Raw genomic sequence first — 72,089 nt, 5'->3', positions numbered from 1 at the left:
TCCTTGGGTTGTGATTTATTTGCAAGTTTAGTCCCCGGTGGCAATTTCATAATTTTGGAGTCATTTGGAGTATGCGGAGCATACACCTTCGTACGTTGGGCATACTCCAGATCGCATTAGTACGTTGCGTGTATGCTGGTATGCCGGGCGTATGCAGTCGGGGCTCAAACCCTAAATTTTAGGGTTTGAACCATATTTAAACACATCTATGGACACATACACCTTCTTACCTTCAATCTCCTTCCTTATTTCGAAACCCTAAAGAGTGTTTGTACATTGTAAAACTTGTTGAGTCATATTTTGTGCTATTTGGAGCTTTTAGAGTATAAGGAAGAGCATTGAGGTGGTGGTGTTTCACTCAAGGCTTTGGATTCATCATCATGTGCCTCTTGTGCACCTTGTGGTTGTAAAAGCTTTAACCTTGGTGTAGAAATCTTATGGACCTAGTTTTAGCTCAAAGTTTTTCCCTTTTTGGTCCTAAACTTGATCTTTGTGAGTAGAAGGTACTCCAAGGCATTTGGGTTGTCCTTCCAGAGGTTTTGAGGGGTGTTAAGTCATAAAGTTGGGTTGTTGGTCACTAGTTTCTCTCCATGCAAGCGCTAAATGGTCTTAACGGGTTAAGAGACTAGGGTTTATGGAGTTAAGGTCTTAATAGCCATGCTAAACCATAAATTTGGAAATTTATGGTTAAGAACAACCTTAGTTGCCTAGATTTGCAATTTGGACGTCACTTCTTAAAGGATTAAGCACTTAATAAGAGGGGTGGTGAGTAATCGTGTACATTGGGCGTACCGAGGGTTACACTATGAGTACAAGGTCAGATCCCCAATCCTTATTCAACTATGAAGTACTCCTCGTGTAAACAAGGAGTACGCCTCCTATAGTGACCGAGTCAACCCGATTAACTTAGTTGAATTTGACTTGGATTTTGACTAGGGTTCGATCTAGGGGTATTTTAGATATTTAAATGGTAGTATGAGTTTTGGTTACTGTTATTTGTAAAGCTGACCAGTAGCGTGTGTTTCAGAGCAACGTGTCATTTCAGCTGTCCATATGTCTTTGATGTAAGTGTTTCTTACAACCATAAGTGGGCCGAAGGCACCAAGGCCGACCCACTGTATTATATAAGTAAAAATTGTATGTTATCGTACGATCTTGTATGATGTGATTTTATGGTTTATGTATGAGCTAGTTTGGGCTCGGAGTCATTACATACTCATGGTTGATACGGACCCGGGGGTTGATTGGCACCTAACATAGCTAGTTGCTGTTATTTTGGGTTGGTATGACTCGGGGGTTGATACAGACCTAACACAACCATGTGTTGTAATATTATATACATATTGTATGTGGTAATTTGGGAAGCTCAGTAAGCTTTATGCTTACAGTTTATGCTTATGGTTTCAGGTGCTTTCAGTTCAAAAGGGAAGGACCCAGCATGATGGGACAACATCCTCCTCATATGATTTACGTGCTTAATGTATTTATACTCTAATGTTTTGGAATATCATAATGATTGATGGCTTTTGGTAGTAGCTAGCAATGAATGAAATTAAAGGTTTTTAATTGAAAATTTTTAGTACTATTTTTGGGTCGTTACAAGTTGGTTTAGAGACTTCGTTTGAGGGATTCGGGCATACTCTTGGGTATGTCAAAACTCAAACTGAGGAAATAATAGTTTTTCTTAAATAAAAATGAATTAAAAATTTTAAAAAGGATTTTATTTAAGAAGAAGTGGTGTGATGCGTGCGATCAGCTGCACTCAACTAAGTAGTTCTCAAACTACCCATACTTATATCGTATGAGTAGTATGCTCGATATGAGAATTGTATGCTAGATTAGGGCTAAGGATAACTGCAGGAACCATATGATAGAGTTGTCTTATTTGAGTGGTGCCTTATTGCCTAGTGGAGCTTCATGCTATGTATTACATGGTATTGATATCAGCTCAGTTATTTGCTAAGTGCGTGCTTTCAAAGTTGTATACGATTAGGATTGTATAGCCATAGAATGATCGCTTTGGCCTCATTTCATATTCATTGTTTAGTTTTGAACTTAGGGTAGAATCATCATTTGACATTCTATGTGATCCTATTTTGTGTATAACTTGCATGCATATGACAACCATCGGTGTTGATTGAGGTTCTTGGTATTGCGAATGGTGGGAGTTGAGGATTTCTAGGAGACTCTAACATATGTATGTTGTATGTCATGGTGTTAGTTTATGGTTTTAGTTTGGTGACTTAGAGGAGTAAAGACTAACCTTGAGGAAGGTACAAGTAGGTGTGAAAGGTAGTATTGGGCCCATACTACTAGAAGCACAGGACCTGTACCTAAGACGAGTGTAGATCTATAAGCTCTAATAAGGGTTGTGAAGAGGATTACCCTCGAGTCCTTTGCTGATTGTTTTTATGTTGTGTTTCAGTTTGGAGAATGGTGATGATTACTTAAGGAGGTTCTGGCTCAGCCACATAACCAATTGATAAGCATCTACATGAGTTCATTTCAGTTGAGGTTATTCGCAGTATCCTTGATGTTACCCCTGTGTTGTTCGGTACCATCAAGGAGGGGATTTTGGAGCTAATGGATGAGAGGCTTAGGACTTTTCGAGCCAAGATTGTTGCGAGTAAGATTAGAGCTCAAACTCCCTTATTTTAGGAGTTCAAGGCTTGTGGATCTCCAGATTTATGTAGGGTTAAGGAACCCATCACTAGCCATCGTTGGATCAATGAGATGGAGAATGCTCAGCGGACAAGCTTTTTCCCTGAGGAGGCAAAGTTGGGATTTGCATCCTGCTTGCTGAAGGACATAGCACGAGATTGGTGGGAGGAGGTTACCTGAGCTGTTGGGACATCGACAGTGGCAGTGATGACTTGGGAGGATTTTGTTTAGAGATTCTAGAGGGAGTTTGCATCAGCTATCAAGGTGCAACAGCTGGTGAGGGAGTTCCAGGACCTACTCCAAACTACCGAGACTGTGGCGGAGATCACCGCCAAGTTCCGAGAGAGGGCTCTGTTGGTTCCACTATACGTTGTGGATGTGGAGATGAAGATGACGAGTTATCATGACATGTTGAGATATGACATCAGGGAGTTTGTGAGATTTTCAGGGTGAAAAACCCTGAATGATGTGATTGAGAGGGCCCGTGAGCGGTAGATTGAGCTGGAGATTTGGTCGAAACGCAAGCCAGAGCAGGTAAGACAGTTGTGGTCCAGACCGAGAAGCCCAAGGTTTTTGATTCACATTCTATGGGATAGCAGGGCCAAGGCCACTGCAGCAAGTGTGGCAAGCAGCAAAGTGGGGCGTATCGGTCAGCGGGTTCAGGTTGTTACAAGTGTGGGCAAACTAGTCATATGAGTAAGGATTACCTTCGAAGCGCATTGATTTGCTTTCGTTGCAATAAGACCGACCATAAAAAGGATGATTTCCCGAGATTGTCAGGGGGAGCTATAGTGGCACCTGCACCAGCCACATTGAGGATTATTGATGTCCGCTAGGGCAAGGTGGAGGCCCTATGATGAAGAGCAAGACATTTCAGCTGACCATTGATGATGCCCGTGCAACACCATATGTGGTTATGAGTATTTGCCTTACCTCTATCTTTTATTACTTTCTATTTTTCCTATTCATTTTATGTTGATTCTATATGGGGACCTTTTTGGTCAATGGTTTGACTGCTCATGTTTTGTTTGATTCGAGGGATACCTGATCCTTTGTATCTCTTGTGCTTAACAAGAATTTTTGCAATGCTCCCAGGACTTTGGATTCCCCACTAGAGGTTTAGATTGCAGATGGTCGTACTGTGAGTTCTTCAAGGGTTTTTCATGGGTGTGTCCTAAATCTAGTGAGCAATATATTTTCTATCGATTTAGTGCTGACTCCTTTGAGAGGATTGAAGGTTATCATTAGGATGGATTGGTTGGGCCCCAATGGGGCCATGATTGATTGCGAGCAGCAACAGGTGAGAGATCGAATCCCAAGTGGGGGAGAATGGGTTATTCTTGGTGAGAGAGTTTCACATGGTCCATCTCTTATTCGGTTATGAGGGCCAGGAGATATTTGCAGCAGGATTGTTCTAGGTTCATAGCTTATATTGCAGACACTTGAGTTGGGGACACGATGGAGTTGAGCGTGGTGCCCATTGTTTGGGATTTCCCTGATGTGTTTCTTGAGGATTTACCAGGTGTGCCTCCCGAGAGGCAGGTTGAGTTTCAGGTTGATCTGGTACCTGGTGCGGCTCTGATAGCCAAGACGTTGTATCAGTTGGTGCCACCTGAGATGCAGGAATTGTCTACGCAGGTTTAGGAGTTGCTAGACAAGGGATTTATTCATCCGAGAAACTCTCCATAGGGAGCACCGATTCTGTTTATGAAGAAGAAAGATGGTTCACATAGAATGTGCATCGATTACCGTGAGTTAAATAAGCTAACAGTGAAGAACCGTTACTAACTTCCGAGTATTGACAACTTGTTTGACCAACCTTAGGGTACATCTTAGTTTTACAAGATTGATTTGAAATCAGAGTAACATCATATGATCATTAGGGATGATGATTTACAGAAGACAACCTTCAAAACTCACTATGGTCATTACGAGTTCGTGGTGATGCCATTTGGGCTCACCAATGCACCAACAACATTCATGGACCTCATGAACCGAGTTTGTAGATCGAAGCTGGATCAGTCTATGCTTGTATTCATCGATGATATTATGGTCTACTCTTAGAAAAAGGAGCAACACGAGGACCATCTGTGAGAGGTGTTAGAGACCCTGAGGATGGAGAGGCTTTATGCCAAATTCTCCAAGTGTGAGTTCTGGTTGCGTAAGGTGCAATATTTGGGGCACATCGTGAACCGGAAGGGTATATTGGTTGACCCAGGCAAGATCAAGGCCGTGATGTGGTGGGAGATCCCGAGGAACGCATCTGAGATTTGGAGTTTCTTAGGTCTCACAGGGTATTCTCAGATATTTATACAAGATTTCTGCAATATTGCAGCGCCTTTGACCCATTTGACAATGAAGAATGTAACTTTTCAGTAGGGGCCTAATCAACAGTTGGCTTTTGAAACACTAAGGCAGAGGTTGTGTGAGGCCCCGATTCTCGCGCTCCATGAGGGCTTGGATGATTTTGTGGTTTATTGTGATGTCTCTATTTTTGGGTTTAGGAGCGGTTCTTGTGCAAAGGGGTCACGTGATTGCTTATGCTTCGAGGAAGTAGAAGCCTCATGAGTGAACTACCTTACGTATGATTTGGAGTTGTGGATCGTGGTTTTTTCCCTAAATATTTAAAGACACTATTTGTATGGGTGTTGGTATACTATCTATACTTACCTCAAAAGTTTGACGTATTTGATGGACAAGCCAAATCTGAATATGCGGCAACGAAGATGGTTAGATGTGGTAAAGGATTATGATTTTGAGATCCTATACCAATCCAGGAAGACCAATGGGGTGGCCGATGCTTTGAGTCGCAAGATCGTGAGTTGATCTATCCGGTATATCTGCTTGACGATGACTTTCACTTCACCTTTGATGGATTTGATTAAGAAGGCTCAGGTAGAAGGATTGAAAAAGCAAAACTGGAAGATACAACGGATTAGAGGACATATTCCCTTATTTTTCATAGACATCCAAGGGTTGTTGACTCAGTATGGTAGAGTTTGCATTCCGACACCAGGTCAGGTGAGATAGACGGTTTTAGAGGAGGCGCATAAGTCAAAGTTTTCTACCTATCCAGGGGCCACGAAGATGTACATGGATTTGAGGTTGAGTTATTGCTGGCCCTTTATGAAAAGGGATATCACTTGGTCTGTGGAGCGGTGATTGACTTGTAATAATGTCAATGTCGAGCATCAGAGATCCCACAGAAAGATGTAGTCCTTACCCATTCCTATGTGGAAATGGGAAGAGATTATCATGGATTTCATCACAAAATTCCAAGGACAACACATGGTTTTGACTCCATATGGGTCATTGTTGATAGATTGACCAAGAGTGTACATTTATAGAATGGTAAATTGTGGGCTAATTGGAATAAGTAGATTCTTTGTAAGTTTATCTGTAGTAATAAGTTTTTCTAATCTAGGCAATATAATACCCAAGACCGAAATTGGTAAAATTTATCAATGAGTAAATTCTTTACTTGACTAAGGGGCTGTTTGGCAGGATCTGAATTTTTAAGATCTGAATTTTTAAGAGGTTTAAATTTCTAAGAGGGTCTGAAATTTTAAAATCTGAATTTTTAACATTCTGTTTGGTTAGAACATCTGAATTGTTGTGTTGAATTATAAAAAGGACCATTTTACCCTTCTGTATTCTTTTTTGTTGAATTCAAAGTTTAGGTTTATAAAATAACTGAATCTAACTTCTTGAACAATTATAAAATATATAAACACCTTACACAATCCAAATTAAAACACAAATCCAAATGAACATCTATGATTAGCAAGAAAAGAACATCTATGATTAGCAACCAACTTTAATGTCAAATATTACAAACCTTAAATCTTTAATGTTAAAGATTACAACCCACCATCAACCACTATCCAGCCACCATAACCAACACAACCTCCATAGCCATTAATCAAAATAGAACATTACCCTCCTTCACTCCTTCCTGAACCACCGAACACCACCCACACAAAAACCATTCCTACATTTTACCACCATCATCACAACCTATACCGACAATACCAAATCACTCAAGAAAAAAAACACAAAAAACTGACCATTAACTTAATCCCTCACCTGTGATTCCTGTTTTGATCGTCCTTTCCACTTCACGATGCCACCATTTTCAGACCTGCAATCAAGAAGCAAGGGAGACGCAGAGGAGGAAGGCTACAATTAGAATCGAAAAGGGTATGTGCCGATCGAATTTTTAAAGAGGATAAGAAGTGGAGTTCGATTTCTTTTGTTGTTGGGATACATACGTGGACTTGGGGGTTCACTGCCAGCGGAGATGGCAGCACTGGCGGAGAAGGTGGCCGGCTAGTGGTGGAGGGGAGGCTGAATCGGAGATACAGTTGGAAGGGGCGTCGATGTTTCTGAAAGAAAGAGAAGAGAGAAAGGAGCGAGGTGTTAGGGCAAAAGAGGAATAGTCGTTCTCTTTTTTAAGTTCAGACACGCCTCCACGTCTGAAAAATTAAGAGCCATCTAATAAATTAAGAGGCATAAATTCATATCCAACCAAACGGTTTGAATCTGAAAAATTAAGACATTACCTCTTAATTTCTCAATTAAGAGGCTACCAAACAGGGCCTAAGTAGAAGTTTTAGATTAGAATGGAAAAGTGGATCTATATTATAAGCATTGATCATGTAAGAGACTTTTAAGTTTAATTATTGAATAAAACTTTAGTTGGTTTAAGTTCAAAAAGTCGGGACCTTTAGTTCTTGATGATTTCATTGACGGAATCATTCCTAAGGGGTTGGTCATTGTAACATCTTCAAATTAGGCATAGATTTTTTTAGGTTATTAAAATGAAAATAATATATATTTTTTTGAAAAATAAAAGAAAGTAAAACAATTGATTAAACAAGAAAAATAATTGAAATAATAAAATTTAAGTGTTTTATAATATTTAATGATAAAATATTTAATCGTAATTTTTTTGGAGTTTAATTCTATATGACATAACCTTATGGCTTTCTCACAGTTACAAAGAAAATATGGTGTACCAGTTGAAGAAAAATATGTATAGGTTGAAGCAAGCTCGAAGGTAGTGGTACTTAAAGTTTGATCACTTCATACAGACGAACTAGTACATGAGATGTGAAATGGATCATTATTGTTACGTTAAGAAGTCTGACTCCTCATATATCATTCTCTTATTAATTGTTGATGGAATGTTGATTGGTAGATCTGACACATTTGAGATCAAAATACTAAATAAAGTAGTTGTCAAGAGAATTCAAGATGAAGGACTTAGGGGCCACCAACCTATAAACCATATATTTCAGGTACTTTGTAGCTTTCTCAAGCCAAGTACATCAAGAAAGTTCTATAGAAATTCAACATGACATATTTCAAACTCAAAAGTACACCTTTGGGAGATGATCAACATGCGCATAGGCATAGACATAACTCTAGGTACTTTGTAACTTTCTCAAAAAAAGTACATCAAAAAAGTTATATAGGAATTCAAAATGAAATAATTTTAAACTGAACAATACACCTTTGGGAGTCAGCTGAGAATCTCAAAGAAATAGTCCCTAAGAACGAAGAAGACAAATAAAAGATGTCCAAGTTTCCTTATGTTTCAACAGTTGGTAGCTTGATGTACGCTACGATATGCACCAAAAAAGATAGTACTTGTGTAGTGGGACTTTTGAGTCGTTTTATGTCTAACATAGGGAGAGAGAGAGAGAGCAATGGGAAGGTGTCAAGTGGTTGTTGCACTACTTAAAAGGTACTTTCGAATTTGTATTTTGTTTATGAAGAAGAATAGTAGTTTTGCAAAGTTTTGCTGATGTTGATTTAGGGGTTATACGGATTTGGAAATAGCATAACCAGTTATGTGTTCAGGATTGGAGGTATGTTAATAAGTTGAATCTCTATGTGACAAAATAGTAGTTTTACAAAGCACATTCATATGAGGTACCACTTTATCTGAGAACATATAAGTAACAAGACTCCGAATTTGAAGAATTCCTTGGTACAAAGAATCCAATCGACTACGTCAATCAGTTGAATGTCCATGTGACAAAATAGTAGTTTTACAAAGCACATTCATATGAGGTACCACTCTATCTGAGAATGGATAAATAATAGGACTTTGAATCTGAAGAATTCCTTGATAAAAAGAATCCAATAGACTTGTATACCAAGATGGTAACAAAAGAGAAGTTGAAGATGCACATTGACTCAACCGACCTTCCATATACTTAATGAGAATGTGAGAACTAGAAAGAGAAATTGAGGTTATGAAGTTCTAGAATGGATGTTAGCGATTTGTTCATCAACCTCCAAGTGGAATATTATTAAGTTGTGTTTATCAACCTCCAAGTGGAATATTGTTAAGTTGTGTAAACTGATTCACCTTTTTGACCCTATAGTCGTTAAAGAAACAATTCATGAGGCCTCGCTCCCAAAAGAGTGGGCAGGGCTCAAGGGGGTGCCACCCATTGATGGGGTCGGGGGTAGTGTCCTAGGAAGAAATTTTCCATGGACTAGGTCTTATATCAAATTCATTGTCAATTTAGTCATGGGTAAGTTTTTTGTCAGAGTTTCTGCGTTTGGCTTTATTGACAGTTTTAGGTTAACCAAGTAGTAAGTAGCTGATTATTTTGATCGCGTTGACAACATAAATTGATTGTGCTAGCTCTTGTTTTTCATTTTGGATTTATTACTCTATGTGTAAATCATTTATTATTTGTTGAAGTTGTTAAACCCTATCATCTTCCTACACCTAAATAGGGATCATGGCGTAGAACCAAGTCCACCTCTTTTAATAAATGAATCTAAAAAATTGCCACGTGGCATACTTCTAAGACATATTTTTATATCTTCTCATCCATATTAATACAATCTACTTATTTTGGTAACAATATTAATTGTTGTTCAAATTTTGAAACAAAAATCATATCCTAATTTGAAAAGGAAAATTATCAGAAAAGTTCCAATATTTTCATAAAAGTTGCATTTTAGTCCCAAGATCAAAATCTCAATTATTTGTAAAAACACGATAATATGTCATTTCCTGTTAAAAGAAAAAAGATGACTTTTTTGTGAATTTGAGCCAAAATAAAATAACCGGAACTTTTATGTTCAAAAAAATCTTATGATTAAAATGTAACTTTTCTGAAAATATTGGGATTTTTCTGGCAATTTTCATTTGAAAACGGTAATCTATGTTATTTAACAATTAAAAAACATTTTAAATAGCCTAAAGTTATGTTGTATCCTTGTTAATCACCAATTCTTGTTTTTTTTTTTTTTGAACCGACAATATTTATTAATAATGAAATTCATCGCACTAGCAATCAGCTAGCTAGGATGGGATGACAACATATAGTGATTCAATTACAAAGAAGAGGGGATAAGTTCCATAAATTCGAACATGTACAACCTCTATCTCCTCTATGTTTAACCCAAACATACGTTAACAACTTTACAACAGCCACAATCCTCTCCGAGTTCGCTTCACCTTTTTTAAAAATTCTATCATTCCGAACTTTCCACAAAGACCATATAAACAAAGTATGATTAATGAGTTAAGACATCTCTAAATATTATTAAAAGAGAACCTTTAATTCTAAAATGAAGAAATCAAAGCCATTGATTGCATTTTAATCTTATATTTTCCACCATTAGATTATTTGCTGACATCATCTTTATCAATCATTTTAATTTTATCCACCAAATTTATAAAACGTATATTATGTTTTATATTAGGAAGTTTATTAATAACAATTAAATCTCATCAAAAGTAAAAATTAATTAAATTATGAATTCTATTGATGACAATTAAATCTCACCAAAAATAAAATGAATTAAATTAGGAATTCTATTAATAACAATTAAATCTCACCAAAAATAAAATGAAAAAAATACACCACCGTACCCTTTATTACCAATATCCCTACATTTTCTCCTCATTTCTTTACATAATCTATCTAACCTAAGTTTTGTACTGGAGAAGAAAATAGGGGAAAAAAGAAATAGAGTATTTGTAGGTTTCGATCTATATGGATTAATCTTGTGTTCGATCATCATTGAAGAATTAGGAATGATATAGAGATAAATTTTATTTGGATTCTACTTTAATTTGATCGTAGTTTAGATCGATTTTGGTTAAGTTTTACATTATGTTTATTTTATTATGTTTCAACTATGAAGTTCCAATCTATAAACCTTTCGATTTAAGTTTAGATCGATAATGGTTACGTTTTCTAAATCTGCTTCGATTTTTCTTCTTATGATCTATATTGTTGATTTTGATTTTTTAAGTTATATGTATCTGAGAGCAAAAAGATGGACACAATAGCACAACTACCTCTCGTCCATTGTTTCGATTTGGAAGATATGTCCACTAGATAGTAAATTTGTATATGTCAATTTTATTTTTTTATTTTTACGTTTTTTGTGTATGTGTTTAGTCAATGATTTTTGTTTGTGGCTTACGAAATCGTGAATGGAAGATATATCTGAGTCAATGTCTATAATGTTTTACCCATTTGATCTCTTCTTGAATTTAGAGATGAAATTCAAACCCTTATACCAATGAGTGATCCACATATCCTACAACTCAGCAAAATCCACTAGTGATATTTGTTTTGATTTATTGTAAAAAAACTCTTTTTATAAAAACACAAATTGGGCTTTCAGAAAGGAGTTATTCACCGATCCCTGTTTAATATTATAAAACATTTTTTAGACTCAATAGCAAAGAAAATACAAAGTTTTAATATACCATGTAAATAGATTACATCGATAAACCTGATTGGAAAATGTTTATGATTGATTACTTTTGGTTACTTAGTAGGTTTTTTTTTGTGAAAAACTGTATTCTAATTTATATTACATATTATTCTGTTTTTTTCAAATGAGAGATACATAGAACTCAGATTGCTAATTTTCATTTTGTGTTTTTGGAATACGTTTTAGTTATGAACGTGATGCTATGCAAGTACTTGCGTTGTCTGGTCATGTTGAGAAGTATAATAAGAACCTTGCACAACCTTATTATTTCGTTTAACTGGTTTGAATCTTTTTATTGACTTTACTTTCTCAAGGATAAATAGTTGTACCCTACACTCTTGAAAATAGGGTTGGGAACATTATGAGTATCTAGCTTTTCTCCGCAATAAGATAAGACATTAGTATAAAAGTTGCAATATAAACCTTTTTAAATTACATAATAATAACTAAACAAAGATATGTGAAAGATTATCTTTATAATTTAAATTGCAATGTATACCATAAAATCGTATTAAATATTTATTATATTCCGTTCCATGCCTCACAAACATGTCTCTGAAACAAAATTACTCATTCTATTATCTAGCTTTTACGATTACCTATCAATATGGAAACCATCATTCATGAACCCGCTACCATATCAACTTTTCCCTCTCCCTTTTCTTCCATCTTTTCCAACCCACAACACATAGAGACCTTATACTTTTCAATCCACTCAATTTTAAAAAATACAAAAAAACTATGGTATAAGTTTTAAGAAACATGGTACAAGAGGAGAGAGAGAGAGAGAGAGAGAGAGAGAGAGAAAGAGAGAGAGAGAGAGAGAGAGAGAGAGAGAGAGAGAAAGGATGAAGCGGGTTAGTGAAGCTACATAAACAACCCACTCCTCCTAGCCCACTCAAGCTGGAGTGGTATCTTGGAGGTATCATTCTTACTATGACTCTATCCTTCCTAACCAGAATATATTAATGTGCTTATATTCAAATGTTTATTAAACATGGTAAATAACAATATCTGAAAACCGGGATGCTTCTTTCATTCTTTTCTATACGAATCAAATTTGTAGATTTAATTAGCACGATGGAAGAAACATATGTTTTGCATCCATATTTCATTATAATGAGATTATATAAACAATAAACGATCATTCGATTACCGTCTATGAACAAAAAAAAGCTCAAAGAAGAGTGTGTATGTGTAGCGAAAGGGAGTTCGGTGAACTTAAAGTTAGCAATAAAGGTACTCACTATATACTATTGTTATCTATTATATAGTATCTTATCTTTTAAAGAATGCTAAAAATATTAATTTTTAGTTTTGTTTTTCAACATTTTGACTATTTTTTTTATAGTTTCTACCCGACAATTTAGCTGATGATGTATTGATGTTGAAGCCTTTTCAAGTATTGGAATTAGTTATCATTTGAATGTCTCTTGATGTAAATTTTATGTAATTATTCTTTATAGTCATTATTTTACTTAGAATTTTCTTTCAGGTTTTAGAAGCAAATTAGCACATATAATTAGTACTATTAAATGAAAAAACAAAACTTAGCAAAATTATCAAAAAAAAATTGGTGTTGATGTTGTCTATACCGTGTAAATCACAATTACAAGAATCAATATTAGCACATATATATGGTTAAGATTACAATTTTTAAACAACGTTCGTATCTTCAAAACATTTTGCATGATTAGTTTAAATTAACTATTGTACATTCATGTTATATCAAATATGCACACGTACATAACGTCGATCAGATATTTCAATGTATATATTAATTTTAACTAATCATTATAATTTTACAAATAAAACATCTATCCTTATAAATTAATAATTTTTTTTAAAACATTAATTAGTTATTAGGATTAATTTTACATTTATATTTATTTTTTTTATATGTTACCCACGTATAATCTAGTTTGTTTTTATAACATGGTATAATATAAACAAAGTATGATTAATGAGTTAAGACATTTGTTTTTATATTGTAATATTGTAATATACTTTAGACATTTCCACACCTAAAAGGAGGCAACAGCTTTTTCCCGTGAATTCAATTATTTTTGGTAAACTGTACAAAATACATAGGAAATTGTATATTGCTCTTTTATTTCACCCACTAAAAGAGAAAATGATGGTTAAAGATTCCTACAAGGTAAACAGCCATTTGGGGATAAAATACCTTATTTGTGATACAAGGTACAAGCTATTTCAGCAATCTAAAATATAGGGTACACATAACTTAACATGATAATTCTAATGTCATAATAATTGCGATGTGGAGGAAGAAGCTCCATTTGGGACCACGCTACATACTTGGACTGTACAATTTAATCCCAATTTGATGCTAAAATGTAGTACTATAACTATCATCACAACAAAAGCTAGTTGGCCACAGTTCACTAAATTTATTGACCATAAATAATATCATCCCCTTTTAAAACAAAATTCCCCATTATATTTGAGTATTGACAAAATAACTTACTCTTTGTCATTAATGTAACTAATGTAACGAAAATATATTTTATGTCGTAGTGTTTTACCATTTTTAATCTCAATGCTTATCTAATTTTAATGGGATTAGGTATGTTGTTTTAGGTGTTGGTGTTGTTGTATGATGCTTGGTCAACATTAGGTCCAAATTATGGAGCTACGTAAAAAATACATTTCTGAATACAAATTCCCTGTCTTTTCCATTTCTCTAAGAATGATTTGTTTTTTTGTGGGACAGAGGAGTTTGTGAATCCGAATATAAAGTTTGTGACAGAAGTACACACGTGTCACCCCTACACTAGACAACTCCATGGGATCGTTTGGACCATTCACAAAGTTTTCACCTTTCATCAATTAATCATAGCACCTAAATTTAGCAGGAAGCATCTTCTGTGGAAAGAGACTACCATGAGAGGCATATAGACTTCCAAAATTTTGAATCATGGAATTATAGTACCCTCAAAATTGATTTGTATATTTATGTAAATAGATTTATTTTTCTAGCAACTCTTTTTAGAAGCACCAATTGACATTTAAATAAAGTAAAACAATCCCTAGTTAGATGATATAAGAAGTTACGTAGTGTCCACAAAATGTTCGATCTTCATTGGAATTGAATCCGCTAATTAGATGAAGATGACATCTATTCTTTTGCATATATAGTTGTGTCCCTATTGCACATTGTCCCATCGTTTTTGTTGGGAAAATTTTTCAAAGTTAGTCATTAGCGATGATCTTAGTTTCAATGCATAAAGAAAAATACATAATTGACTATAATGTCACGTCATAGACTCATAGAGAAACAAAACGACAAAAATGTACATAGCGACACATATTAATGCTTGTGTTTGCAAAAGGATGCATGGCCTTCAATTCACCTCTTCATCGTAAATTAAAAACCACAATTATAATAAATTTCATCGGTATAAACATCCATATTAAACTTCAAATACTATGAAATATTATTGATAACAAGTTCATCGTACATTTATAAGGAAACACACCTTTAAAAAAAAGTGTAAACTAATGTTCATTATGCTTACAACAAATGGTTCCAATAATTGACGTAAATAACTACTTCGTATTAAAGAGTTCTACGTGTATATACATACACTTCCTGTGGTCCTCACACACTCTTGTTTTATATCCATCTCTTCACCTTTTGCTTTCTCTTCCTTCTTTCTATATACTGTATCCATAATCCACTCTTTCTTTCTTGTATATGGAAACAACAAAATCTGGAAGGGTAGTCAGAAGCATGAACGATATGTTTAAAAACGAGATGATTGAATATGGGGAAGAAGAAGAAGAAGGAGGAGGAGGAGGAGAAGAAGAAGATGATGATGAGAACTTTGGAGAGAGTAGTAGGAAGAAGAAGGTGATGAGAAAGAGGGGTTCTCGTAGTGGAGGAGGATCCGTACAACCTTGTTGTCAGGTGGAAGGTTGCACCGCTGATATGAGTAATTGCAAGACATACCACCGGCGGCATAAAGTCTGCGAGATTCATTCCAAGGCTCCGGTTGTTATAACTGGTGGATATCAACAGCGGTTTTGTCAGCAATGCAGCAGGTAAGTAAACTTAATGTTTCGAATGTTTGAAGATTATGGTACAGAATACAAGATTATAGTGAATCTGCTCATAAAATATCAGAGTAAATTCCTTTGACTACTGGACAAACTAAATATGAAAATTGTTCTACAAAACGTGTAAATCTTAGCTCAAAAATCTTTATAGTGATTGTCTAGTGTCGTATTGTGAAGATAAGTCTGGTTAGATGGAGTGAACAAATGAAGAAAGGAAATAGACGCGAAATAAATTATAGCGTTCGGTTTAATTGGTTTGTAGAAATGAAATGAATTGTCATATAATATTATAAATTATTATACGTATATACAAAATATAATTTTAACTCTACTCTACATATTATTTAAGTATGTTTGGTTGATATAGTTTTCAAATAAATATTTGAGGAAGTCTTTCAAGACACACTCTCAAAATCAGATCATTAATTACCCATTAAATAAAAGTGTTCCGGTTTGAAAAGTCTCTCCGAATAAGCTAATTCGTACACAATGCGTTTTTGTTATACACAATAGTTTATGTTTAAAAAATGTTGTATAATATGCTAAAAAACATGACATTATCATGTAATGTTCAAATTTTTTGTATACGGATCAACTCCATATTTAAAAATGTTCATTTGTTTATCACCATTCTCAAATATCAATCTGAGGATTTCCGAGATTTATTAAGCTCACGTGTACACTGATTTGTCTTCCTCATCAAAAAGCATAATTGCATTGCACAAAAAGAATATGTAAGAAAATTCATTAGTTGTATGTTTCTCCTAAAACACTATTCAATTGCTAGAGTATAGATAACCATTTTGTAGATGTTGAATATCTAGTATGATCAATCATCAGAATATTTACATATATGTCAATTTAAAAGTACTTGTCCTTTCCAGGTACCCTGGTACCGAGGAATGACATATATGTAAATTCAAAAGTACTTGTCCTTTCTAGATACCCTAGTACTCTATTGACTACCTTCCGATGCTCTGTATTTGTTTGATAGAATATTGTCTTAGTTTGCTTATAGTGAAATGTATGGCATAAATTATTCTCCTAAATGCACTCACATACTCTAATTGAGCCATTGTTTAACCATACATCATATTAAGTTTCACATTTGAGTAAAAAGGAGTGTAAAATTCCTTAATGTTCAAGTGTTAAATCTTTGTTAGAGTTTTTTTATATGTAATGAGTTTGACTAAGAAAAACTGACTATCTATCATTTTCACATTGATACCAAGAATTATATCTACTTATCATATATCTTTTATTTTAAAGTTCAAGGATTTGTATTTCTTCATCAAAATTTACCTTCTAAGTGTTAGTGATCAACATACCACTGATACAAAACCAGATAATGATTATGTATCCAAGCGTGCATTTGGTATAAATCCATAGTTAGCACTATCATGTTGAAAACCAAAAGAAGTCAGAGTGGTATCAAATCACTCCAATCATAATTATCTTATTTCAAATCATACAAGGATTTAAAAAGTATATACATATTGTCTTATTGTCCTCGTATCACAAAACCTTTTGGATGCTCCAAATAAATCTCATCATGGAGATAACCATTTGTAAAATGTTTTCTTAACATCTATATGTTAAATAAATTAGTCCTTTCAAGGTTGATATTGGTGTAAGAATTCTAATATAACTAATCCTATCAAACGTATCATATGTATTAAAGTATTCAATTCTTGCTATATACCTATATCATTCGTAAACTAATCTTGCTTTATTTATATCCTCATTAAGATAACTATTCATAGAGGTTTTATTCACATCTATTTGATGAATGTATAGTCCTTTCAAGGATGATATAGCTATAAAAGTTCTAGTAGAACTAATATTATAAAACATAACATGTATAGGTACTGAAGTATTCGATTCCTCCTATTGATTTGTATCCTCTAAAAACTAATTTCGCTTTATATGCATATATGGATTCATCTGGATGATACATTCTTTTGAAAATTTATTTGGACGCTAATGGTTTCTTCGCCATCGGTAGATCAACTACTCTCAATTTATATTTATTATAATAGGATCCATATCATCATTGATATCTTCTTTCCTAGAAAAAGAGCATCCCTAAACAACGTGGTTTCAACAGCGGTGTTAGGATCATCATCCAGGTTAATGTAAAAGAATGACCTCTCTTGTTACTTTGTTTTGAGTCCCTTCAACCAAATATAAGAGAAAATAATATCCTAGCTTTTTCTCCTTTTTATCCCTTGTACTTTTTATTGTATCTTCTATAATTTGAGAAAATCAAATATTATCTTAAGAATTACTTGAACCTGTTTTAGGTTTTGAACTTTCATCAAAATTTGAAACTTGTCCTCAAATACTTCTACATATATAGATTCAATTATGACACCTAATTCTTCATCTAATAGTTGGTGATCATTTCTATTTAGAGTATCTCTAATAAATATACTCTTTATAGCTTGGGCTCCTAATTAGGATTGCTTTAAGTTTGTGTGTATGATAGTAGGCAAAAACCATACACTATTAGATAATCTAAGTTAGGTTTTCTTCCTCTGAAACTCAGGAGGACCCGTATGAATCATAGTAATACTGATCCTATTTTATACATAGCACGTAATCAATAGTACTTACCGTATAGATTGTTTTGTAAACATAACTGGGTCAACATATAGTAGTTCATGTCAACTATGGTTCGATTCTTTTTTAAATCCAAAAAAAGTTATGCTGGGGAGTAAAGGGTAAAGTTCTTTCACTTTATCGACCCAAAATTTCTATACACCTAATCTAAGGGCAATATCAAGTTTTAATCTACATTGCGGAACTCTAAACAATTTAAAACCTTTACTTCCCAGGACAAACCACAGGTTTACAATAAAATATTATATATAAAATTGAACAAAATGGAAATACAATAATAACATCCAATTACCTATTTTTGACCTTTGCTCCTGTCTTCCCTTCTAGTATCACGACTGCTAATATGTAAATCTGAAAAACATAAATATCTACAATAGCAGAAACAATTTGTCTGGTGAGTTATTCTTTCTATCTTTCCTTTTCCTTATCATACTTTGTCATTTAACTCTTTCTCTAATAGCATACATTGCTATTCTTTATTCTTTCATATATCTTTTTCCCATCTATTTCTCTTCTCTAATCTTTTCCATTTACTCTTTCTCTGTCATCTACTTTGTTTCTCAAACTCTTTGCTTAGCATATCAATAGGCTCTTCTCATACTATGCACATACTCTAACTCTGTCTCTATCTATATCTCTTCTCGACTCCTCTTTATATCTTCTCTATGCTCTAACTCTTTTCATGCCTTCACATGCTTTGCTTACTTTTCACATCCATCTATTCTCAACTCTAATACCCCAACATTCTAATTTCATCTAGACCCACCGGTCACGACTCATACTCTAATCTCATCTATACTCAAAGGGAAACAACATCCCAATTTCATTGTCAGGTGAACACATTTGGACTTACAATTCTCTCTTATGATCCCTTGTGGGTCCTTACTCTTTCTTTCTACTCTATAACCCCTCATGGGTTACATCTATGTTCTTACAAAGAACTCTCTTATCTTGTTCGTTTCAAGGAACCTTTTCTCTATATTCTTCAATCATACTAATTTGGATTCTCACAAGAATCATCTATCAACATCCCCCAAAAGATATCATCTATCGATGTTCTCTAAGGAACCATCATCTCGTTCATGTAGGAATCATACTCTTGTCCCCGTAGGAACCATAATCTTATTCAGGAAGGAATCATACTCTTGTTCCTATAGGAACCATTTATCTCTTGTCCCCATATGAGCCATACCCTTGTTCTCAAAGGAACCTTCTATCTCTTGTCCCCATAGGAACCATACTTTGTTCCCGAATGAACCTTTTATCTATTTTCCCCAAAGGAGCCATACTCTTATCCCTGAAGAAACTTTCTACATCTTGTCCCTAAAAGAAAATTTCTCTAGTTCCTGAAGGAACCTCCTTCTTGTTCCCGTAGGAACCTCTATCTGTATATCTCCATCTTTTTTATGTGGCTCATCACATAATGTTAGTCCATTGGACAATCTATCTATTTATCTCATCAAGGGACCTTCTAATATTTCTCTTATAGTACTTAACTTATTAAGCACTTAATCTATATCTATATCTAATAACATATTGGCATTCTAAAATACCATTAATGTCTAGACATACTTACATACTCTTAGGATTATACTAAATAAAATCGTCTTCTAATTCTTTCTTCTATCTCTAAGGTATTTAGTAAATACCCTTCTCATCTAAACCCACATACTCTTGTATACATACATGATCTGCTTCACATATCTTATGTGTAGCTCTTACACATTCATAATATGTGTACATGCTCTGATACATGTTCTTACACACATATTCTTTATCTATCTTCATCTCATATTTCATCTCATATCTTGGGTACATTCACTTAGTTCCCCAAGCACCAACATACATGTATGAGTGTAAAACTATAAAATACATAATCTAAAGAGTGAGTAAGAGTACTAACTCACCTTATCAATTAGTGCAGAGTAACTATTCCATCTTCCTCTACTCTGTTATTGATGCATCTTGGATCCATATTCTTTGCTCTTAGACCTAATCATATACATATATCAACATATTAATACTTGTCTTAGGCTATGAAGATCTTTTGACTCTCTAAGTCAACATTCATTTTGTATCTCATAATCTCATCTAGTTAATGAATTAAACATGCGATAGTACTCAATTCATTATAATCTATCATCCAATGCATCAATTAATACATAATCACTAGTTAGGCTTACAAACTCTAACTCTCATTAGATTGATCCCACTCATAGGAATCACTTTCTAAGCTTGGTTAAAGTTTCTAGATACTATCAATAACATCATACTTAATCTATATGCTAATCAAACCAAAAGATCTAACCAAATCATCAAAACACCATTAAAGCCATACTAGCTTAAAAATGGAGAAGATGATTACCTTACAAGCTTTCCAACTTCAATCCAATCCATACACACCCTATATTACCTTACAAGCTTTCCAACTTCAATCCAAGCCATATGCAACCTAGACCACCTCTTGTTCCTTTTTCCTTCTCTAAATCCTCAAAGCATCATATGGGAGGGTTCAGGAGTGAAAAATTTAGATAACGAAGGCTTAATAACCACTTGTTCTAATACGTAACCGTGTTGTAGTTACTTGTCTACCACGCCACGATAACCATTTTACCTTAGTCATTGGACGTGCATTTTCTTGCCACGTTGTGGTACTCTACCTCCACTAGCAACCTACTTTGGCCACAATGCCATGACAACCATATACCGCCCCACGGGAAAAATTACGATGCCTTTGTTTCTTACAATGGACTCTCACCGCGCCATGACACCCTACCTACTAGGGATGGCATTTGAAACCGAAAAACCGAACTTGAATCAAAATTGGATCGGAACCAGAACATATAGAACCGATTCCAGTTTCAGGTTTAAAAATTGGCTTTGTCCGGGTTCCAAGTAATCCAGGTTTGGGTCCATCGGGTACGGGTAAACCGAGTCTAAGAACTGGAACCGATAATAGGAAACGAAACCACTTTTAGGGGCCAGGACGGGTTTATGTGAAATGTTTAAAACATGTATATCTCATTTGTTTTAACTCGGATTGACATACGCTTCTTTTCAACGTGTAGTTTAAAGTTTTTAAATATTTTTAGGCTATACATTTCTCATTTATAGTTTTATATTCATTGATTTACAGCCCCCTAATATCGAGATATCAAAGCTGAAAGTTTTTAGTTTTTCAGCTTTTTTGTATTTTGTGAAAGTTTTAAAACATGTATATCTATGTCGTTTGAAGTCAGATTGACATACGGGTTTTTCTAACTTGTAGTTTAGAGTTTATATATGATTTTAGACTATGATTTTGTCATTTTTGGTTTAATATTCAATGAATTATAGTCCTTGAAGTCGGGATATCAAAGCTGAAAATTTTCAACTTTTCAGCTATTTTGTTTTTGTACTTTGTATTTTGTGAAAACGTTAACACATGCATATCTCATTAGTTTAAAGTCGGATTGACATGTAGTTTTTCCAGAGTGTATTTTAGAGTTTGTACATGATTTTAGACTATAATTTTGTCAATTTTGGTTTCTTATTCAATGACTTATAGTCTCCCAAAGTGTGGATATCAATATAAAATATTTCAAAGTTCAACCCACTAAGTATTAAGTAATTGCCAAAAAATTCCAGTTTTTTTTTGGGTTTTCCGATTCTAAACCCACTTTATCTGGTTCTAACCTATCCAATTTGATATTTCCGGGTTTTCTGGTTCTAGACCCAATTTACCCGGTACCGTACTCATAACCGAACCGGAACCGGTTCCTATATACCGATCCGGTTTATGGTTCTACAAAATTCCGTTAACCAGTTTCAGGTTTTCCGGGTCTGGGTCCACCTGATCCAAGTTTAGACCCATTTTCATCCCTACTACCCACCATGTCGTAGTTCCTGCTTGACAGCAGCCCCTTAGGTTGTTTCCATTCCAACTTTACGACATTTATGTCCCAATTTGTATCATTCATAACTTCTTTGTTTCTTAACTATTTTCTACGATCTTTATATTCACACGAAGATGGAAACATATTCTATAATCTTGTTAAGTCATATCTCATTAAATTAATGTATGTCTTAATTTATTAAGTCACAAACTTGACCCAAAAATCATAAAATACCAATTTTACCCTTTTAGTAAAAATGCATCTTCTCATGCATTCTTTATCTCGAACTTAATCATTCAATCTCATATTAGTGACTTAAACTCTTGTTGGCTATTTTAATGAAGTCACAACTTCATTTTCTCGTCTCTTTCTTTGAATGAACCATTTTGCCCTTTTGGTCGATATTTGAGTAAAAGTCAACTTTTCGTTAAATTTCAGGTTCTTACATTTTATACCATTCTCTTCATAGACTATGTCAAACTATTATATGAAATATTATCTCCTCTAATTATGAAAAGAATCTTTATGTTTCTCTCATGTTGATTTTCCATTTCAGCCTTATAAAGTTTAAATACATCAAAAGCTTCATCTTTTGATCATGACAAATAAACATGTAAATAATGGCTCGTGTCTTTGCATAAAGTAATGAAACATCTATTTCCTCCTCAAGTAGATATTTATTTTATTATATATATATATATATATATATATATATATATATATATATATATATCTAAATGAGACAAATCTACAATGTAGTAAGTGGATTTTCACAAGGAAAGGTTTCTTTGTAAACTTCAATTTTAATAAGTTCCAGATTTGTATAATTCTTTATTGTTTAATTTTAGCATACCTTAAAGTTATAAATTTTTTCCTATATTGTTAATATTTGTGGGTGCTTAACATTTTTTCTCACAAGAAATTAAACAAGGGGTATAATCAGAAAACATTATTTCATTCAATTCAGAAACAACTTCATCATTCCTATCATAAGCATTAGTACTTTATTTATAATGCGAGTATCATCACTAACACTAAAATAAATATCTAGTATTGGAACATCATGCCTAGATCATCCATGATCAATAGGTCTTTTAATAAAATCACAACACTAGTCATCAGATTGTTTGTTTGTCAAGTCTGAATTACTACAATCTTAAAGGTTTTTATTTGATTAAATTTTAGATGAATGGGCATCATAATATCTCTTGCAATATCTTCACCATGAACTATGTGTTTGTCAAACTAGAGCATTTTGATGGTTAAAATTACAATTTGGAGTGAATAAGGTTACATTTTTTCCTATTATGTTCAAGCTTGGTTTTGTTGTGGACCCTTATTTGCTCCTTAATCCAATTGATCATGTATCCGAAGTGGGAAATAAACCATATGAAAAATATTTTTTTCGATATGGAGAAGTTGACGACCCCTAGTAGTGTGTTAGAGAACTTATGTCTTGGTCTTATAAATAATTTCCTTTATAACCACCTTTATCATTTGTATGTGTCGATAACATATACTAGAAATGTAATAACACGTACCTTGTGTCCAAGTACTTACACTTCCAAGTGGTCTACGAAAGACCAATCTTAGTGAATGTGCATGTGCTCATAATCTTAGCCAACAAGCTGACCAAGCTTTTCATCTGCTTACCGGAGCTCTTCTAGGTGGGTGCAAGTATTTCAAAGGTAACACCCTCTTATAAATACTTCTCAAAGAGGATTATGCACAAGTTTGAAAATTAGAAACATGGAAAAATATGTTAAAGTCAGATCGAGTATGCACCACTTGTTAGCTAGGGTTCTGGACAAAAGCATAAAATTAGGTTCAATAGTATGAAATTCTTGGGGACCGAAAGATTAGAGTTCAATAATCTCAACCATCAACAACAACCAACCAACAAAAATGACAAACCAAAGTGATCTGGAAAGTGATATGCATAGAGAGATACATGTCACTATGTATGGGAGTTCCCCTTGCACAAATATGGACATATACATATCTATATAAACATAGTTGAAGATACTTACCACTTGGTAGTATGAGCTTAGTTTATCAATTTTGGTGCTACTATAGTGAGACAGATGTCCATATCTATGGCTCTATAAGAGAAGGGACAGTGGTGGTATGCATTCATGGCCATATACTAAGCTCCATTGGCACGATGTGATTAAAGTTTAGGAATAGTCAAAGAATCAATCTTCGAGATGTGTTTCACATTCCTATGATCTAAAAAATGGACTTGTATCAACATAAAAGTTTGACAAGAATATGTATAAGATGGTAATTGAGAATTTTCATATGGAGCTCACTGGAAACATCTTGGAAGAACCGATAAATGCAAACCCAACTTAAAAAAGCACAAGAGCAATGGATCTAAAAGAACATAGTTTTTGAATACGTAGAAAAATTAGAAGATATATGAGATCTTGTTCTTTTGTGTGAAATAAATGGTACCTAAGAGGTCCAATTTAAACATTTAGGAAACCCTAGGAGACCTTACAAAAGTGGTGCAATGATGGTTGCCAACCACTCACAATTTTCCATATGAAAGACAAAGATTCTAGGTTTAGACCTGTATACAATGTCTTTCTCTATAAGATTATCTAATATCAAAGTAGGCTGATTAGTTGTGGAACTGGTGATTATATCTAATTGTTTGACTAGATCAGTTAGAGGTGAACATAACTTTAATTGTTTAATTAGATCAATTAATCCAACCTAACCCAATACTCATTATCAATAAAATTTTCTAGTAATAATGACGCGTTCGAAGTACAAAGTGTGCCTAAAATGCATCATTTCCTAAGTCTTTCAACTTGCACTCACAACCTAGTTATGTGTGTATGGACTTGATCCATATTTTTTATCCCACTAAATCTTTTAAGACTAAACGCAAGGAAATCCATATAAACCCACCACATTTTCTTCCTCTCACATATGTCGGACAAGGAAACTATCCAATTTACTAGCTCCTTCATAATTTCCAGCACCTTAATCCTTGAAATGTCATATGATTTCCCATTAAGACATTTAAATCTTGGTTGTATATTTAATCCAAACAAAATTTAGAAGCTAAAATATTGACAATACTTTACAAGATATTTGATGACAATGCACATTGTCTATAACTTCTAGTAGAAACATAGACATTCAATGATCTTAGTGTGTTTTGTCACTGAACATCTCAACAACAGGTTTAACTTCCACTCAAAAGTTAGATCATGTTGCAATGATATTTCTTTAACGGTACCAAGAATCATTGATTTAAGTTTTGATTAAACATTATTGCAATAAATGGATTTTTATGCTCTTGCAAGTGATACTATTTCCATATTAGCAATATATCTTACAAATCATTATTTAGTTATGCAAATCTTTTAAAATAGAAAAATAGTTATTGTTTGTATTTATTTTCTTTTTTATTAAACAGTATTGTGTTATCTACAGTTATCAATATATCTCTCACAAGTATGATGAACTTCATGAATTACGGGTGATTCCCTTCATCGGGATGTGAGGAATTTCTTAATCGACTTTTCTGTCAATCGTTAGATTAAAACCCTACATGTATCAACCAAAATATTAATATTTTAGTGTTATTGTCCCCTAATCTCTTCTTTAATGGTTTTAGCGATTGCATAGCCGATTCATCTCTCACTCTTGTTATTTGAATTACTACAGATGTTTACCAAGTTATTCCTCTCATGTCCTATTAAAAGATTTATGGCTAGAATAAGGTAACAATTAACCCTATTCCAATGATCATCATTATTGATGGTGTTTCTTCTCTTAATCATGTGTTCTTTAATTGGAATAAAGTAACAAGATTATCTTTATTGAGCGTTGGTCCTCACCTACTAAAGCAAAAGTGGACAAATTCGTTGGTCACAAACATTATGCATTGCTTGTTATGACCTAGAATTATCCTACAACCACAAATCAATTTAACAAATTTAAAAAAATTTCTACAATTCTCCACACCAACTTTAGAAATGTATTTCTTTTGTTGTGAACATGGTTAGAAATTTTGAGTCATCTACAACCAACTATCTATCATTTACAATTTGGTCAATTATATTGACAAGTCTTATTAGTTTGTCTATGGCTAATCCCATACTTTAGAAATTTGTCTACCACTCACCAGGATGTCAAACTGTCAACATCATTTTGCAATTTTCTTTACAAATTATTCATAAAATTTATGCATGAATCTACCATCCTTCAAACTGTATTTATTTCTCACCGTAATCGGTGCTCCCAATCTCCTCCGATAGTGGTTCTTCATGGGTATAACAAAAATATTAAGATGGTAATTCTAGTAGTCATGGACGTGGTCACCATCCTCCTTGTTGCCAATGTTTGTCTAAAGATAGCTATTGTGCCCATGGATATCTGAATCTTACCTTGTCATTGAATCAAATGCGCTCCTTCGATTCCAATTTGGAAAATGCCTTTCATTCTTAGTGTCGTGTAAATGACAAGTTCACTGATTGGTATGTTGTTTCCTAGGAGGCTAAACATGTAACTCCATTGTTTCCTTCATTTAGTGGGGAGAATGTTATTGACTGTTATGAATTAATCTAGATTATTAGTTAATTTTTGTTAAAAGGTTAATTTCAGTTAGCATATATTTGTATGTATTAGTTAGTTAATGTTAAATATGTAAATTAGGTTAACATTTCATAAACCACTGTTATGGTTGTGTGAAACATTGTGATGTTTGGTTTCATATCACCCTCTTTTGTCATACTATAAAACGGGGTCATATGTATCAATTTGTTGGTGATGAAATACATTTGTATATATCAATAAATGGTAGACATTGGAAATAAGTATCAACCCCTCCTTCTTCCTAAATTAAATGGGAAAATTTATTACCACTGGAGCATTCAAATGCGAGTATTGTTTCAATCACAAGATCTTTGGGATGTTGTGGAGGAAGAGATTGAGAAACTAGAAGATGAAGATAAAGTTTTAGATGATGTAACACCCATAAAAATCGCAAGAAATTTAAACTTTTAAAACCAACCCAAATTCATAAATTGTTTCCAATCATAGTTTTAAAAACATTCTCAAACATCAGAGTCCCAAAATCATAAGTCGTAAGCAAGAGCATGTGTACGGTCACGCTTGTGCCTTCCTGCGGTCATCCGAAGTACCTGAAACATAACCCAAAACTATAAGCCAATGCTTAGTGAGTTCCCACAAAGTACCACTACATAACCATAAACATGATAACTAACAACATATACACAAAACCTTCAGCCTAACTGGAACACCACACCGGCCTACAGACTATCTGGAAAACTCACAAAACCTTCAACATGATTAGAATGCCTCACCGGGCCTATACCCTATCTGGACCGTTCTCTGGGCCTTCAGCCTGACTGGTACACCTATTAGGCATGTAGTCTATCCAGGACACCCTGGGTGACTTGGCCTTTAGTCTGCACTGGTCCGCCTAAACCGAACCACACACAACATGTCGACATATACATACAAATAAATATACATATAACTAGGTAACAGGCATTAGACCGATCTTACATATCACTAAGCATAGCATTATCCTATTTACTAGGATACGGGTCTAATAGATAACTATAGCATGATCACATACTATCACATAACAATATATCTAATCCAGTGGGCAAGCCTTGGTGCCTTCGACCCGCAAGTACAGTGACGGAAAAATCACCTTACAAATTGGATAAAAGTTGATGAGCTCTTGGCTCCGAATCTAAGCTTTAATCGCCACCTATTCCAACCAAATGATCATTCTCAATCCAATTCCTAACATACCTAAAATACCCATAAGGTCAAACTTGTCAAACCAACCGAGTCAACTGAGTAAACATAGCCGAGTCACTTCAGAGTGAGTACGATGAGTATACTCACATGTTGGAGTGAGTACGCTGAGCATACTCACATGTTGAACACCATCGGGATGGTTGGCCTTGTACACAGGGCATACTCCAGGTACCCCCCCCCCCCAGACATCCAAAACTTCTTATTAAGTGCTTAATGGCTTAAGCAACCACGTCTATTTTTCAGATCCATGGCTAAAATACCCTCAAGATTCATAAAGTTTCCATGTTTATGACTTTTCATGTCCATTATGAGATGAACCTAACTTCTTAATCGATTAAGCCCTTCTAAATGATGTATGTAGCAAAACCAACCATTTGAAATTCATTTTTATGACTCAAAACCCTTCTGAGGGTCTGAAAAGACAGTTCAAAGGGTCAAGAACATGCTTTGTTCAAGAATCCTGATTTTGGGACCAAAAATGGGACCTAAAGAGAAAAAATTATGCTTACAAGATAGAGTGAGAAATATGCAAGCTTTATACATTCAAGATGTTGAAAACTAAGAAAAAATCCCTGAACCAAAGTGTACTCAACTCCAAGATCTTCTCACCGCCTTCATCTTTCTCCAAAACCACTCCAAAAGTTACTTTAAGCTTAAAGTTTGCTCTCTCTTGCTATAGGGCTACTTGATGGTCGAAATGATAGAAGGAGGTTGGGTAAGAAGAGGATATGAGTCCATAAGTTTGCTTAAATAGGAGCCAAAATTCAAAGATTAGGCTTTGCGTGGAAGCCACATACACCCCTCGTACTAAGGCGCACCTTAGTACGCTTAGCATACACTCTCGTGCGCACAACGTACTTACCAATTTCCATTTTTTTTACCAATTTGCCACTATGGGCTCTTTTTCACACTTTCAAACACTTAGGGATCAGAATGCAATAAAAATCAATTATAAGACCAAATTTGGAAGTACCTCAACATTGGGATGTTACAAATCTCCCTCAATTGGACTAGACTTCGTCCTCGAAGTTTGCTATGGCGAATAACTCAGGATAATGATCCCGTATCACAACCTCTGGCTCCCAGGTCCACTCAAAGCTTCTCCGATGCTGCCACTGTATCTTTACCAAAGGTATCTCCTTGTTGTATAGGGTTTTCATCATCTTTTCCATAATAGTTACCGGCCTCTCGACTTAGTTCAAGCGCTCATCGACCTGAATATCATCCAACGGAACCACTAACTGATTGTCCAACACACACTTCCACAACTAAAAGACATAGAAATTGTTGTGGATCTGACTAAGCTCGCTCGGAAAACCTAACCTATAAGCTACATTGCCAACCTTGGGAATCACCTGGAAAGGTCTAATAAAATGGTGACCCAATTTCCCCTCGTCAAAAGCGTATCATACCCTTTCAGGGTGAGACCTTTAGGGGTACCACATAGCCGACCTGAAACTACAACTCTCATCAGCACTAGTCGATATAACTCTTCTTCTGACCTGAAACTCCATGGTCTAAAGGACCACTTCGGTCCTTACCATAACCCTATGACCAACCTCTCCCTAACAAACTAGGTTACAACACCTCCGACCATACAAGAGCACAAATGGCAGATCACTAATGCTAGAGTGATAACTGTTGTTGTAGGAGAACTCTATAAGATGGTAGGTAGGAATACCAACTCGCACCAAAATCAGTAACACCTCAAGGGTCTATATAGTCCGCTCACTCTGCCCATCAGTTTGCGGATAATAAGCAGTGTTGAAATGTAACATCATGCCCAGTTCCTCGTGGAACCTCTGCCAAAAATGGTAAGTGAACTAAACATCTTTGTCGGAAACAATATAGGTCGGAACCCCATGATGAGCAACAATCTCCCGGACATGTACACTGGACAACATTTCGGCCGAAGAGCTCTCCCGGATGGCCAAAAAGTGGGAAATCTTGGTCAATCGATCCACGATGATCCATATAGCATCAAAACCCTTTACCGTCTTCGGCAACTTGGTGATAAAGTCCTTACAAATATGTTCCTATTTCCATATGGGACCCTCCAAAGACTGCAGCTTGCCATTCAACCTCTGATTCTCAGCCTTGACCATCATGCATGTCAAGCACCCTCGACAGAGCAGGCTATCTCACACTTTATACACAGACACCAGTAACACAATATTAAATTCCGATACATCTTAGTGGCTCCCAGGTGTATAGAAAAATGAGACTTATGAGCCTCCTATAAAACTATCTGCCTGATCCCAACAGAAACTAGAACCCGGACCTGGTCACATTAGGTCAATAACCCTCAACTATCAGTGAGAAACCTTTCACTCTCACTCTCACCCTTGATCCTTTCTTGTTTCCAGTTCTCCTTCCAAACTCTCTCTATCTGTGCCTCTCAGATCAATCCCAACAGCAGAGAATTAATGGATATCCTCATACACATCTCCCCGACCGAAGACCCAGCCGACTTATGGCTAAAAGCATCCGCTACCACATTCTCTTTACCTGGATGGTAAAGGATCATGCAGTCATAATCCTTGACCACATCCAGGCACCTGCGCTCCCTCATGTTTAGGTTTAACTGATCCATAAGATATATCAAACTCTTATCGTCCGTGTAGATAGTACAACGGACCCCATAAATATAATGTCTCCAAACCAATGATAGATTCATGACAAAAATACTATAAAATCATCGACTATCTCCAGGAGGGTGAATATCGGGGCCTCACATAACCTCAGCCGAAGAGTCTCAAATGTTGACTGTTGCTCAAGGCCCGATCGAAAATCCACCTTCTTCCTCATCAGAAGAGTGAGGTGTACCAAAGTCTTAGAGAAGTCCTAAATGAATCGTTGATAGCACCCAGCCACACCCAAGAAACTCCTTATCTATGAGGGAGATTTTGGAACCTCCCACTGCATCACAACCTCAATCTTGGCCGGATCGATCATAATCCCATCCTGATTAATGAAGTTCCCAAGGAACTGGACCTCTCGTAACCAAATATCACACTTCAAGAACTTGGCATAAAGCCATTCCTGACTCAAAACCTCCAGAAGCTCTCAAAGGTGCTCCTCATGTTGCTCTTTGGTCTTGGAATACACCAAGATGTCATCAAAAAATACAATGACAACTTGGTCGAGCATGTACATGCATACCCGATTCATCAAATCCATGAAGACAACAGGTGTATTGGTGATCCTAAATGGCATCACCATGAACTTATAATGTGCATAACGAGTCTGAAACGAAGTCTTCTCCACGTCCTCCTCTCTTACTCTCACCTAATGATACCCAGACCACATATCCATCTTGGAGAACCAATATACACCCTACAACTGGTCAAAGAGGTATCAATTTGTGGAAGGGGATAACGGTTCTTCGTCATTAACTTTGTTCAACTCCTGGTAATCAATGCACATCTGGTGTGAACCATCCTTCTTCTTAACGAATAATATCGGTGCTACCCACGGAGAACTGCTCGTTCTGATGAACTGTTTGCCTAGCAGCTCCAGAAGCTGAGATGGAAAATCCTACATCTCAGGCGATGCCAAACGGTATGGCGCCTTGGCAATCGGGGCCGATCCTGGCAGAAGATAAATCCTAAAATCGACATGCATCTCAGGAGTCACATCGGGTATCTTTTCTGGAAAAAGATCAGAAAACTCCCTAACAACTGGTACCTCTGAAACTAAAGTCTGCTACCTAACGTGATTATCAACCACATAAGCCAAATAACCTGCACACCCATGCTAAATATGCTGTAGAGACCTCTCTACCAAACAAAACCCGGAACCAACCCTGGTGCCCTCTCCATAGATAACAAGTTCTCTAACACTTGGGGTCAAACTACCACTTGATGGCCCTTGCAATCAATCATGGCGCCAAACCTACTCAGCTAGTCTATACCAACTATCACACATACATCATCCAAGGGAATAAAGATCAGATCAATCGAATAAGGCACCACAAACATCTCCAATACACAACCCTGATACACTGCAGATGTAGAAACCCCATGTTCGTTGGTGATAGAAACCCACAATGGATACTCTAATTCCCCAATAGGTATATCAAACTCCTTATTGAAAGAACGAGATACAAAGGACGGACTCGCACCCGAGTTAAATAACACAAGAGCAGGCATATGGTTCACTAAGAACATGCCTATTAGGAGCAAAAACATAAGCATAACATAAAACATAATCAATAGAATAATGAATAGAAACATACTAGTCATGACATCTGGAGCTGCTCTGGCCTCTTCTACAGTGAACTAGAAAGCACAACTCCGAGCCCTTGGGGGCTCTACCCTCTCCTGGCACCCATCGGTGATCCTCAAAATAGTTGGCACCGAGGCCTATGTCGGTTTGGCGGAATGGAATGGACGGTTAACATTCATATAGCCAACCTGATCATAGTGGTAGCAGATCCTGGTACTTGGAACTGGGGCCGACTGGCGACAATCCCTCGTATAGTGCCTCCCCTTGCCACATTTATGGGATACACCACCTGATTGACATGCCCCATCATGAACATTGCCACACTTTCCACAAATGTGCCCCCTCTGACTCCTAGATCTAGTATCAGCGGTCTTGAATTTCTTCGACGCTGACTGCGACTGCGTCAGGGCTTGTCTTTGCTCCCTCGTCTGGACCTCCATCTTAATCATCAGCTGCCTAACGGCATCCTTTAACTCCAACAATGAACCATAACGTTAAGTGGATACAAACTGCCTGATGTCCTTTTTGAGGATGCTCAAGTAATGGGTCATCTGATCTTGCTCAGAAATAGCAAACTCAGGACAAAACATGGTTTTCTTCGTAAACATCTTGGTGATCTCTATCACTGACTCAGTTCCCTGTCTCAAATCCAAGTACTCTTGGTCCAACCTCTGATGCTCCACTAGCAGAACATATCTAGAATAGAGCATCTTTGAGAACTACTATCAAGTTACAATAGCCCTTTGCTCAGAAGGATACGAGATAGTGACAATTCTCCACCAATCCTTCACTCTGGATCGTAGAAGGTTCAGAGCGCACTTAACCTTCTGGTCAGCTGGGCAAGAGCAAGTAAAGAAACATCCCTTAATGTCATACAACCACCTCATAGCTATGATTGGATTTTGAACTCCATCAAATGTTGGGGGCTTCATATTGTTGAAGTCTCGATACTATAAGGCTCTCCCAGCGCCAATCATGACAGTGACAACAACTGCGGTGGCTACAACAGCAACAAACTCATACAGTGCAACGTAACATTTGTCAAAGTACTCCACCATGAAGGTCTTGATAGACCCGACCATCTATAGTAATTGTGCCAGGATGAGGGAAACAACCCCCTCCTACATGATCTCCCTAACTTGCTCATCAGTCAAAGTTAGCCTATCCTGGCTACCAGCTCCCTGTCTCAATCTAGATCCTACCTCAAATCGTCACGTGATCACCATACTGAAAATAAACCAGGGAGATATCAGATAAAACACATATCAAACTAGGGAACCAACTCCCAACAAAGCCCTAGGGGTTGTGACTCCTTGCTACGTGTATGGGTCATGTGCTTCATGTAGTACGGTCCTATACTACCTTCCACACCTACTGATATTTGTCTTAGAGGATTATCACAATGAATCTAACCATACATACTAACATATGTATGCTCTCTATCCTTACTTTCTAGAAGAAGGCTAAACATTACGCGACTGGTCAGTAGACCCCACACAACTCATCCATGAAACTTCCACCAAACCTGCATCACTCATGTATACTAATCATACATAACACTAGATCCTATAGACAATCGAATACTTGATTCTACCCTAAGCCCTTCATCAAACAAGAATAGGAAATAAGACCAAACCAAACATTCTCAAGCTATAAAATCCTTGTTATGTACAACTATGATGCATATACTAACCAACTACAACAATGATGTCAATTTCATGTAAAGAAGAGCCCTAGGCTATCAGGCATCATATAATCATGCAATTCTATCATGAAATTCCTGAAGATCCCTTACCTATCATTAGAATGATGTTGTAACATATCATAATATCAATAACAGTATGGTAATTTGGGGTCTACTTACTGGCTCCGACTGATCATACACATCACATCCTCCTTGATTATTTTGAAAAAAAATTGAAAATCATTTTTAAAACCTTTTTCCTTAGTTTGAGACTGGATTCAAATGAGTGTTCCTCCAATTAACTGAAACCAAGCCTCTGATACCAACTTGTAACACTCATACAAACCACAAGAAATTTAAACTTTAAAACCAACCTAAATTCATAAATTGTTTACAATCATAGGTTTCAAAACATCAAGACATTTAAACTTTTAAAACCAACCTAAATTCATAAATTGTTTACAATCATAGTTTTCAAAACATTCTCAAACATTGAAGTCGCCCAAAATCAAAATTCGTAAACTATAGGATGTGTATGCTCACACCTTCGCCTTCCCATGGTCATCCGAAGTACCTGAAACATAACCCAAAACTGTAAGACAATTCTTAGTGAGTTCCCCCAAAGTAGCACCACATAAAGATAAACATAATAACTGACAACATGCATATAGAGCCTTTAGCATGACTGGAACACGACACCGGCCTATAGACTATTTGGAACGCTCACAAAACCTTCAATATGATTGGAATGCCTCACTCGGCGTGCAACATATCTAGACTATTCTTTGGGCCTTCGGCTTGGTACGCCTATCAAGCCTATAGTCTATCTGTAACGTCATGGGTCTCTTGACCTTCAGTGTACACTGTTCCGCCTCAACCCAACCACACACAACATATCGACATATAACCAGTCAATAGAAAATCAGACAGATCTTACAGATCACTAAGCATCACATCATCCTATTTACCATGATATTGATGTAACAGATCACTATAACATGATAACATACTATCACGTAATAGGATATCTAATCCAATGGGTCGGCCTTCATGCCTTTGACCCACAAGTACAGTAAGGGAAAATTCACCTCACAAACTAGACAAAAGCTAATGAGGTCTCGGCTTTGAATCTCAACTCCAATCAACACCTATTCTAACCAAATGACCATTCTCAATCCAAATCCCAAAATACCCTTAAGGTCAAACTTGGTTAAAGTCAAGGTCAAAATGGTCAAACCAACTGAGTCAACCGAGTCAACCAAGCCAAGTCATCCCAGCCGAGTCACCTCAGAGTGAGTATGCGGGGTGTACTCTGAAGGTACACTAGGCCTACTCGCATGTTGACCACCATTGGGGTGGTTGACCTCATACACAGGGCGTACTCCAAGTACGTTGGGTGTACTCCCATTTGTCTAAAACTTCTTATTAAGTGCTTAATGGCTTAAGCACACATGTCTATTTTTCGCATCCATGGCTAAAATACCCTCAAGAGTCATAAAGTTTCCAACTTTATGACTTTTCATGTCCATTATGAGCTTAACTCAACTTCTTAATCCATTAAGACCTTCTAAATGATGCATGGAGCAAAACCAACCATTTGAAATTCATTTTTATGACTCAAAACCCTTCCAAGGGTCTAAAATGACAGCTCAAAGTGTTAAGAACAAGCTTTGTTTAAGAATCCTGATTTTGCGACCAAAAAGAGGACCTAAAGAGAAAAACTTAGATTTACAAGATAAATTGAGAAAGATGCAAGCTTTATACCTTCAAGATGTTGCAAACCAAGAAGAAATCCCTGATCCAAAGTGCACTCAACTCCAAGATCTTCTCATCACCTTCTTATTTCTCCAAAACTCGCTTTAAAGCTCAAAGTTTGCTATATCTTGCTCTAGGTTTGCTTGAAGTTAGAAATATTGCAAGAAAAAAAAGGATGAGAGTGTAGATGCAAATTTCAATTATGGAAAAGAAACCAAAGAATAAGATATAGTTTTTATGGCACTTGAGGATCTTCAAGCCTTAGTGGATGATGCATGGCATGATGATGATGATGATGATGATATCCTTGTGAAAAGAAACAAGGTGATGTATGATGAATGATGATGCTTGAAGATCAAACCTTCAAGATGATGGATGTTTCAAGAAATAATCCAGATTAAGGGGGTATGTTAGGAATAAATCTAGATTATTAGTTAATTTATGGTAAAAGTTTTGTTTCTATTAGTATATATTAGTATGTGTTAGTTAGTTAATGTTAAATATGGTAGTTATGTTAAGGTTTCATAAACCATTGTGATGGTTGTGTGAAAATTGTGATGTTTGGTTTCATATCACACTCTGTTGTCTTACTATCAAAACAAGTCTTACGTATCAGTTTGTTTGTGTTGAAATACATTTGTATATATCAATAATATAAGTCAAAGTTTGTTATTTATCTTCTTCTTTTTTAAATCATTGGAACTTTATCCTTATCTCCAACATTGACTCCACTGTCTATCTAGATTTTTACTTCAAATATAGATTATATCTTCTTCTCACTCTATTTTCTATCATAGTTTTTATCTATTCATTTATCTATCTAACAAGTGACCAAGGCTACCATACTTATCATTCTACATACAGAGGGAATCTAAAGACATTTCTATTAATTCCATAATGTTGAACTTGTCAAATTAATAACGGATACATTCAAGACATATGAGGCCAAAAATTACATATGATTGATGAGCAAGAAAACAACCAAATTACTCTATCAATTCCCTATAATTATCTAGAGTGTTATGATGGATGACCCTTTTGAACACATTTAGCACCCATTTTGAAAATTTTCCAAGATCTACTAAAAATTAAAAACTTTCACTTTATTTATATAATGAAAGTTTGTCAAATTTTAGCTTTCCAAATATATTTTTTATAGTTGGTTGTTACTAATAGGGGTATAGCCAATATATGACAAGAGTGGGTCTTGGCCCACCCACACAAAATTAATGTTACATATATATGGTATCTACAGTATATATTTTTGTTAAATAAAAAGGGTTTAAGGTTGTGATATGGTCTATTCCATTCAAAACTTAAAATTAGTAGAAGGGGTACATTGTTGTAAGACAACATTGTGTGGAACTTAAATAGACAATTTAGTTACTAATGCATATATAGTTACATTTTGTTATCATTTTCATATTTTGTATATTACTTGGTCTACCCTAAAATAAAATCTTGGCTACGCCACTTGTCACATTTGATTCAAAATCTATAAGAAGTATGTACATATTTACCAAGATTCTAAATAATGTTAAGCGTAAGTCGACGGTAATGTCGAACCTCAAACTTTTATGAACCGTGAAGAGCCACGTTGTTTGTAAGGCGTAAATTAAGGCAATAATTTTATATATAATTAATAATTCTATATAGATTTTCTACTATTATTCATTTCTATATAGATATGACTTAAGGCTACATTTTGTCCGATTGAACTATCCCTTTGATATCACAACCACATTAACGAACTAACTCACCCTTTATGTGTCATTTCTTCTTACTAAGGAAGTTGAATATATTGGGTTGTTCAACTATGGATTCTACTAGTAACACAATTAATTACAGTAGTTAGTTTAGTATCACTAAACCTCTGCCATTCTTTACACGAACTTTAAAATGGTACTTCATTTGTTTCTGAACATGGTTGAAGTTTTAGAACCCTCTAGGACTAACTATTTTCCATTTTCTATTCTATCGATGATATTAATAACTCTTATTAGTTTCTCTATGGCCTCAACCCTCCTTCAAAAACTTTCTATACCATTCACCAGGGTGTCAAAATGCCACCATCATCTTGTGATGATATTCTTAATTAAATTAAAGGCCACAAATTATTCATAAAAACATGCATGCATCCAACATCCAACAAACTGTATTTATTTCTCACCACAATCAGTTCTCCCACACCTCCTTCAACAATGATTCTTCATGAGCATAAATAAAAATAAAAATAAAAAATAAAAAAAAATAAAAAAAAAAAACCCACTAAGGCAGTGGTTCTAGTGGTTGGGACATGGTTACCTGCTAATTGCCAACATTCTAATAAAATTGCCACTTTTCCCACCGATGTCCGAATTTCGCCTTATTTTCGAATCAAATACACTCACTTCATTCTAATTTAGTAATTGCCCTTCATTCTTAGTGTCATCTAAAAGGTAGTCCTCGTGATTAATATCTTGATTCCTAGGATGTTGAACATATAACTCCAATGATGTCTTCCTAAGGCATGGAGAATTCCATTAACTCTACCACATGTCTAGATTTCCCCTCCTAACTCAGGCTCCATCTACTTCTCACTCACTTTTCTCTCATAGGTTTTATCTATTCGTTTATCGATCTAGTTAGTCACCCAAGCTACCATAGTACTTATCATGTTACATCAATATGGAAGTAGAGAGATTTTTCTTAATTCCATAATTTTAAAATTGCACAAGGATTTACAAGTATATTCAAGACACGAGCGAAGCCAAAGAAAACAATTAAGGTATCATTTATCAAATCTCTAGAGTCTTTGGAGTGTTATGACAAAATACCCTTGGAACACATGTACCACCCATTTTGAAAATTTTCTAAGATTAGATAAAAATTATAAACTTTCACATTAAAGTGTACATTTATACAACTACATTTGGTCAACTTTTAACATTACAAAAATATATTTCAAAGTTGGCTGTCACATTAAAATCAAAATCTATAGGAAGTACTTACATAATTTACCAACACTAATACAACAAATGACTAGCTCAAGGAATCATGAACACATAAACATATACCTACCAAAGGGCTTATATGAAACTGTGGGTTGTGGCACGATATTTGATGTGATTTGGAGGAGGTTGGGGAATCTTGAGCTATAGCAATGATTTAGATGTATGAAGACGACATTGAGAGACATATTTTCTGATGGAGACATTGAGAGACTATGGCAGCAGGAAAAAAGGACTCTTTTACCATGATGAAATTCGTAATAATATTTATTTTAAAAGTCTCCAAGTGGCAGCATATATATATGCATGGGTTTCTTAACCAAATTGCATGATTTTTGGGATCCTAACTAAATAGAAATTCTATATTTCCGCAAGTAGTTGTGTATATCATATATATGGAGAAAACGTCACGAATTATTCATGACACTTAGATTTATTATGTAACTGGTAACCATGCATCCAGAAGCTGATGTAAAGCTAATGATTTTCTCAAAAGGTTATAGAATAGACTAGAGAAACAATATGGGCCCCAACAAATTAAAATGGTATTTAAGTGGAGAAAATATTCATAAAGTACCCAACCACACTAACAAAAATGATAACTAAACTTCAGGTCATCATGAAATTTAATGGATGTGAGAACAAAATTTTACACACTTGAGTTTGTGTTTTTTAATCTACACAAGAAAAGCAATATAAGGTACACCATTTTCGACTTACGGATTCTTATATTATTCATCACAGAAATAACATTGGTTTTGCTTTTTTGGTTTTTTCTGTAGGTTCCACGACCTAATAGAATTTGATAATGCCAAGAGAAGTTGTCGTAGGCGTTTAGCTGGGCATAACGAGCGCCGACGTAAAAGTTCCTTTGAAACTTATGGAGCCGGTTCCTGATCATGTAAGGAAAAGCGGATTGTTAATCAGTCCCTCATCAACTACTAATAACATAAGACTTATATAACTATAATTGATGGCTATATATGATGCTCTCTCTCTTCTGTCAATTCTGTGAACTTTATTATCAAGAAGTGTTGCAGTATAAGTAAAATATATATGAGGAATTCATAAGGTAATTAATAAATGAATTGTGATGTTGTACTAGCAAATCATACGCTGTGTATGATAACTTTCTAATGAAAGTAAATATATGATTCTATATGCTAATAATTTTTAAGGCTTGAAAATAGATCATCGCACACCTCTAGGGTAGAATTTTGTATATACCCTTCCTAAACAGCTAAATATCGTATTTGCTCGGACTAAATTTTAAATATCGTATTTGTCATTCCTAATGTATTTTAATATCATATATGCCCAAATCTGTTTTTTTGGTATTTTTTTTATTGATTTATAATTGTTTTTCATAATATTAAATCATTATAAATAAAATACATTATGAATGGACAATAATACCCTTCATCTCTAATACAACACACAATTCACAACTTTATGGATTGATTCTGCCAAAAATTGTTTTCCCCCATACCTTCTTAAATCACGATCGATCCTTCCCTTCCCTGAGGCTTCCGATCTTTGCATCTAATCGCTACATGTAATCGATCGATGATTCCAATTGGTGCTTCCACTGTTATCGCATACACACGCATCTGGTTGCAGCTTCCTTCTGTATCTAGCTTCCTTCTAATCGTAGCACAACTCCTTCTTCCCCTTGGTGTCACACACTCACATCATTAAATCAGGTACTAGCGACTTCAACATACACCTATTTTCCATCTCTTCAATTTCGTTTTTAGGGTTTTTAGTTTCAATTGTTCAAATTCTTTTTACAATCCGCTTCGTTATGTTGTATTTGATAGCTTAGTTATGTTGGATTTCCGGTACAATCGGTTTCAATGAACTAAGAACTATTAATTTCACCTATGATCTTCAGCCTCATGAGATTAGGAGCTCGATGATTGATCTTATTCAAAAGCATCGCATTCAACACTTGTGATTCGAGAGATACAGTCAACTACAAGCAGCATGGTAATCGAGTTTTCATTCTATTTTTTTAAACTGATTAAATAGGTTGAAATGGTATATATGTAAATAGTGTACTGAACACCAGCATTATAATTTTATAATTTTATATGTTGTTTGTAGTGTCCAATTTAAGAGTTTTTCTTACCTCTACAATGAAGATAAGTTGAAATCCCAAATTGAATGTTCAATTGACAAAAAAAAAATCATAAAATCCTAATTACTGCAGCTACAATAAGTCTAGGAATTGTTGAACAAATCAAACAACAACAACATAATCAAAATTGAGGAACGGGAATAGATTCGGTTTTTATTTACCTATGCATGTGTGTATGTGATAAAGGGTTTGGGTCCGCCGATTGGAAGCACCGATCACGACTGATTGGATGCGGATGCAACGATCGACAGTGTTTAGAACACTCGATCGTGACGCTGATTGGAGGTATCGACAAGAGAGGCTTGATCGTGTGTAACATCCGGATTTTACCAGGTATCTTGTAAATTTAATTTTGTTGAATTGTGAGGGGGACTCGGCTAGTTGGAGCTCAGACTCGCCGAGTAGGGACGCGGATTTGGGCAATGAAGCACGCCTGGACTCGGCGAGTCCAGGATATGGACTCGGCGAGTCTGCGCTGTGTAATGAAACCCTAAATTTCCGGGTTTGAGGCCTATTTAAGGGGCCTTATGGCCGTCATTTGTGCTCACCCAACCCTCAGTGAGAGACCATTGTGCTCTTGAGCGATTTGTGAAGAGAAAGGAGCATTTCTTGACCTTGTGTGTGTTATTTAGCAAGAAGAAGGAGACTCTAGGCAAGAGGAAGCAAAGGAGGTTGCTATTTCGTGGATTTGGGGCTTAGATCATCACTCTAGAGGTATGATCTCGGACTATTTTCTGTTTGGTGAAGCATTATGCAATTTAGGGCTTATGATGGTCATTTATGGGATGATTTGGTGCCCATTGGTTCCCTCCTTGAGTTGAGGTTATGGATCTGGACCCATAGAGGTCCAGAGAGTCTCACTCATCAAGCTTTATGTATGACAATGGAGTCCATGACCTTGTGTTGTAGTAAATGAGTCAAAAACATCATATATGGTCATATAGAGGTTGTATGTGCATCAAGATTGTAACTTTACGTGCTAAATAAGCTTGGAGGGACTGGATCTATGGATTAATGGACTGGATCTGACCTTTAGAGCAAGATTGAGTCAGTGCATGGCACGGACTCGCCGAGTTCGAAGAACAGACTCGGCGAGTAGCATGAATGTTGCCCGACCACACAGTGAGTGGCCTCGCCGAGTTGGGGAGGGTGGACTCAGTGAGTCAAGGGGGAGTCAGAATGGATCGGTGGATTGAGTCAAACTGGACTCGCCGAGTTGTTTTGAGACTCGGCGAGTTGAGTCGTGGTGGCCCCACAACTCATGCCAGGTGGAACTCGTCGAGTTGAGTGAATGCTCGACGTGTCAAGGGAGGATTCCAGGGAAATTGGTGTATACGCCCAGACTCGCCGAGTCGCCTTGGTACTCGCCGAGTCCGGTCAGAGTTGACCGTTGACCGTTGACCAGAGTTGACCAGTGTTGACTCCTTTTTGATAGTCAACCTTAGAGATATAAAGTGTTAATTAGAAGCATATAATGTTATAGGAGGATTAGAGCTCGGAGGATCGAGCACGAGGGATTTCCAGGATTCGTGAGATACCGAGATACGCGAGGTGAGTCTTCTCACTATACTTTACCTTGAGTAGGTAACCAGAGTTATGTGATAGAGTATTTGTATGCTATGTATGTTGTGTGTTGTACTGCATGATTTCTATGTGATTTATGTGGTGCATGTTTATCAGAGCTAGAACCTGAGGGTTCACAGAGTTTGGGTGCACGGACCCACAGAGTTATAGCCTAGAGTGGCTAATATGTGTTATATGTGGTATTTTGGGGAACTCACTAAGCCTTGTGCTTACAGTGTTGATGTTATTTGTTTCAGGTACTAGTGATGACCGCGGGAAGGCGCCGGCTTGATCTGTATACACACACGTTCGGAGCTTGATATTATGATCTTGGGATTTTGTACTGTTTTGTTGGATAATTAAAATGGTTGTTTTTATGAGAATCGATGGAATTATGTTTTATAAAAATTGAAAATTTTGTTTGAAATTTTCGGTGTTACAAATTGGTATCAGAGCCTTGGTTTGAGGGATTCGGGTACACCTTCGGGGGTATTTGAACTCAAACTGAGGAATTGAAGAGATATTTCAAAATAAAACCAAAATTTTCTAAGAGTAAAAGATTTTCCAGGAAGAAACGTGTGTACGATCAGCCAGCGCCCGAACGGTGAATTCCCAAAATACCTTTATATTATGTGATAATTATTATTAATGTGATGTGTTTGCATGCTAGAGTAGGTTAGGTATTGCTAATAGGACTAGAGTGGCCTGTTTTGTGATGCCTTAGCCTAGGGAGGGGTGAGCTGCTATAAGATGCTGAGAGTAATTAGGTAGCAGCTAGGGCTTTGTGTGAGATCTATTTCAAAGTGATTTAAGTATAATAGAGTACTTGGGGATTGGGATCCGAAGAGGAAGATTTGGGGTGTGTACTGAGACGGTGCGGACAGTAGTATTGGGCCCGTACTACTGAAAGCACCGGTGCGGTACACAGTCCAAATAAGAATCTTGGGATGCCAAGGATCAAGGAGGGGTGGATTGTCGAATGTAAGAGTGTTCGAGTGAAGTCTAATTATCGCATGTTGTATTTCAGAGGTTGATCATGGTGAGGACACGTCATATGCCAGAGGATGCCGGAGCTAGTGATGAGGAGATTCGACAGATCATTCATGAGGAGGTGGCTGCGGTCATCGGAGCTGAGATACCAGAGATGTTCGGGTCTATTAAGACCGCGTTGATTGAGACATTTGACGAGCGCTATGCCGCTCTTTCTGAGGTTGCGGTTGCAGCGGCTACCGCAGCGATTGCTGCGGCAAGACCCCAGGGAGGTGATGCGACACTGTTTAGGGAGTTCAGCAACACCAAGCCACCAGAGTTTGATGGTACGTAGGATCCGGTGGCAGCTATGAGGTGGATATCTGATATGGAGGGATGCTTCTTCACTTGCTCGTCCCCTGAGCATTTGAAGGTTCGGTTCGCGCTGAACCAGCTTCGCTTGGGAGCGAAGGACTGGTGGAGGTTTCTGAACCTCAAGCAGGGTACCGAGTCAGTTACAACGATTACGACAATGTTTCATGAGAGGGCGATGTTCTGCCCTGAGCACGTGTCCACCGAGCAGGCACGTATGAGCCGTTACCTGAGCATTCTGAGACGGGATATTCGGGAGTTCGCTGCGAACTCCTCGTATCGGACATTTACCGAGCTTCAGGAAAATGCTCGGAAGAGGGAGATTGAGCTTGAGACTCAGGCCAGGGAGGAGGCGGAGTCTCTAGGGAGGGATCGGTGGCCGGCACAGTCCCAGCCGGCAGCCAAGCGGGCCAAGCCCGCTGATCCCAGACCCGGGAGCCAGAAGGGCCGCACTTGTGGAAAGTGCGACAAGGGTCACGATGGAGTCTATCGAGCAGGATCTTGCTACAAATGTGGCAAGGAGGGGCATATGGCCAAGGACTGCCCCAAGGGATTTGTAGTGTGCTTCCACTGCAACCAGACCGGACACCGGAAGGCAGAGTGTTTGCTGATGCGCGGAGCATCTCAGGGGTCTGCTCCCGCCGCCATCAGAGCTACTGCTACAGAGAGTCGGCCCGTGAAGGCCGAGGCACCGAGAGCTCGGGGGAGAGCCTTTCAGCTGACTGCGGAAGAGGTCCGCGCTGCACCCGACGTTGTGGCTGGTACGCTTCCTTTTCATTATTTATTTATGGTGTTGAGATATTATGCTTATATTATGCTATGCATAGGTACCTTCCTTGTGAATTCTGTACCTGCTTTAGTGTTATTTTACTCGGGTGCGAGTCGATCTTTTGTATCTTTGACATTTAGTCAGCATATCAGTGTTAGTCGTGGGGCACTGAGTCGCCCCCTGCGGGTTTCCATAGCCGCCGACAGAGTGATTTGTGCCACGGAGGTCCTCCGGGGATGTGTATTGGAGATTTTTGGGGTTGAGTTCCCGATCGACCTGATTCCTATTGCGATGGGTGATGTCTGTGTTATAGTGGGCATGGACTGGTTGAGCCGATTCGGCGCGGTTATCGATTGCGAGTGTCAGCTGGTGACTATACGAGATCCTAGTGGGGGAGTTCTTTCGGTTTACGGCGAGGGTACACGTTCTGGATCAGCCTTTTGTTCGGCTGCTAGGGCGAGGCAGTGTTTACAGCAGGGCTGTAAGGGTTTTGTGGCATATGTGATGGATACGCGAGTGATCTCCGAGAGACCGAGTTCGGTGGATGAAGTTCCGGTGGTGCGTGAGTTTCCAGATGTTTTTCCCGAAGAGTTACCAGGTGTGCCTCCCGTGAGGCAAGTGGAGTTTGGTATCGATTTGGTTCCGGGAGCCGCGCCTATCGCTAAGGTGCCGTATCGCCTTGCGCCTCCAGAGATGCAAGAGTTATCCTCGCAGCTTCAGGAGCTGCTGGGGAAGGGGTTTATTCGGCCGAGTAGCTCGTCGTGGGGAGCACCCATCCTGTTTGTGAAAAAGAAAGATGGCTCGCATCGCATGTGTATTGATTACCGGGAATTGAATAAGCTGACGGTCAAGAACCGTTACCCGTTGCCGAGGATCGATGATTTATTCGATCAGTTACAGGGAGCATCTTGGTTCTCCAAGATTGATTTGAGGTCGGGCTATCATCAGGTGAGAGTGCGGGACGAGGACGTCCAGAAGACAGCATTCAGGACGCGTTATGGGCATTATGAGTTTGTGGTGATGCCTTTTGGGCTCACCAATGCCCCGGCTGTGTTCATGGACCTCATGAACAGGGTATGTCGGCCGATGTTGGATCGGTCGGTGATTGTGTTCATTGATGATATTCTGGTATATTCGAGATCTAGAGAGCAGCACGAGGAGCATTTGAGGGAGGTTCTTGGAGTTTTGAGATCGGAGAAACTTTATGCAAAGTTTTCCAAGTGCGATTTCTGGTTGCGGGAGGTCCAGTTTCTGGGACATCTCGTTAACCAGAAGGGGATATTGGTCGATCCGGCCAAGGTTGACGCAGTGATGAGGTGGGAGGTGCCAAGGTCACCTTCTGAGATCCGGAGTTTCCTTGGGTTGGCAGGGTATTATCGGAGGTTTATTAAGGATTTCTCTAAGATTGCGGTTCCACTCACCAGATTGACCCGGAAGGGTGTTACATTTTTATGGGGTCCCGAGCAGCAGGCCTCCTTTGAGACGCTTCGCCAGAGGTTGTGTGAAGCTCCGGTATTAGCTCTTCCGGAAGGGATGGAAGGTTTTGTGGTATTCTGTGATGCATCGATTTTAGGACTGGGAGCGGTGCTGATGCAGAAGGGACATGTGATAGCATATGCATCGAGGCAGTTGAAGCCTCACGAGACGAGGTACCCTACACATGTTTTGGAGTTGGGGGCAGTGGTGTTCGCCCTCAAGATTTGGCGGCACTACTTGTATGGGGTTCGTTGTACGATATACACGGACCATAAGAGCTTGAAGTACTTGATGGATCAGCCTAACCTTAATATGCAGCAAAGGAGGTGGTTAGATGTGGTCAAGGATTATGATTGCGAGATCTTGTACCACCCGGGCAAGGCTAATGTGGTAGCCGACGCGTTGAGTCGCAGGGCGGAGAGTACTCCACTGCGAAATGTATGTTTGAGATTGACCGTGATAGCTCCAGTTCTGGACGCCATTCGTGGGGCACAGGCCGAGGCTGTGCATCCAGAGATGCAGAAGAGAGAGCGGGTCGTTGGGTTGGTTTCTGAGTTTGTATCGGATAGTCGAGGGCTTATGACGTATCAGGGCCGGATCTGGGTACCGTTTGTGGGCGGTACGCGTACTACATTGATGGAGGAGGCTCATAGATTGAAATTCTCGATCCATCCCGGGGCTACGAAGATGTATTTGGACTTAAGAAAGGAGTATTGGTGGCCTTGTATGAAGAGGGATGTCGCATGGTTTGTCGAGAGGTGTTTGACATGTCGAAGGGTAAAGGCCGAACACCAGAGACCGCATGGCAAGTTGCAGCCTTTGGAGGTTCCCGAGTGGAAATGGGAACAGATCACTATGGATTTCATCACCAAATTGCCAAGGACTGCCAGAGGAGTCGATGCAATTTGGGTGATTGTGGATAGGTTGACAAAGAGCGCTCACTTTCTTGCCATCAGTGAGAGTTCTTCGGCAGAGAAGTTGGCGGAGATTTATGTGAGAGAGGTTGTATCTCGGCATGGAGTGCCGATCTCGATTGTTTCAGATCGCGATGTGCGTTTCACTTCCCGTTTCTGGAAGAAATTTAATGAGGAGTTGGGTACTAAGCTGCATTTTAGTATCGCATACCACCCCCAGACCGACGGCCAGAGTGAGCGGACGATTCAGACACTTGAGGACATGCTTCGAGCATGTGTATTGGACTTTGGGGGTAGTTGGGACACGTATTTGCCCTTGGCAGAGTTTTCCTACAATAACAGCCATCATTCGAGCATCGGTATGCCGCCCTTTGAGCTGTTGTATGGTAGGAGGTGTCGGACTCCCATATGTTGGGGAGAGGTTGGGCAAAGGGTAATGGGTAGTACAGAGATCGTGAATCAGACGACAGAGCAGATACAGCTGGTCAGACAGAGGTTATTGACCGCTCAGAGCCGACAAAAGAGTTATGCGGATAGGCGCCGGTCCGAGCTGGAATTTCAGGTCGGCGACTTCGTTCTCCTGAAGGTTTCTCCTTGGAAAGGAGTGATCTGGTTCAGGAAGAGGGGCAAATTGGGACCCCGGTTTATAGGTCCGTTTCGTGTGATTGCAAGGGTAGGCCGGGTAGCCTATCGGCTGGAGTTACCAACAGAGTTGGGGCAGATTCACAACACTTTTCATGTATCGCAGTTGAGGAAATGTATAGCCGATGAGTCGGCAGTGGTTCCATTAGAGGATATTCAGGTGGATGCAAGCCTGAATTATGCTGAGAGACCAGTGGCTATTAGGGATCGGAAGATCAAGATTTTGAGGAACAAGGAGGTACCTCTGGTATTGGTTCAGTGGCAACATCGGAGGGGATCAGAAATGACCTGGGAGCCGGAGGGTATGATGCGGGAGCAGCATCCGGAGCTGTTTTAGAGCGAGACTTCGAGGGCGAAGTCTAGTTCTAGTGGGGGAGAGTTGTAACATCCAGATTTTACCAGGTATCTTGTAAATTTAATTTTGTTGAATTGTGAGGGGGACTCGGCGAGTTGGAGCTCAGACTCGCCAAGTAGGGACGCAGATTTGGGCAATGAAGCGCGCCTGGACTCGGCGAGTCCAGGATATGGACTCGGCGAGTCTGCGCTGTGTAATGAAACCCTAAATTTCCAGGTTTGAGGCCTATTTAAGGGGCCTTATGGCCGTCATTTATGCTCACCCAACCCTCAGTGAGAGACACTTGTGCTCTTGAGCGATTTGTGAAGAGAAAGGAGCATTTCTTGACCTTGTGTGTGTTATTTAGCAAGAAGAAGGAGACTCTAGGCAAGAGGAAGCAAAGGAGGTTGCTATTTCGTGGATTTGGGGCTTAGATCATCACTCTAGAGGTATGATCTCGGATTATTTTCTGTTTAGTGAAGCATTATGCAATTTAGGGCTTATGATGGTCATTTATGGGATGATTTGGTGCCCATTGGTTCCCTCCTTGAGTTGAGGTTATGGATCTGGACCCATAGAGGTCCAGAGAGTCTCACTCATCAGGCTTTATGTATGACAATGGAGTCCATGACCTTGTGTTGTAGTAAATGAGTCAAAAACATCATATATGGTCATATAGAGGTTGTATGTTCATCAAGATTGTAACTTTACGTGCTAAATGAGCTTGGAGGGACTGGATCTATGGATTAATGGACTGGATCTGACCTTTAGAGCAAGATTGAGTCAGTGCATGGCACGGACTCGCCGAGTCCGAAGAACAGACTCGGCGAGTAGCATGAATGTTGCCCGACCACACAGTGAGTGGCCTCGCCGAGTTGGGGAGGGTGGACTCAGTGAGTCAAGGGGGAGTCAGAATGGATCGATGGATTGTGTCAAACTGGACTCGCCGAGTTGTTTTGAGACTCGGCGAGTTGAGTCGTGGTGGCCCCACAACTCATGCCAGGTGGAACTCGTCGAGTTGAGTGAATGCTCGACGTGTCAAGGGAGGATTCCAGGGAAATTGGTGTATACGCCCAGACTCGCCGAGTCGCCTTGGTACTCGCCGAGTCCGGTCAGAGTTGACCGTTGACCGTTGACCAGAGTTAACCAGTGTTGACTCCTTTTTGATAGTCAACCTTAGAGATATAAAGTGTTAATTAGAAGCATATAATGTTATAGGAGGATTAGAGCTCGGAGGATCGAGCACGAGGGATTTCCAGGATTCGTGAGATACCGAGATACGCGAGGTGAGTCTTCTCACTATACTTTACCTTGAGTAGGTAACCAGAGTTATGTGATAGAGTATTTGTATGCTATGTATGTTGTATGTTGTACTGCATGATTTCTATGTGATTTATGTGGTGCATGTTTATCAGAGCTAGAACCTGAGGGTTCACAGAGTTTGGGTGCACGGACCCACAGAGTTATAGCCTAGAGTGGCTAATATGTGTTATATGTGGTATTTTGGGGAACTCACTAAGCCTTGTGCTTACAGTGTTGATGTTATTTGTTTCAGGTACTAGTGATGACCGCGGGAAGGCGCCGGCTTGATCCGTATACACACACGTTCGGAGCTTGATATTATGATCTTGGGATTTTGTACTGTTTTGTTGGATAATTAAAATGGTTGTTTTTATGAGAATCGATGGAATTATGTTTTATAAAAATTGAAAATTTTGTTTGAAATTTTCGGTGTTACATCGTGAATTATAGAGAAAATGCTATGATCGCTAATCCGTGAATCGTGAATTGGAAATTAGAAGGAATGGTATTGTTGTCCATTCATAATGTATTTTAATTATAATGATTTAATATTACGAAAAACAATTAAAAATCAATAAAAATTACCAAAAAAAATAGATTTTGGTATATATAACATTAAAAAACATTAGGAATGGCAAATACGATATTTAGAGTTTAGGTCGGATAAATACGATATTTAGCTGTTTAGGAAGGGCGTATACGAAATTCTGACTATTTACAATTAACATGAATACGATACGAACACAAATTCGAATTTCAAATAAATTAGGCATTTGGGATTTTTGACTATTTTAGAAATATTGACTTTTGTACATATTTTTTTTGCCAAAAACATTAAGATAGATCATAAATTAACTTTATATATAGCTATTACTATATTTTTAGGTGTTGACCATCTCCTTTAGCTTTAGCCTCGCCTCTGTTTATAAGAAATCAAAATACTAATATTACCGTAAGTCCAAATGGATTAATTCTTAAATATCAACCAAACTTGTGAAAATTTCAAATTTGGATGTCAAGAAAGGCTTTCTCGTCATATATCTAGAATTAGCTTGCTGTCGATTTTAATCACTTTGATTTTGCCTTGGCAAATTACATCTCTAATGTAATGATGTCATATGTCAATGTGCTTCATTCTCTAATAATGTGCTTCATGCGGTTACAAAACATAAAATCATCCGTGAGGTATATAGCACTTTCACTATCACAAAAATTATGTACAATATATAATCACCACATTATTCATTGTACAAACCTCCTTGAGAAGTAGTTTCGTTACATTGATTTGGACCAACCATTTACTCAACTTTTATAGTACAAAAGCAATAAAAAAATTATACTATAATCTCCAACAATAAAGACACAACATGCGAGTGATCTTCTTCTGAAAAATGTATAATATTAATCCATATAACTAAACCTTATGCCAATTTCCGAAACTCCAATATTGTTTAGGAGTACCTTTAAAATACAATATGATACTATTAAAAAGCAGACCTTTAATGACATGTGAATTACGACATAGACTTATTTTATGACAGGAAAAATTGTATGTGGTAAATAAATGTCATTATTGTGAAAACAGATAGAAAAGCATGTTATGTTTAAATGTCAGAAACAAATAAAAAACACAAGATGCACTTGAAATGACGTCTTATAATTTTATTGGATAGATATACATTCCACTAATCCTACTCATCAATTAGAACCATAGCTAACTTAATCCCTTTTTCTTTCCAACTTAATTTCTCTCCATTTCTCTCTCATGACCGAAGGAGTGAAGGTACAAATTCACAAGTTTTTATGAAATTAATAATTGGCGATAAACGAGTAGGTGCAATAATCGACTATGGTTACAAACCAAGATACATGGAATCGGGAAAGAGGAGGAACAAGAAACACACATCATGTGTGAGGTGCGACCACCATAGCTTTCACCTACATAAGAGTCATTGCTGATGCTTGCTTCTCTTAATGTAAGTGTATAATTACATTCTATTTTCTCCTCTTGCAACAATAATTGGAACCCTGATGTTAAAAATGCTTGCTGAGACGCCTCAGCTTTTGTGTACCCTCTATGCCCTTTTTGTTTTTGTCTATCAAAGAATCTACGATTTAAGGTAACCCTATATATGGTTTAATAGTGGAAATATTTCCCCTTATGATTTAATTCTAGCTTCTCAATTAGTTATTGCTTCTATTCATTTTTTAACCAATAAATATCATTAAAAAAAAAAGCACAATGGACAACAAGTAGCTATACAAGGTAGAAATAAGTACTACAGAGCAAAAGGAGCAAAAAAAAAAAAAAAGAAACCAAAAGGGAAATAATCCAAAAAGACAACAAGAGACATATGTTTAAACCATTATGTGTGTGAATGGTGAGCAGTTACTCGGCCCAACTAACACAACCATGTTTACTCCTGTGCTAGACCAAACATTTGCAAGATATATGATTTTCTCTACTACTTTTATAGGTGAAACTCCAATTTTCTTAAATGTTTTATCATTTCTAGCCAGCCATACGTTCCATAATACGCAACATACGACATTTAAATGTTTTATCTTACAAGGACAATTTCCGCATGAGACAGCGTAATCGATGAACTTGTAACATCCCAAAATTTTCAGACAAAAATTTCATTTTTAATTCATTTCAAAACATCCAGTAATCATGTCAAAACAACCAAAACTATATCATAGTGTAATAATATCATATTACAAATCCCAAATTCACAAAATGCGGAAACATGGGCGGCTGTAGTGCGATCAAGTCAGGGCGTCCCTTTCGAGTTGGAAGTACCTGAAAAATAAACTGAAAACTATAAACACAAAGCTTAGTGAGCTCCCGCAAATACCCCATACCATACATACATAACAACCAAAGCATAACCGAGTCTATTTCACCCCCTTTGGTATCTTTCAATCGGTATCGGGTCTATTTCACCCCTTTCGGTATCTTTCATCTGATACTGGGTCTATTTCACCCCCTTCGGTATCTTTCAACCGGTACTATGTCTATTTCACCCCTTTAGGTATCTTTCAACTGGTATTGGGTCTATTTCACCCTTATAACTAAGCATACAATCATATCAATGAAAGTCATGAAGACAACAAGCATAAACATGCATAGCATGAAGTGTCACGAAGAAAACTATCATCCTACTAACAAAGTCTAATGGGTCGGCTTTGGTTCCTTCGACCCACGAGTACAGTAGAAGAAACTCACCCTGTAAAGTAGCTCAAAAGTCAATACGCCCTCAAAATCCCACAACATGTGCTAGATGCTACCTAGATAGTCACACAAGGCAAGACCTTAATCTATCTACTAGGACAATACCAACTTGGACAAAACCACAAGTCAAAAGTCAGTCCTCAAGGTCAACAATCAAAGTCAATAGTCAATTTTGACTTCCACTGACCAACACGACATGGTCCTCCTTGGCCACGCCGTGTTCCGCGTATGAACCAACAGGCGGGAAAATTCCAACCGCCATGTCTTGGTGACTTGAAACCACGTCGTGGTTACATGGTTCCAACAACTTATTGCATTAAGTTGTTTCCTTCGATTCCAAGAGCTCCAAAGCTCGGATTTGGACCAAAATGTTATCTCAAAGGATAAAGTTTCCAGTTTTATCCATCAGGACCATCCAAAGGTCCCCAAAAGGATTAATAATGCATGAACTTAACCAATAAGCACTTATTCCATAAAGTTTGAGATCCATTTTTTCCAGAAGTGATTCTAGCACCAAAACCAACCTAAAAGTTGGTGTTTTATAGACATGCATGTCCAATGCATGTCTTGAACCCATATTAGGTCAAAATGAGGGTTTATGACCTAAATCTCATTCATGGCTTGAAAATCCAACCAAACTCTAGATCCATAACACAACATACTCTAAATGTCCCAAGGATTCATAAAGTTGCAAACTTTATGAGACCTCATCCTCTCAACAACCAAGAACAAGAAGTTAATGGGACAAAACTCAAGCTCTAGCAACCTATCATGATAAAAATCGAGTCTTGGATACTTACAAAGCTCCAGAAGAGTGCTAGAGTGAAGAGTGCGAACTTTCTTGCTTAATCCTTGCTTCCTTCTTCCTTCTTCCTTCTTCCTTCTTTTGGATTCAAGGAACACCCAAAACAAGCTTAATAATGGAGGAAAGTAATTAGGATTTCATTGGGGGTTGAGGGAACTGATTGAGGCTAAGGACGAGCAAGATGTATCCTCTTCATTCCTTTAAATAGGGAGCAACCCCCTAAAATTTAAGGCTTTAAGCCAGCCGCCACCACACCATGGCCAATGTTGCCACACCGTGGTGACCAGAAGGAACAGGCGACCTAATTTGCATTGCCATATCGTGGCGATGCCTCCACCACACTATGGTTATCCCCAAAAGGAAAAGTCCAAAAGTTTCTTTTAAAAAATACCTCTAGATCCGGGCATTACAACTCTCCCTCACTTGAATTAGACTCCATCCTCAAAGTCCACCACCTCAAACAACTTGGGATAATACTCTCTCATATCGTCGTTCGAATCCCATGTCCACTTATAGCCCTTTCGGTGATGCCATTGCACCTTCACGAGATCTACAACCTTATTTTGTAGAGTCTTAGTTCTCTTGTCTAGGATCGCCACCTATCTCATTATCTAATTTAGGCGATCATACACCTGAATACCCTCCAATGGAACCACTACGTAATCATCCACCAAACACTTCCGCAGTTGAGAGACTTGAAAAGTATTGGGGATCTGACTGAGTTCCTCTGGACTATCAAAACGATACATCACGCTGCCCACCCAGGCTAAAACCTTAAAAGGACCAATATACATGGGGCTGAACTTACCCCGTTTCCTGAATTGGATGACACCTTTTCAAGGTGACACCTTCAAGAGTACCATATCCCTGACCTAGAACTCCAAGTCTGAACGACGTTTATCCATGTAACTCTTCTACCGGCTCTGAGTTGTCTGAAGTCTGTTGGGTACCTACTAAATCATCGTTGTCATCTTGAGCACCAAATTGATACTCCGTATGACCTGCTGACCGTCCTACCCCCCACTCCTCAACATATAATGGTCATGCACTTCCTCCCATAGAGCATCTCAAAAGACGTCGACTGATGCTAGCGTCATAATCGTTATACAAAAACTCTGCAATAGGGAGGTACATATCCTAACTTCCACCGAAATCCAATACATAAACCCGAAGCATATCCTCCAAGGTCTGAATAGTCCACTCACTCTGACCATCAATCTGCGGGTGAGTACCCAACTCCTCATGGAATCTCTTCCAAAACCTGGAAGTGAACCGAACATCCCTATTAGAGACCACAGAAACCGACACCTTATGTCGTGCTACAACCTCCCAAATTTATATGTCTGCCAAATTTTTGATAGAGATGCTCTCCTGAATCAGGAAAAAATGCACGCTCTTGGTCAATCGATCCATAATGACCCATATCGAATCCAGTATAAGGGCCGTCCGAGGCAATTTGGTGATAAAATCTATCGTAATATAACCAGTAAGTACATGTAATCATATAGATATACCAATCTAACATATAACAAGCATATACATGTAATCATACAGACCTACCATTCTAACATATAACCAGCATCGCATCCTCCTATATACTAGGATACATAACCTATTGCGTCGACATTGGTGCCTTTATCCCACGAGTACAGTAAGGAAAACTCACCTCACAGTTTGATAAATAGTTGAACTGATCATTGCTCCAAACGTTGTCTCTACAGGTAACCTATACAATAAACTGGGACCCAATCTCAATTTACTATTCAAATTACCCTAAATGACCTAATGGCAAACTTGGTCAAAGTCAATGTTCAACAGTCAAAATTCAATGGTCATTATCAGACCGAGTACGCCCTGCATACTCCAGCTCTACGCCCTATGTAGAGTGTGGTTTGGCTTTTATGGGGCAATTCAAGGCTGCGCACTGCATACTCAAGCCAAAATCAAAATTTTCTTTAAGAACTTATCCCCTAAAGACCTTTTACCTAACACTTAGATCTAACCCCAAATAGCATCCTAAATCATAAAGTTTCCATCTTTATGACTTTTCATTGCTAAAAGTGTCTAAATATAAAACCCTAACTTGTCACAAGATCATAAGCTCCATAACTCATTCTTTTTGGAAACAAATGATCAAGATTGCATTTTTATGATTCCATGCACTCAAAAATGTCTGGAAAGGCTACTCATAAGGTCTAGAGTAGCTACTCATAAGGACAAAAGGGACATAAATCTAAAGATAACAAGATCTATCAAGATATTCATCAATTTCACTCATAAGGTCTAGAGTAGCTCATACCAACTAGACCAAGAACATGCGACAAAAGGGATATAAACTTTATACCTTTTGGAGAATGCTTAAGAGATGAAAATCCCATATCTACAAGGCTTGAAGCTTTCCAAGTGTAATGTCCCAAAAATCAGAGTAAATTTTTCATTTTTAGAACTCAAATCCGTACCCCCAAAAGTTTCCAAAACATTGTTTAAAAATCATAATAAGTCAAAATATCCAATCACAATATCAATCAACATAAACTGTAGGATGATGTGTACAATCACACAGTTTCCAGTCCCCACTCATTAGAAGTACTTGGAACATTAAAATCCAAACTGTAAGCTAAAGCTTAGTGCGCTTCCCCAAATACCCCATAATACAAACAGACACATATATAATACAAGCACGCATATTGGGTTTGTTGGTCCTTGACCTCAACCCAACCATACCTGGTTTGTTGGTTTACAGCACAGAGCAGTAACACCTCAACCCAACCATCCAAGGTTTGTTGGCATGTGGCCTCAACCACCCATCCAGTTTTGTTGGCACTTGGCCTCAACCTCTCTATATAGGGTATGTTGACTTCTAGTCTCAACCCAACCATACCGAGTTTGTTGGCATGCAGCCTCAACTCGACCATCCATATGTCGACATATACACAAACAAATAACCCATAGAACTATCATAGAAATCCTACCCCTTAGGATACATAAACTTACTAAATGGGTCGGCCTTGGTGCCTTAGACCATTGGCATAGTGAGAAAACTAACCTTTCAAACCAAACACAAGCTGAAATAAGTCTCGACCCAGAGTATCGGCTCTACCCGTCACCTAGTATGCAATTTATAGTACAACCTTAATTAAAACTAAATTATCCAAAATACCCTTTGGTCAACATTGGTCAAATTCAATAAACCAGCCGAGTCAACTCAATCTAGTACGTGGGGCATACTTCGATCTTACGTGGGGAATTCTCGGTTGCAACCAAAACAGTTAGGGACCTAACCGCATATGTGCAGCGCGGCTGAATGTTATTAAATGAATAATGTCTTAATATATAAGCATTTTTCAACCAACTACAGATCAATGTATCAAATGATGTCCTTGATGATAAATTTCCAACTTTATGGTCTAGCATGGCCTTAATGAGCTTAATCACTAAAACCCGCAACATCTTAAGCCATTAAGACCATCATACTCATGCATGGGAAAGAACTAACGGTCAAGAACACATTTTTATCATTCTAAGCCGAGAAAAACGTCTAAAAGGATAGCCCATTTTCTCTATAAAATTCCATGCTCAAGAAGGCCATATTGAGGGACAAAAGTTCATAATATCAACATAAAACAAGATCTATAAACTTAATCACACAACGTATGAACTTTATACCTTCCGGAGCTAGGGTTGTAAATGAACCGAACGAACACGAACAATGGTGTGTTCATGTTTATTCATTTAAGTTAGCCGAACAAATGAACAAACACGAACGAATAAACAAACAAAATTTTGTGTTCATGGTCGTCCATTTAAAATTTTACATTGTTCGTGTTCGTTTGTTTATAATTATGAACATGCTAAATCTTAATTTTCCCTAAAAATTAAGGTTTAGCATGTTCATAAAGCACCAAAAAACACACTCTTAAGCTTACTATGCACAAATATGGGGTTATGGTTTCAATGGAGTCATTTGGGGAAATGGAGGATGAGAATGGAAAGGGTTTATGAAGGCTAAGGTGTTTAAATAGGGCTCAAAACCCCAAATTTAGGGTTTAGACTCTGGCAAGTATGCCCTACTTACTTCTTAGCTACGCCCCACGTAGTTCATTAAGGCATCGTCATCAACTTTCCTCTTACGTAGTGCATAGAGCTATCCATGCCATGCATATACTTGAACCTCACACTTAGTTTAAGAATTAAATAAGGAAATTGTTACGTAAAATAATCAGGTGTTGCAAACTCCACATCATGACTAGGATAATTTGCCTCATGATGCTTCAGTTGCCTCAAAGCGTATGTGATCACGTGCCCCCTCTGGATCAAATCCGCACCCATACCCAGTATAGATGCGTCTCGGTACACCACAAAATTTGCAACTCCCTCAGGGAAGGTAAGTACTAGCGCCTCACAAATCTTCTATAGTAGAGTCTCAAATGCCACCTATTACTCAGACCCCCAATGTAAAGTGAACTCCTTTATCATCAACCTAGTGAGAGGAGTCGCAATCTTGGAGAAGTCACGAATGAATCTCCGGTAATTCTTGGATTAGTGTCTAAGTCCATAACTATAATTGGTATGCACTTGACCCGAGAGTAACGTCGTCCATTTGGGTTGCACGGAACCGGAACAATCTGAAGGATGGATAATTGAGAAGAGGTTATTTATGGTTTGTTAATATATTATAAGTTTAATATATTAATATGAAATCATATTATTTAATTAGTATTGATCAAGAATTAATTTGGAATTAATTTTGTGATCAAAAGATACTAATTAAATATATGGGGATTGATTATGTAAATCATTCATTCTTATAATGTGGGTTTATGATTCATAGTTCCTTATGTTGGGCTAAACCCATGTGGTGACCATGGATGATCCATGGAGGTTTAACCCATGGATCATGATGTATATGAAAAGTCATTAGGGTTTACATGGTGTAACCCTAGTTTGCCACACTATATAAGAACCCCTCAAGCTCATGAATTGGCACTAAGGCGTGGCTAGTGGAAACACAAAGAGGGCAAACCTATTTTATGAGTGTAAGTGACATCTTCTCAAGTTCCTCCATTTTGTTAGTGGTGTTGTGTGATTCCAGTTAAGGTGCAACACTTGGGGCACTAAGTTCTTAAAGGTCCAAGGCTTCAACTACACTAAAAGGTATGTGATCTAACTTGTATTTTATGTTGTTTATACTCCATTGTATACTAATTAGGATGATGCTTTGGAATATTGCATGTATGCATGTATAATAGAGAAAACATAGATTCAAAGCATCTAGGGTTGTATGTACACCATAGGAGTGTTAGAATGCTCAAAACCCTCCAGTGTTATCAGAGCCTAAGGTTGCATTCATTTATACTTGATGATACTTGTTGTTTAAGCTTGATAAACCGATTTTCTGTTGTTCTGGACAGTGGACTCGTCGAGTCCATTGGGGGACTCGCCTAGTCCAAGCACAATTCTAGACAGTGGAATCGTGGACTAGGATCATTACCCTAAGCTGTTTTTGAACTTATAATCCTATTTTTGATGTGGTAATGATAATGCTTATCCAATTTAGAATATAATTGTCAATGTTTCATGATTTGTATTAGTTTATATGATTATGCTAATTACATGAAATTTGTTTGATATGATTTATCTTGTTCATATGAGTTTAATCTAGATCATGGATATTTATAGACATGCTTGTTAGTTAATTTGATGATCTTTATGGCCTTTAATGTACTCCATAACTTGTCCTCAAGTTATGGGAAAATGAAAAGTTTTTCTTTTAAAAGACTTCATTAAACTCATAAGTTATGGTTTAATATTCAACATTTAGTTCCAAACCCTAGAATTTTAAAAGGTTTAAAATTCAACCCGTATACTATTATAATATTATAGGTTTAATATTGATATATATATGTATAAGAGTAAAGTCAGTCTTACCATTAGTAGGCCTTATTCACGAAGTCGGTCTATAACGGGGTATAAGGTTATTGCCTATAAAATGGCAGTTTAATGGGTGTCCACTCTCACCCACCGCTTCCTTGACTGGTGGAGGGTCGTTAGCCAAATGGGTACGATAGGACATCAATTCTCATTATAAGTATAATGATAGTTATAAAGTAACTAAACTTTTATTAAATTCCCAATCTTAGTTACTTTAGGAAAAATGTGAATATGGTGTTATCCCATGAAAATGCACTTTGCACCTTGTTAAGTCATTAGTGGAGCGTGTGTGGTTAACCGCCACACTAATCTAGGACTGGCAGTGTGTGGCAAAGGGTAGCTTGATGTTAATCATAGATCAATGGAGTGTGTATGGTTAACCGGCACATTGATTAGGTGGTTGTAACATTGGGTATACCAATCTAATTTGCATGGTTATTCACACCTTGTTTGTGATCCTCAGCATCCCCGTCACAAACTTGAAGGGCACAATCAAGATTTATACATGCCATTGAATTGTTCGATGAATCTCAAAGGATCTAGGAGTTTCAATTCACTTAAAACCTAAAATTTTTCGTTTTTTGTGGTGGAAATTGGTAAATCGTCATTTACCTACCTTTAAATATTTTGCAGTTTGAATTACGGCATCCTTCTTCCAAATTGTAAATTATTGACTTGGGTCCTAGCCTTAATATTTCATTTAGGTGTTATATTAAGGACTAAATCAACTAACTTGAATTTCTCACATGTAGATGTCTAATTCAGACAACTATGCTCTTCCCAAATCCTTTGGAACAAACTTTCCTCTTGAAGATGATGTCCTGTGGTTGGATCGTGGAATTCATACTTCACCTCCTCCAATAATTCTCCCTAACCTACAATTTCAAAGGCTTGAAAAGTTCAAGGTCACTCAAGCCCTACTTGTAATGAAAGATCAAGATGGAATTCATGTGTGTGCTCACGTCTTGGATATGAAGTCATATATTGACAGGCTAAGAGTATTGGGTATCGTTGTCTTGAGGAAGTTGGCTGTTGACTGGGTTCTTCAGTCACTTCATGAGTCATATACTGAGTTCATTAAGGTCTACTATGTGACAGACCACGACATGACCCTTAATGATCTTACCTATTTGTTTGTTGCTACTGAATCAACATTTATTTGGCGCACTATAAAACCAAATTTGATTGTTAGATCTACTTCTCAAACTCCCATGGGCATTGACAATGGAGACATTGGAAGTCCAAAAAGATTTCTCTTCCCAATGGAAAGGGATCGACCAGGGTCAACCCAGTTGACCAAAAGGTAAAGAGAAAGGCTAAGTCTGAGATAGTCCCGTGTACCATTCCGAAAGAGTCTATATGTTTCTATTGCCAAGAGAAGGGGCATTGGTTGCGAAGCTGCCCTGACTACCTGAAAGATCTGAGAGAAGGCAGAATCAAAAAGTTTGACTCTGCTTCAGTTAAGTCCATTATCTAACTCCGTTAAGTTCCTAATTGATGATTCTTAATACATGATGTGACAAGGTTGCCTTTTGATGTTTGTAGGATCATGAAAAAGGAAGGAAGCTTAAAGTAAGAGCATGTTGAATCTGATTGTGAAGATGGATTTCAATCGCATGGTTCGATTTTTGAGCTGCTGCTTAGGAGTTATGACAGATTGCTAGGAAATATGTAATAACATAGTTTTCATTTGTAATTGCATTGTAAGGAAAAGCTTTCCACAATTTATAAATAAATAAAATTTTGGTTTTTATTTTATTATATCTCCTTACAATGGCATTTATGAAAAATTGATGTTTCTATGTTTCTATGTTAGCACTATGAATTTGATTCTTTCGTTTATGGTAGTGTCGAGAATTTTCCAAATAATGAAAGATTCTCATCACCCAAGTTTCAGTTGGATAGAAACTTGGAATCATGCAACTTGGGTAGTGTGATGAATAAGAACCTTTGTCTTTTGGTAAATTAAGACAAATTCCTTGTTCACATGTATATGTGAGTCAAGTGAAGGACTAAGGGATCAGGTACACTGGGTGTGTGTTGGTCAGGTCCACCACAAAGAACAATAAGACTATTTTTCATGATTTACTGAAAGTTAGTAAATATGGTTATACATACAAGTTTAAGTATAATTCTAAAACATTTGAAAAGTTTCAATGTATGGCAGAACGAATGAGAAGAATCAAATTAGGTAGAAAGATACAAGTTTCTCCAATCTGAAAAGATGAGAGAGTACTTTGGTATCGTGTTATATGATCATCTTAATGATTATGGAAAACCATATAACAATTGATCCTATAAGGATATCTTAGTGCATTTGTATGGCTAAGAAGAGGAATCATGAATTGTTGAAATGGTTAAATCAAAAGGTGTATCATACTTCTTTCCAAATTGAGTCTTAGAGTTATACTCCAAGATTGAGCCTTGAGTGACATAATCTTAAGAAAGGTTTATAACAATTATCAAATGTAGAGTAAAATGTTTTCTACTCTTGTACATTTGAAATTGGTAAGTTGTGATGTTTTTTATAAAACAAATACCAACTAAGGTCAATTGTGTGAAGTGTTTATCTTGATAAGAAACCGCACTAAATCTTTGATATTTGTTTTTCAAGGAATGGTTATTGATAAAATTAATCTTATATGTCAAGAGGTCAGTGGATCTCTTAAAGATCTTGAAGGTTTCAAGAACTAATCAAGGGTGAACCTGTTGTTTATCACTAGCATACAACTTGAGGTTTGTAACCTATCGTGTTGACATATTCTTATTTCTATGCCCATTCTAGTTAAAGTTGACTATGTATGTGAGTTCTTTGCGTTCTCAACTGTATGCATAACAACCTGGAAGCAATGGTAGGCCCTTGTGCTGCCAGGTGACAAGAAATTAAGATTGAACAAGTTCAGTCCATATGAGCTTGGATTTGTCACTAACCTTGTCTTGTGATTATGGTTTGACAAATTCACATGGATAGGAACACATATACCATAGAATCTAAGTGTCATAAGGTTTCTCTTCGCTTCATGAAAATGATTGTGAGGAAAAACTTTCACTAAGTAGATTTTAAGGAGATAGCAATTGTGATATTTGCATTTTCAAATTCGATTATGATCACAGCATCTCATTTCATAATTCGAATTGTGAGAAATGCAAAAAGGTCTAGACATTTGAGACTTATTGCTATAAGTTCTAAAATTTATTAGACACACATGTGATCTATCTAAGGAAAAGGTGTATGAGTTTGAGAAGCCTAGGTGAATTCTTATCAAAGCATTTCGTATCAGAAATCTGAACTTTGGTAATGAAATTCAATAAGTATTGAGTTCTAGAAGTCCAACTGATTTCTGGGTACATGTCAAAGCTAGTGGGAGCATAAGCATTATGTTGGTAAATTAATAATTATTGTGCTAGTGGGAGCTACTTAAGTACTTATTATGGTAAGTGTTGCAAGTTAGCAATGTTAATTATAGAAAACAAAAGCTTCAATTCGCAAAGTTTCAGGGTTTGAAAAATGTTGTTTTGCTAAAATTAAGGGAGAGGAATTCATACTTCATTTTAAAATCTAAAAACCTTAGATTGAGATTTTAATCACATGTGTATATATATATATATATATATATATATATATATATATATATATATATATATATATATATATATATATATATATATATGAATGTTATGTTGGAATAGTTCAACATAAGGAAATTCTGTATATGGAAATATTAATTGCATTCTTGAAATTTGATTATGGTTACGGCATCCCTCTTCATAATCAAATTTATGAGAACATGTCAAATAGAAATACTATAGCAAAAGACTGATCAAGTATCATGTATTTATGTTAGACATTATGAATTGTGTCATATATGCTTTGGGTATAGGATCGATTGCATATGTTATAATATTCTTGTGTTCTAAATTTTTCCAAATGCCTAGGGCATTAAGAGGAAAAAAGGAATAGAACCAGATATGAATAAAGTGGTTAAACAATTGTTAAGGACAATCTAAGGTTCCCCAAGGATTGGTCTCTTAATGATAGTTGGAAGTATAGTATTGGATGGACCATATTGACATTATTATGAATAGACAGAAGTCTATTAATAATGAATTGTTGTATGGCAAATATGGAATGTTTCTATATTGGGAGTTGAAGAATAGATGAGAAAGTTAGAAACTTTTATGCAAGAAGGATGTTCAAAGGAATGTACTTTGAATTTGAGACTTCATTTCCATGGAATTGTCCTGTAAAAATCTCCAAAGGAATATATTTTAATATCATTGGTCAAGTCTATGTGACTTTTGGTACCTAGTCATTACAAAAGAATCATTGCCTGATAGTCTAGAATCTAAAACTTTCTAGCAGTGACAAGAATTTGGAATTCTTAAACTTGCAATAAGGATTTGTAATTGTGAAGTGAGCATCATTGAAATGTTTTTCCAATTGATTTATTTCAAAAATTAAGGACCATAGACAAACATAGTGTGCATGCTTGGAGTATGGCATAACTATTGTTTTAATTCAAGTATTAATTTGATTATTCGAAACATTATACAGTGAATAATGAGTAATATATATGACTCAAAAGTTTTTGGGCCATATAGGATTAGTATTATTCTTGTGTTTCACTTTACATGTTTTGACTTCCCGAATAACTAGTTATTCAAACCATCCACAGTCGATCATACTTTGAAAGTAGGTATTGAGGCAAGACTGTCATGAAAGGGTCTATAGTTTGTCTAGGATAAAGTGGTTGCAGTGTTCATGAGTACTCCTGGAATAAGATTTGATTATTGGATCTAACCCACGCTCATCTGAATCACTTCATGGATTTTATCATGAGTGATTGTGAGACGATAATATCTTATATTTTTGAAACAGAGACATGTGAGTTGCAGTTACGAGTCAGTTGCACATTGACGTATCTAAACGCACCAGTAACTTGGTGTTATAAAACATATTGTTGTGTGTAATTTGGTGAGTAAGTACAAGCAAGAATTTAGGTCAAAGTTTATCCGTTCCTTTTACCCCATGCAGATAAAAGTGATATATGTAGGACCCTCGATGATTTGGTGATGACACCCCTAAGTGCTTTGCCAAGCCGGGACTGATTTGATTTGTTTAGTTAGTCGGTTGTCATAAATCGGAAATCGGGAAACAACAGATGGATAGAGAGAATGATTATAATCCATGTCGCAGTCCATATGATATCTAGAATGGAGGAATATATGATCCCTTATCTAATAGACATGTCATTGACTATGTGAGTGTTCGACAACGGCTTTTAAGAGCTACGATTGCTAGTCGGGTTGTGGAGTCATATTTGCATTAATAGTTATTAGACTTCTCCAAGTGGGAGACTGTTGGATTAGTGTCTAAGTCCATAACTATAATTTGTATGTACTTGACCCGAGAGTAGCATGATCCATTTGGGTTGCATGGCACCTAAATAATCTGAAGGATGGATGATTGAGAAGAGGTTATATATGGTTTGTTAATATATTATAAGTTCTAATATGTTAATATGAAATCATATTATTTAATTAGTATTGATCAAGAATTAATTTGGAATTAATTTTGTGATCAAAAGATACTAATTAAATATATGGGGATTGATTATGTAAATCATTCATTCTTATAATGTGGGCTTATGATTCATAGTTCCTTATGTTGGGCTAAACCCATGTGGTGACCATGGATGATCCATGGAGGTTTAACCCATGGATCATGATGGATATGAAAAGTCATTAGGGTTTACATGGTGTAACCCTAGTTTGCCACACTATATAAGAACCCCTCAAGCTCATGAATTGGCACTAAGGCGTGGCTAGTGGAAACACAAAGAGGGCAAACCTATTTTATGAGTGCAAGTGACATCTTCTCAAGTTCCTCCATTTTGTTGGTGGTGTTGTGTGATTCCATTTGAGGTGCAACACTTGGGGCACTAAGTTCTTAAAGGTCCAAGGCTTCAACTACACTAAAAGGTATGTCATCTAACTTGTATTTTATGTTGTTTATACTCCATTGTATACTAATTAGGATGATGCTTTGGAATATTGCATGTATGCATGTATAATAGAGAAAACATAGATTCAAAGCATCTAGGGTTGCATGTACACCATAAGAGTGTTAGAATACTCAAAACCCTTCAGCAATAACCTACCAACCCAAGGAAACTTTGAATCTCAGTTGGAGTCTTCGGAACTTCCCACCGCATAACCACATCGATCTTGGCTGGGTGGACTAAAATATCGTCATGGTTGATGAAGTGCCTAGAAATTGGACCTTGCATAACCATAACTCACACTTAGAGAACTTGGCGTACAACGTTTTTGCCCTAAGAACTCTAAGAATTTCACGTAGGTGCTTCTCATTATGCTCATTGGTCTTAGAATAGACCGATAGATCATCAATAAAAACAATCACTAGTTGATTCAAGATAGGCCTATACACCCGGTTCATGAGATCCATGAACGTTGTCAGTGTGATGGTGAGCTCGAAAGGCATCACCACGAATTCATAATTCCTATAGAGAGTTCGGAAGGCTGTCTTTGGAATGTCCTCCTCGCGAACCCTCATCTGATGGTAACCAGACCTCAATTCGATTTTAGAAAACAAAGATGCTCCCTGGAACTAATCAAAAATATCATCATTCCATGGCAGTGGATACCGGTTCTTCATCATCAACTTATTCAACACTCGATAATCAATACACATCTTGAGTGAACCATCATTCTTCCTAAAAAAGAATCGATCCTCCCCACGGTGAACTACTTGGTTGAATGAACTCTTTGCTCAATAGTTCCTACAGTTTAGAGGACAACTCCTGCATCTCGGGCGGTGCAAGGTGATATGGCACCGTGGCAATCGAGGCAGTACCAGGGATCAGGTTGATACAGAACTCCACCTACCTCTCGGGAGGAACACTAGGAAACTCCTTAGGGAAAACATTAGGAAATTCTCTCAAAATCGGAACATCATAATCTGATTACTTTCCCTCAACCCACAAATCGTCCACATACGGTAGATACCCCAAACACCCATGATGACGACACTGTCTGGCCTTGGCGGTGGAACAGAAAGCAGAACCAACCATGGTGCCCTCATCGTAAATAGTCATCACTCCCCCACTTGGGTCATGAACCATCACTAACTGCTTTTTACAGTCAATAAATGCTCCGAACCGACTCAACCAATCTATAATCTCAATCACACAGACATCTCCCGTCACTATAGGGATAAGATCAATCGGGAATCTGACACCGAAAATCTCCAATACACAATTTAGGTATATCTCAGAAGCCGAAATTATGCGATCATCGGATATAGCAACCCTCAAGGGTCGATCCATGGTCTCACAACCGATACTGAAATCTCTACAAAAGGATGTCAACACAAAAGACCGACTCGCACCCGATTCAAACAACACCAAAGCAAGTACTCTACAAAAGGATGTCAACACAAAAGACCGGCTCGCACCCGATTCAAACAACACCAAAGCAAGTACAGAATTCACAAGGAAAAGTACCTAACAAAATTACAACATAAGCATATATGAAAAATAATTCAATAGAAATGTAAATAAACACATACCAACAACGGCATCTGCCGTTTCTCTAGCCTCCTCTACGGTCAACTAAAAAGCTCAACCATCGACCTTCGAGACCTTAACCTTCCCCTAACACCCATCAGTGATGTACAAGGTTGTAGTAGAAGGAGTCTGAACTAGAATAGATGCAAGTAGTGGACACTCGACCTTCACATGGTCTGCCTATTTGTAGCTGAAACAGACTCGTAAACCCTTCGGGAACTCCTTCGCAAAGTGCCCCTCCACGCCACACAAGTAAGATACTGTCCCCGCCCGACAGGGACCCTCATGACCCTTACCGCACTTGTTGCAAGTACGGTTCCTCTGACCTCATGATCTTGAACCATCAGTTTTCACCCTCTTAGCCACCGGCTGCAACTTGGTTGATACTCTATCCCTTTGCGTATCCACATCGGTCTGTCTCACCTGCAGCTCCAACTCAATTTCCTTCCTCCTAGCATTAGACTGCAGCTCATCTATTGTCTGGTACTGAAAGCTCATCACGAACTCTCTGATATCCTTCTTGAGCATACTCAAGTATTAAGTCATCTATGCCTGCTCAGTGGATGCATACTCAGAGCAAAACAGAGATCTCTTGTGTAACATTCTAATGATCTTACTCATCGTCTCCATCATCTGTCAGAGCGACAGGTACACCTGAGCTAGCCGCTCCCTCTTCACCAAGGGAACATGCTCATCACTAAAACATCTTAGCAAATCGATCACATCTCACCCTAAAGCAAAGTGTAGAAGACAATATCATATAAAAGAAAAGGCATGTAGGAATATTTTCTTCAATATTATTTGAAATGGTTTTTGAATTATAAATTTTTTTTATTGAAAATAAAATTTTTATCTAGTCTTCGGAACAAAACTTTTTCCTTCAACCAAAGGTTTTCTAGCCCAACAATATTAGATGTTATATTTCCTTCCTTTGGATCGATGGTTCAAATCTCATCTCCAATATAAATGTAATTAAGAGTAGTTTGGAAGTATATTAGATTTGTTCTTCCAAAAAAATGCTCTTTATTTTAAACCTTTATAGATAAAAATAAAAATAAAAATAATAATAATAATAATAATAATAATAATAATAATAATAATAATAATAACGAAGAAGAAGAACTCCCAAAAAATGTCCAAAACTTTTTTGATGTGCTATTATATATTTTCTAAAAGTATGAGTATAGTAAACGTGGATAGCTTTCTTCTTTAGTTGACCGTAATCACACTTGGAAAGTTGCCGATTATGGCGCAACAAATTATGCAAATAGCAAAGATCAGTGTGTCATTGTCAACTATCGACTATTTTAAGAGAAAATTAAGTTAACTCTTTGACTTTTATTGTCATTTAGCCAACTCAGAATCATAATCACGTCAAAACTTTCCTAATTTTGACAAGAGTATACATTTGCGATGAAAAGTAAAAACACAGCATTTTGTTTGGTTTTGTAATTTAACGGCCACTATTATTTCTTTTTGTTTGCTTTATCACTTTTACTGCTTATTACAGTTTTTTTTCTTATCATCATCATTATCATCTCAATGCCTATCTTAGTGTATGATGATAGTATGTTCATACAAACAAAAATTATTATTATTATTATTATTATTATTATTATTATTGTGACGAACAAAACTTACCCTAACATTCTGAGAACTCGTTGTTGGAATTATATATATATATATATATATATATATATATATATATATATATATATATATATATATATATATATAACATTCTGAGAACTCGTTGTTGGAATTATATATATATATATATATATATATATATATATATATATATATAATTGGAAGTTGGTAATTTTCTTTGAATTTCATATTGGTGGGAGGAAGAAATCTTTATGGATTTATAAGTTTATTCCTTTAATATGTCATCAAAGCTTTAGTGGATCAAAGGAATCGATCAAGTCCACGTGCGTGCCTAGCCTAACTAGCCTAGCACTAGCCGACGCCGCGAGTGCACAAAATGTCATGATTTAGGCCAGTTTAACCGATTCAGTCAAAGGTTGAGGAGCTTTTATTTTTGAAGAGTTTGGATCAAGCCAGCTTGATCGATCCGGTCAATGGCTGGCCGTCGTTGACTTCGTGGAGGACAAGTCGGGATATTCTGGAAGAATCAGGAAATAGCTTGCTTGAAGAGCAAGTCGTCACCCTAGGGTTTCTAGGGGCTGGCCTATGAGGGCCTGTTTCATGCCTTCTAGGGTTTCGACACCTATAAATAATAATCCCTAGGAGCCGTATTCGACACTCACGAAAATTCGCAGCTCTCTCCCTCTCTCTACGATTTTCTTCCAATTTCCGAGTATTCACTTTGTGTTTATCGATTTCCAGTGTTGTTGGATAATCGATAGATCTGCATTAAATCCTGGGGTTTTACTTTGTTGCTTACAGTCAATAGAAGCGAAGTAAAAACCTTTAAGGACAGGAGTCTGATCCGTGTAGTTATTCCACGTTTAAGATCAACAATCAACATGTCGGTTTTACCTTATTGTTTTGTTTTTTTTTTTTAATTTCGTCCAATAACTGGACACTCTCCTTTTACCTTTTTTATAATCAGATGTAATCAAGAAGGATTAATTTGGTTTCTGGATGAAATATGGTAATCATATTAATAATAATTTGATCTATTATTCGCAACTAATCGACATATATTTCTCAATATTATTTATCGATTTCCTTGCTTGTCTATTAGTTTGATTTACAAAAATCTTAAAGGTTTTTACTTATGTGTTTATATGTCAACAAACTAATGGACAATCAAATCTCAACTGTTATCCTCCGCTACATGAACCAAGAATTTTCCAAGCTTGACTGATTTGATGGTCAGAACTACACCCATTGGGCTGAAAAGGTCAAGTTCATGCATCATGTTCTGAAGCTCGCCTATGTTTTGGACCTAAAACTGGACCCATTTCCTGCTAATCCAATTCCCGTGGTAGCGAAAACTGTGGATCCAACGATCATCTCTGATTTGGAAAAGCAAAGGGTTCTGCGTAGAGAGACTGAGGAATTATGTGTGGGTCACATCAAGAAATCACTGTCTGATCAACTCTATGGTCTTTACATACCAATCAAAGATCCGAGAGAGCTATGGAATGCTTTGGAACTCAAGTACAAGGCACATGAGGAAGGTACCGAAACGTACCTAGTGTCAAAGTACCTTGAGTTTCAAATGGTAGATGACAAACCTATCATGGAGCAAGTGCATGAATTCTAGGTTATGATCAACAAGCTGAACACGCTCTCCATCTCGATACCAGAACTCTTTCAAGTTGGTGCGGTCATCGCAAAACTACCACCCTCGTGGAAAGACTTCTCTAAGAGAATGATGTACAAATCTGAGGACTAGTCCTTAGATGATCTGATGAAACACCTTCACGTTGAGGATCAAACTCGATTTAGGGACAAGCATGTTAAAGTTGGATCGAGTGTGCATCATGTATCAGCTTGGGATTTTGGTCATAACACCAAGTTTGGGGAACAAAACAAAAGGAACTTGGGACCCAAGAAACAAAGCTTCAACAAACCAAGTCATCAGAATTCAAACTTAAATCTGAATAGGACTGGACCTTGCCATGTCTAAGGAGAGACTGGTCACTATGCGAAAGAATGCAAGGATCGCAAATCAAGACCGGTAGCACATACAATCGAGCGAGTGACTGACATGGTGGCAAGTGTGAACATCGGAGAGATTTACATGATTTATTCATGTACCTGAGAAATGAGGATGGTTAATAGACACTGGAGCCACTGTATATGTTTGTGGGCAATGTGAGAGCTTCCGCACTTACCGTCCAATGCCACCGGGAATGGTAGTTGTCTGTGTTAATGGTCACAGAGTTGAAGTTTAAGGGAGATGTGATGTTCGTCTGAAACTCACGTGTGGTGAATGGGTTACCCTTTGAGATGTTTTTCATGCTCTTACTATATCTAAAGGGTTGGTTTTTGCTGACAAGTTTGACAAGGGTGGGTTCAAGATGGTGCTTGAGAATGGCAAAATTGCAATCACCAAGGACAGAAGATATGTTGGGAAGGAGAACAGTTGTTTTAGGATGTATTGTTTTTGCCTTAGTGATGAAGGTAGTTCGATTGGGCCAAGTTCTAGTGCAAGTGTTACAAGTGTGTATTGTGTTGCTAATAATGATGTAATTGGTGGATTGGTTTCTAATGTGAATGAAGTGAACTTTTTGGTTTTTTTTTTTCAATTTCTTTATGGCATAAACGTTTAGCACACAATAATGTTAAAAGTATTGAAAAAAATGCAACCTAAAGTAATGTTAAAATATGAATTAGAAGATTTTGAAAAATGTGAAGCCTGTGTGAAATCAAAGTTTACAAAAAACCATTTCCATCAGTTAAGAGTAATATATCATTACTTGAGTTGATTCATTCTGATATATGTGAATTAAATGGAATACCTACTCAAGGAGGAAAAATGTATTCCATCACATTTTATGATGACTCCAGTCAATATTTACATATTTATTTTTTGAGATCAAAAGATGAAGCTTTTGATGCATTTAAATGGTATAAGGTTGAAGTCGAAAATCAACTTAAAAGACACATCAACATTATTCGCTCGGATAGAGGATGAGAATATTTCAACCAAGAGTTTGACACATTCTATGAATAGAATGGAATTAAACATGAGAGAACTTCACCGTGTACTCCCCAACAGAATGGTTTAGCTAGAACAATGAACTGGACCCTTTGTGAGATGGTTAACTGTATGTTGAATCAATCGGGTCAACTAAGCAATCTGTGGAGGGAAGCACTATTGACTGCTTGCTATGTTCATAATAGGATCACTAATCGTGTGATTCCTACAAGCCCTTTTAAGTTATGGAAAGGTAGAAAGCCTAACCTAAACTATTTGAAAGTGTGGGGTATGTTGCTTATTATCGAACTCCCGATCCTAAGTGAACCAAATTGGGAGCACGAGCTAATCAGAGTATATCTATTAGATATGCTCACAATTGCAAGGCTTACCGATTATTAGATATCGAATCAGGTGTTGTTATGGAATCCAGAGATATGGAATTCTTTGAGGAAAATTTTTCTAGGGATGAAGAGAACTCTATTCATACAAAACCTACAAGTACTTCTCGAGAAATACTCCCACCTCCTCCTATTGTGGAGGAACCAAGGAGAAGTACTAGGGATAGAATAGAGTAAGGTTTTGGAGATGATTTCTATTCTTATTTGGTCGAAGGAGAAAAAAAGAAAGTGACAAGAAAGGCCATATTTTCCATTAACTTGTATGATGATCCTAAGACCTTTACTAAAGCCATGTCGTCTAGAGATGCTCCTTTATGGAAGGAAGCCATCAATGATGAAACAGACTCAATTATGGGTAATGGAACTTGGTAGTTAGATGATCTACCCAAGGGGAGAAGAACCATAGGATCCAAATGGATATTCAAGAAAAAATATCACCTAGATGTATCCATATCCGCCTATAAAGCAAGATTAGCTGCTAAGGGCTACAAACAGCGATAAGGGATTGATTATTTTGATACATATGCCCCAGTTGCTAGGATTAGTTCTATTAGAACTCTT

At 37.2% G+C, this 72,089-nt stretch overlaps 1 protein-coding gene and 1 long non-coding RNA gene across 2 annotated transcripts; both read left to right on the top strand.

Moving 5' to 3' along the window:
• Positions 1 to 15,047: 15,047 nt before the first annotated feature.
• Positions 15,048 to 39,629, top strand: LOC145042053 (squamosa promoter-binding protein 1-like). Its single transcript, XM_078990411.1, has 2 exons — positions 15,048 to 15,486; positions 39,251 to 39,629. Exons 1-2 carry the CDS (start codon positions 15,140 to 15,142, stop codon positions 39,363 to 39,365), a joined length of 462 nt encoding a protein of 153 aa, XP_078846537.1. The 5' UTR covers positions 15,048 to 15,139; the 3' UTR covers positions 39,366 to 39,629.
• A 614-nt stretch (positions 39,630 to 40,243) lies between these two features.
• Positions 40,244 to 41,413, top strand: LOC145042054 (uncharacterized). Its single transcript, XR_013680532.1, has 3 exons — positions 40,244 to 40,457; positions 40,795 to 40,941; positions 41,241 to 41,413. It is a non-coding gene; the product is annotated as an uncharacterized LOC145042054 (long non-coding RNA).
• Positions 41,414 to 72,089: the final 30,676 nt, after the last annotated feature.

The sequence above is a fragment of the Lactuca saligna genome, chromosome 4, assembly GCF_052625555.1.
Source record: "Lactuca saligna cultivar CGN05327 chromosome 4, ASM5262555v1, whole genome shotgun sequence".
NCBI lineage: Eukaryota > Viridiplantae > Streptophyta > Magnoliopsida > Asterales > Asteraceae > Lactuca > Lactuca saligna.
This window is presented reverse-complemented; position numbering and strand designations above follow the sequence as displayed.

Coding starts and splice junctions, on each gene's coding strand:
- LOC145042053 (XM_078990411.1), top strand. CDS start 15,140: ATGGAAACAACAAAATCTGGAAGGGTAGTCAGAAGCATGAACGATATG. Junction 15,487..39,250: donor TTTTGTCAGCAATGCAGCAG/GTAAGTAAACTT, acceptor TTTTTTCTGTAG/GTTCCACGACCTAATAGAAT.